This window comes from Notolepis coatsorum, assembly GCF_963971535.1.
Source record: "Notolepis coatsorum genome assembly, chromosome: 17".
Classification (NCBI taxonomy): domain Eukaryota; kingdom Metazoa; phylum Chordata; class Actinopteri; order Aulopiformes; family Paralepididae; genus Notolepis; species Notolepis coatsorum.
This window is the reverse complement of record NC_140181.1, coordinates 54670864-54740989: the sequence shown is the minus strand read 5'-3', so window position 1 is coordinate 54740989 and position 70126 is coordinate 54670864. Positions and strand designations below refer to the sequence as shown.

Below are 70126 nucleotides of genomic sequence, written 5' to 3'. Positions count from 1 at the left end.
TTAGTAATTAGGAATAATGATAGTGTATGCCATTTGACTCACTGCCAGTACTACTTGTCACTGCCCACTAAGTAACACTAAACGAACTAAGACGGGAATTGTTGTGTGTGCGTGTCCGTTATTGAGTCTAACCCTTTTTGATGCGGGTAATGTTATTATTATTTGACCCTTTCTCCTCCCAGTCATTAAGGTCTCTAGTGGTCGTCGAGGGAGGGTACTGCTTGCGGGGGGAACGAATCTATTTATGCATATCAGTCACTAGGTGTGGGAGGGTTAACGGAGCTATTCAGGGAAGTGAGAGCGAGTGGGGGAGTACTGCTGACCGCCCCGGAGAGGCGAGGAAGACCAGGGCCCTCATTCATCAACGTGTCTTACGCACAGATATGTGCTTAACCTGTGCGTACGACCATTTCTACTTCTATTTGAACTTGACTTCGTGCTTATGTGTACGCACAGCTCGGAGCACACTTAGCTGACGCCCAGTGGTAGAATATATTATTACAACAAGGAAATTAGCTTCTGTGCATTAGTTTCAACACTGGCATGTTCTGTATGAACCGTAATTCATTATAGTTCATTGTAAAATAGCAACAGTAGTGTAATTATGGTCAAAACCCTATAAATAGCATTTGGAATAATAGATCTTTCTCTCAGAATGAATGCAGCATGGTTTATATAGCGTTATCGGAATATACGGGGTGTACTGACTGACTGCGCTCCGCGTAGCTCAACTCGTTATTATTTTTCGCACAGACCGCAGAAACACGGGAACGTTTTGATTATATTTAAAAGGCTTTACGTTAAACGAAACAAGTGGAATTTCGAAGCTGTAAGCAGAATACAAGTCATATGAACACCCACGATATAGTGTTCTTCCCCCTTTTTACTGTATAAGAAAGAATTAAAAACGCATTGCAATGACACCAGGGTGTATGTGTATTACAAAACCCTTGCAATAATGTGTCTTAAATGAATGAAAAGCATACATGCTCTGGACACAGAGCATATCGTGTGGGTGATATGACTTGTATTATGCTTACAGAATTCCACGTATTTAGTTTTACAATGTCAAAGCCTTTTAATGTAAATCAAAACGTTCCCGTATTTCTGCAATCTATGTGCAAAATAATAACGAGTTGAGTTCTAACAAAGAACATATTACATGCTGGTATGCTGATAGAGTAAACTATTATATGAATATGATATGATATAAGGTATACACTGGTCCGTCGCATACACTGGTATGCGCAAGTTACTGTTGCATAATGTAGGCTATGGCTGCTATTATATGTAATTCATATAGGCTACCTAATAGTATATGATTTTTAGAGGCATCTATTTTGTTGTCGGTAATACCGACAACAAAATAGATGCCTCTAAAAATCATATAGCCAATCGAACACAACTAATAAAGGCATTCATATTACAGCACGGTTATAATGACACACAACCAACGCCAAACAGTGGTCAACGAACGGTCTTTATTAGTATTTTGAGCTGTCCAGGCAGAATTGCAGCAATGGTCTTAGGGAGCCGTTGATATCTGACATCACCGTTTACAAGTCCGCCTTTTATTTATCCCATAACACGCGTTGTGTCTTCTTGGTTCGACAGCTGTGAGGTTTTGTCCGCTGCTCACCAACTTTCTCTGTCTTCTTTAAGCCTACTGTTAGGAATTCCCTACTCACTCTCTCTAGCCCCCACCCTCTCGTTCTTTACTCTCGTTTACTCTCAGTGGCCACACCTGGACTATTATCAATTACCTCTCGCACCTGTGGTGGCAGGCTAATTAGTTCCCCTGTGGGCTTTAAATACCAGGGCTCTTCCCCTCGTTTCGGCGTGGGGTCGTGTTGTAAACATGCCGTATCATATTCTCAAACATCTAGACTCTTTCGGGAGGTCCTCTGTTCTGCCTATGCTGTATTGATTCTCCGGCGTAGAGATGTATGCTCCAGCCTTCGCCTGCTGTCGCCGTTGCCTGAGAGTGGGACTGGTCTGCGCTCCCTAGACTTCCACGGGAGGCATCCCAGTCATCCACTTCAGACCCCCCGCGCAGCTGTCGTCCTGACGCACATCCAGACCAGCGCCCGGCGTGAGACGAGGTGCAAGCTTTGGCCACCCGTCGCCGTTTGCCTGGAGGGAGACATTGTACTGCGCTCTCTAATCCTCTACGGGAGGTATTCCAGTGTTCCACTCCAGACCAGCGCGCCAGATGCGCTCAAGCCTTCGCCACCTGTCGCCGTTTGCCTGGAGGGAGACACTGTACTGCGCTCTCTAATCCTCTACGGGAGGTATTCCAGTGTTCCACTTCAGACCTTCGAGCTTGGCACGCTCCCCCGACCAGCGCGCAGACGCGCATCTCCTAGACCTTCGGGCTTGGCACGCTCTCCAGTCACCAGCGCGGTACGCGCATCTGCAAGGGCTTGGCACGCTCTCCAGTCACCAGCGCGCAATGCGCATCTTCAAGGGCTTGGCACGCTCTCCAGTCTCCAACGCGCATTTTCCAAAGATCCTCGTGCTTGGCACACTCCTCCTCGCAGACGCACCCCGATGCGTCTCTCGGTTCCGACGCGCACACCAAGGTGTGGCGCGCCACTCTGTTCCTCGGCTCCGACAGCGGCTACCCGGTGGACGACACCCTCGCCACCGCCGCTGTTCCAGCACTCTGTTCCTCGGCTCCGACAGCGGCTACCCGGTGGACGACACCCTCGCCACCGCCATTGTTCCAGCACTCTGTTCCTCGGCTCCGACAGCGGCTACCCGGTGGACGACACCCTCGCCACCGCCACTGTTCCAGCACTCTGTTCCTCGGCTCCGACAGTCGGCTACCCGGTGGACGACACCCTCGCCACCGCCACTGTTCCAGCACTCTGTTCCTCGGCTCGGACAGCCAGCCACCCGGTGGCGATGCCCTCGCCCCGCTGCTGTCCCTGTACCATTACGCATACGCCTGGGTGAGTTTTGATTGTGATGTCACTCACCCAGCGTAATGCCTCTTGCCCCCGTTCCCGCTGCTGTTTCCTGTACCATTACGCATACGCCTGGGTGAGTTTTGATTGTGATGTCACTCACCCAGCGTAATGCCTCTTGCCCCCGTTCCCGCTGCTGTTTCCTGTACCATTACGCATACGCCTGGGTGAGTTTTGATTGTGATGTCACTCACCCAGCGTAATGCCTCTTGCCCCCGTTCCCGCTGCTGTTCCTGTACCATTACGCATACGCCTGGGTGAGTTTTGATTGTGATGTCACTCACCCAGCGTATTGCCTCCGTTAGTTCTCACTTAGTTAGTAGTTTGGACATTTCATCTCCCACTCTGTTTTTGTTCTCACTTAGATAGTATTTTTGGACATTACATCTCCCCCTGTGTGTTTGTCACACGAAGATATTATTACTTTTTTATTCTTTGTTTATTTGGACTGTTCTGCATCTGCTCTGTTTGTTCCCTTTTGAATATTAACCCTCTCCTCTGTTCTGCAGAGCGGCCCAGATGTTTTCCCACCAGTCCCCAGTTCCTCCCTGTCCCCAGCCCGCCTCCGCGGGTCTCTGTCCCCAGTTCCTCCCTGTTCCCCAGCCCGCCTCCGCGGGCCTCAGTCCCCTCTGTCCCTAGTTCTCCCCTTCTAGTTCCACCTAGTTCCTTGTCCCTAGTTCTCCTAGTCCCCAGTTCTCCTGTTCCCTAGCTCTCCTTGTCCCGACTTCTCCTAGTCTCTAGTTCCTCTGTTCCTTTAACCTTCCCCTAGTGTTCCTTTAACCTTCCCCTAGCGTTCCTTTAATGTTTCCCCTAGCGTTCATTAACCTTCCCTTAGTGTTCCCTTTTCCTGCCCGCCTCTTAAAGTGTTATGGTTTGTAACCGACCCCAATCGCACAACACAAGACAGGTATGATGGTTTGCCAAGAAACAGATATTTATTGAGAAAAGGGAAAAAGGGCACTGTCCCTTTAAGGGAGAAAACACAAAACACTGGAATAAACAAGAGGGGAAGGTACAGTGCCTTTAAGAGGCGAGCTGGATAAGGGGAACACTAAGGGGAGGTAAAGGAACGCTAGGGGAAGGTTAAGGGAACGCCTAGGGACAGAGGAACTAGAGAGGGGAGAAACAGGGAACAGAGGAACTAGAGACTAGGAGAAGTCGGGACAAGGAGAGCTAGGGAACAGGAGAACTGGGGACTAGGAGAACTAGGGACAAGGAACTAGGTGGAACTAGAAGGGGAGAAACTAGGGAAACAGAGGGGACTGAGGCCCGCGGAGGCGGGCTGGGGAACAGGGAGGAACTGGGGACAGAGGACCGCGGAGGCGGGCTGGGGACAGGGAGGAAACTGGGGACTGGTGGGAAAACATCTGGGCCGCTCTGCAGAACAGAGGAGAGGGTTAATATTCAAAGGGAACAAACAGAGCAGATGCAGAACAGTCCAAATAACAAAGTAACAAAGTAAATACTATCTTCGTGTGAACAAACACACAGTGGGAGATGAAATGTCCAAAATAATATCCACGAGAGAACAAAACAGAGTGGGAGATGAAATGTCCAAACTAATAACTAAGTGAGAACTAAAGGAGGCAATACGCTGGGTGAGTGACATCACAATCAAAACTCACCCAGGCGTATGCGTAATGGTACAGGAACAGCAGCGGGACGAGGGCAAGGGGCATTACGCTGAGTGAGTGACATCACAATCAAAACTCACCCAGGCGTATGCGTAAAGGTACAGGGACAGCAGCGGGAACGGGGGCAAGAGGCATTACGCTGAGTGAGTGACATCACAATCAAAACTCACCCAGGCGTATGCGTAAAGGTACAGGGACAGCAGCGGGTACGGGGGCAAAAAGCATTACGCTGAGTGAGTGACATCACAATCAAAACTCACCCAGGCGTATGCGTAAAGGTACAGGGACAGCAGCGGGAACGGGGGCAAGGGCACTACGCTGGGTGAGTGACATCACAATCAAAACTCACCCAGGCGTATGCGTAATGGTACAGGGACAGCAGCGGGGCGAGGGCAACGCCACCGGGTGGCTGGCTGTCCGAGCCGAGGGACAGAGTGCTGGAACAGTGGCGGTGGCGAGGGTGTCGTCCACCGGGTAGCCGACTGTCGGAGCCGAGGAACAGAGTGCTGGAACAGTGGCGGTGGCGAGGGTGTCGTCCACCGGGTAGCCGCTGTCGGAGCCGAGGAACAGAGTGCGCGCCACACCTTGGTGTGCGCGTCGGAACAGTGGCGGTGGCGAGGGTGTCGTCCACCGGGTAGCCGCTGTCGGAGCCGAGGAACAGAGTGCGCGCCACACCTTGGTGTGCGCGTCGGAACAGTGGCGGTGGCGAGGGTGTCGTCCACCGGGTAGCCGCTGTCGGAGCCGAGGAACAGAGTGCGCGCCACACCTTGGTGTGCGCGTCGGAACAGTGGCGGTGGCGAGGGTGTCGTCCACCGGGTAGCCGCTGTCGGAGCCGAGGAACAGAGTGCGCGCCACACCTTGGTGTGCGCGTCGGAACCGAGAGACGCCTCGGGGTGCGTCTGCGAGGAGGAGTGTGCCAAGCACGAAGGTCTGGAAGATGCGCGTCTGTGCGCTGGTACGGAGGAGCGTGCCAAGCTCGAAGGTCTGGAAGATGCGCGTCAGTGCGCTGGTACGGAGGAGCGTGCCAAGCTCGAAGGTCTGGAAGATGCGCGTCTGTGCGCTGGTACGGAGGAGCGTGCCAAGCTCGAAGGTCTGAAGTGGAACACTGGAATACCTCCCGTAGAGGATTAGAGAGCGCAGTACAGTGTCTCCCTCCAGGCAAACGGCGGCAGGTGGCGAAGGCTTGAGCGCATCTGGCGCGCTGGTCTGGAGTGGAACACTGGAATACCTCCCGTAGAGAATTAGAGAGCGCAGTACAATGTCTCCCTCCAGGCAAACGGCGACAGGTGGCCAAAGCCCTTGAAGATGCGCGTTGCGCGCTGGTGACTGGAGAGCGTGCCAAGCCCTTGCAGATGCGCGTTGCGCGCTGGTGACTGGAGAGCGTGCCAAGCCCGAGGGTCCGGGAGATGCGCGTTGGTCTAGATGTGCGTCAGGACGAACAGCTGCGCTGGGGTCTGCAGTGGAGCGCTGGGGTGCCTCCCGTGGAAGTTACAGGGAGCGCAGAACAGTCTCCTCCACAGGCTACGGCGACAGCAGACGAAGGCTGGAGCAAAACATCTCAAGGCTGGAGAAATCCATATACAGCATTGGTAGACCAGAGGATCTCCCGAAAGAGTCTAGATGTTAGAGAATATGACTCAGCATGAATACAACACGACCCCACGCCAAAACGAGGGGAAGCGCCCTGGTATTTAAAGCCCACTGGGGAACTAATTAGCCTGCCACCACAGGTGCGAGAGGTAATTGATAATAGTCCAGGTGTGGCCACTGAGAGTAAACGAGAGTAAAGAACGAGAGGGTGGGGGCTAGAGAGAGTGAGTGAGAAGGGAATTTCTAACAGTAGGCTTAAAGAAAACAGAGAAAGTTGGTGAGCAGCGGACAAAACCTCACATAAAGGCACCTAGTTTTTCCCCTCTTGTTATATTCCTGTATTTGTGTTCTCCCTTAAAGGGACAGTGCCCTTTTTCCCTGTCTCTCAATAAATATCTGTTTCTTGGCAAACCATCATACCTGTCTTGTGTTGTGCGATTGGGGTCGGTTACAAACCATAACAACAGCAGTGAACAATCTCCGTGAAGTTTCTCAGAGTTCCGCTCGGGTCCATTATTTCACATCCCATGGGGGGTGTTTCATCACTTTCATGACCATATATGGATAATCATGCACGAGCATTGACGGTAGAACAAAGTGGTATTTATCAACACGGAGGAGCATAGGACCTGTGTACGCACGGTTGATGAATCCCAATATTTCTGTGCGTGCACTGATTCTAAATTCTGTGCTTACGTGTGGAAATAGAACATATTCTACGCCACGTTGATGAATGAGGGCCCAGAGTACCAGACCAGGTTGGTAAATCCCGGGCCCCATTCACTCCCACTACCGGGCCCCAGTTTGACGCTCCAGGCCCAAAGACGAGGGTGCAGTCAGACGGAGCTCTACTGTGTCCAGCTACCTTGTGACTGCCAGCAACCGTTCCCACAAAGCAGGGATAATCCACCCTGCTACACACGTAACAACATATCTCTGGTGGAGCTTTTTCCCTGATGCACCGAGCGCCACTTCCGGTTTAGAGTGGATTGTAACTCGCCCGAAATCCACCAGGCGGCGGTATTGAGGCGTTGCAATATCAGACAGGGTCCAGCTGGCTCCCAGAGGCTTCCTGGATGAATTATGAATGTCAATAGCGAATAAAAGAAATAACGATTATAACAACGAGTTTACTTGTTGTTGGCACTCAACGCAAGTATACTCGTTATTGGCAATTAATGTGTTAACAGTGAGTTAGCATTGGGTTAACATTTAAAAACGTTATGAGTAAAACTTTATGTTGTGCTGTTCCTGACTGCCAAGCAGCAAATATGTCCTTTCATTAATTTCCTGATGATGTCGTGATCCGCCAGCAATGGGCCAAGTTTGTGAGCTATGGCGATCGTGACTTGTGGACACTATTAGAAGAGGACAAAACAATCACACTTATGGATGATAACGTGCGTTTTCACCAGACTACATTGGACTCAGCACTTCTGGTAAATCATAAAAATACTATAGTCAAACAGGCCGAATTCGGACTACCTGCTATAATCCGACTCCCCCTCGGAAAGGTATCCCCTGTTGCCCCCTCGCGTGAACGCTCATACACTCTATCAGCCTACCCAGCATGTAATACGTTCTTTGTTAGAACTCAACTCGTTATTATTGGCGCATACACTCTATCAGATTTCTGTCATAAAACGATAAAGCGGACAGAAATGCGGGAACACACGCGTGCTCTCGGAGCGATCTCTCCTCTCTCTCTCTCCCTCTATCTCTCTCCCTATCTCTATCTGTCTCTCCCTCTCTCTCTCTCTCCCTCTCTATCTCTCCCTCTCGCTCGCTTGTTTTCTCGCTCTCTCATATCAGCACTCGCGTCACGTCAACCTGTTGCAAAATATCATAGCGCAAGCTCCCACGCGTATTCCGATCTGTGCAATAATATTCACGGGTATATATTGTCATTTGAAACAAGTTACCAATGCATTGTCCCGTGGGATTATGCCCCCCCCCCCCCCCCCCCCCACGGCAAACGTAATTAGTCCTTCTATCTCTCTATCTCTCTCTCCCCCCAAAGTTATCTGCCAGTGCAGACTGTGGGTGACTGTCACTCAAAGTGTATTGCGAGTATGGGCGGAGCCCAGCTAAAAACAGCTTGGAATCTGGAAGTGCAGAAAATGCTGCTCTAGAGTACTTGATTAGAAATACAAAACAATTAATTTCTTTGAAAGAAAACGTACAGATGTGTTCCATAGACTCACAGGAATTGTGAAAAATTGCCCAAATAGTGAAAGAAATAGTAAGATAGTTCCCCTTTAAGTCAATAGGTCATTTCTAAGTTGTTAAAATTAAAACACATGACCTCAAGATTGATAATCAGATCATCACCCCCTCCATCTAAATGACCATCCCCCCGTTTTTCATTAATAATAATAAACTTTATTTGTATAGCACCTTTCATACAGAGACTGCAGCTCAAAGTGCTTCACAACTGAAAAAAGACATGCATAAAATGAGCACATAAAGTGCAGACATAAAATCACAGTTTTGCCCCCTCCCCAACTATTGTAATGCACTTTGAGATACTGTATGAACAGCGTTTCTTAAATTAAATGTATTATTATTATTATTTGTATGTTGGGACACCTGACCGTGACAATTTGAAAGTAATTATATTCTCTTTTTCCAGGACCACATAACAATGCAGAGAGGGCGTTCACTTCCACCACTAGTGACTTGCACATCCTGTTGCAGAAGCTATCGCTGCCCGTTTTGTAGGCCTTCCCATTTCAATATAGTAATTATCGAACATTACATAAGGTTCAGTAAAAAAAAATATTTACCATGGTACTGTCACTTTTGTACTAAATAATACCATGGTATAATTTAATTTAAACCGATGGTAATATCATGGTAGTTACCAAAAGATTATGTAAACACATGATACTTTTCTCTCTCTCTCTCTCTCTCTCTCTCTCTCTCTCTCTCTCTCTCTCTCTCTCTCTCTCTCTCTCTCTCTCTCTCTCTCTCTCTCTCTGGGGCATACAGTATGTAGAGTATCTGTATGCTCATCATTTTCAGTCCAATAACTACAGATTATGTGTTGTCATTAAACAGGTCATATGACCGGTGGTCGGGTCACAGTGCGCCATCCTATTGCAACGACACATTTGTTATTTCTCGGAAATCACACAGAAAAGAAAATGTAATACTGAAAATCTCTCTTTATTGAAAATATACAGTGTTGTGTTTAAAATGCATGGCACTTTAATGTCTCTATTATTTACCAAGGGATTAAGAAATTGGCAGGTCAGTGTAACGTTAGCCTTATATTTCACTGGGGGGTGAAAACCTGGGAGCAACATCCGGGAGGTCGCTTGAGAATAGAATAGACACAACAATGAAGGGTGGCTTGAAGGTTGAGGATGGGTGTGTGCCGGTTTGATATACAGTAGTTCTATGGTGTGTGCGGACATACATCCAACCGAGGTAGGGGGCTAGGGTGAAGGGGGTGATTTTCTGTGTGTTCTTTTTGAGGGAATGACGTCAGGTGGCGTTCTTTGCTATGAGGAGGTGTGACGATGCTGCAGATGAAGCGTCCAGGCATCACAGGGAATCCTTTATTCAACGCCCTTCATGAACTCCAAGAACTCTGTAGGGAGAGAATGGAGGGAGTCAGCCATTAGGGTACTGAATGTTTCCCCTCTGCATGGAAACTGGCTTTAGGCTACACAATCATGTGTGTGTGGTGTCATAGCTGTTGCAGGAGTCAGCCGTTGCAAAGAAGTATCATGGTATTTCCCAAAGAAGTGTTATGGTATTTCCATAATGTTTTTGGTCACTATGATGATGGTAATGACCAAAATATGATGTAAATACCATGATATTACCACCATGAAATTACTATCATACTAACATGATAATTCTTCGTAAGGGAGAAGAACCACATAACTCAGTTTGAAGTTTGCAGAGGAACAATATTTTCTAACTTTATTATCTAAAGATTGAGTATTGTTGTCATTCATAGTTAACTCATAGTAATTCATAGCTGCAGTAGGCAACTTCGGAGAAATGAGCAAGAGTGAGTTTACATGCCTAGCAGAAACAGAAAAAATTAAGAAAACCCGGGAAAACCACTCAAAAACATCTCATTGGTTATTGATGCAGGGAGCTGTTGTTTTTGGCCAATCAGATGGCCAAGTGGTATTCCCACCACATTCCTTGTCAAAAAGTATGCACAATGTGCAAAACTAGAGGCTGGGAAATATTTGTTATCATTTTGGGGGAAGAATTCAGGTTAAAGCTACTGCTTCCTCTGGAAGTCTATGGAAAACCTTTGTTGCATGTGATGCATAGGCTTGAAAAGTGATGCAGAGCTCTATTTCTGAGGGGCAGGTAAACTCACGCTTGCTAATTTCTCTGAAGTTGTTGCCTACTGCAGCTTTAAAGACAGCAGCAGAGTACTTTCTTTCTTTCACCTAGTAGTGATTTGGATTGACCCATGTCCCAAAGCTTGAACTTCATCAACATAAGTAATGTGGTTTGCTCAAGATATTTGACTACTGTAGTGCTGTGTTATGCTTATTGGCCCGTATTTGTGAACCATATCACGTTAGGTGTACTGATTCCTGTAGGCTAAACGAAAAACCCTGGCTATAGACCAGGCTATAGATTAGTATAGTCAGTATGTGTTGTATCTTATATGCACACAGTTCTGTCTGCTCAAAGGTAGAATCTGTAATGCTGTCAAACAGCAACTTATAGGCTTCAATACTAAGATGAAATTACCTACCTGGGTTCCATCCTAGAGGCTAATCTTTCCTGTGACAAAATGGCATCCAATGTAATAAAAAAAGTCAACCAACGAACTCGATTCTTGTACCGGATCTCCTCTCTGGTAAACAAGAATACCCTGAAGACTCTGGCAGGAGCACTCATTCAAGGGTACTACGACTATGCTTGCACCTCATGGTACCAAAGCACCTCAAAGGCACTAAAAACCAAATTACAAACATCTCAAAACAAACTAGTCAGACTACTGCTTGACCTGACTCCTAGAACCCACCTCACCCCTGCACACTTTGCCAACCTAGGATGGCTTAGAGTAGACGACAGAGTACAGCAACTTGTTCCTGTTTGCGGACGACTCAGCCCTGCTGGTCTCTGACAAGAACAAGTTACAGGTTGAAAAAACCCTCAGCTCGGAACTAGGCAGAATCTGCATATGGCTCGCTGATAACAAACTATCATTACACATGGGCAAAACAGAGTCCATTCTCTTCGGTTCAAATAACAAACTCAGCAAGACCGACGGCTTCTCAGTTACAGTGGGTGACAATATTGTCACAAGGAAAGATGAAATTACCTACCTGGGTTCCATCCTAGAGGCTAATCTCTCCTGTGACAAAATGGCATCCAATGTAATAAAAAAAGTCAACCAACGAACTCGATTCTTGTACCGGATCTCCTCTCTGGTAAACAAGAATACACTGAAGACTCTGGCAGGAGCACTCATTCAGGGGTACTACGACTATGCTTGCACCTCATGGTACCAAAGCACCTCAAAGGCGCTAAAAACAAAATTACAAACATCTCAAAACAAACTGGTCAGACTACTGCTTGACCTTACTCCTAGAACCCACCTCACCCCTGCCCACTTTGACAACCTAGGATGGCTTAGAGTAGACGACAGAGTACAGCAACTTGCAATGGGCCTGGTCTACAAGATACACTACACGACCAAGGTACCCATGTACATGTCAAAATACTTCCCAAAGGTCAGTGAATACCACGATCACAACACCAGAGGGAGCTCCACAAATCATGTTAAACCCAGATTCGGCTCAAATAAGGGACTAAACACGTTTCGCAATTATGCCACATCAATGTGGAACGCCCTACCCAAAGCTGTAAAGGAATGTGGATCACTACCCACTTTCAAAACCTCTCTCAAGGGACACCTACGGGAGACTGCAATTCAACACTGGCCCCTGTAAATATCCTAACCCAACCCCCTCCAATGTACAGTCATTTACCTAGTATGGTTTTGTCAATAGTCCAATGTACAATTTTGTTTGTTTGTACAGTGTCTCCCCCCCCCCCCCCTCAATGTACAGTTTTGCTTGTTTATACAGTGTGCCCCCCCCCCCCCAACCACCTCCAATGTAGATTACCCAGTATGGTTGTCAATATCCCAGTGTACCCAACCCCCCCCACCCAACCTCCTCCAATGTACAGTTTCTACGTCAAATGTATATACTCCCTTTTCCTGACTCCTTCTGTATCACAAACAGTACTTTATTTGCAAATCTGGTATGTCATAAATGTATAGATGTAGCAGTACTGACTATCTGTATGTCATGTATGTCATATATGTCCTGATGAATTGAAAATGGGGGACCCTGATGTAAACAATACGAAAGTCTTTCTCTGGTCTGCATCCCCTTAACAATTGTGTGTATTGAGCTGTACTGTATTGTACCCATTCTGCAATCTGTTAATAAAGTTTTCAATCAATCAATCAAACAGCAACTTGCAATGGGCCTGGTCTACAAGATACACTACACGACCAAGGTACCCATGTAAATGTCAAAATACTTCCCAAAGGTCAGTGAATACCACGATCACAACACCAGAGGGAGCTCCACAAATCATGTAAAACCCAGATTCGGCTCAAACAAGGGACTAAACACGTTTCGCAATTATGCCACATCAATGTGGAACGCCCTACCTAAAGCTGTAAAGGAATGTGAATCACTACCCACCTTCAAAAACACTCTCAAAGAACACCTACGGGAGACTGCAATTCGAAACTGGCCCCTACAAATGTCCTAACCCAGTTGTACAATAAAGACCAAGCATGGCTTTGTCAGTATTCCAATGTACAGTGCCCCCCCCCTACCCAACCCCCCCCCCCCCACCTCCAATGTACAGCCCCACCCAACCCCACCCCACCTACCCAACCTCCTCCAATGTACAGTTTCTATGTCAAATGTATGTCAGTATTCCAAGGTACAGTGTCCCCCCCCCCCTACCCAACCCCCCCCTCCACCTCTAATGTACAGCCCCACCCCACCTACCCAACCTCCTCCAATGCACAGTTTCTATGGCAAATACACTCTTTTTCTGGATTTCTTTAGTATCACAAACAGTACTGTATTTGAAAATCTGGTATGTCATAAATGTATAAATGTAGCAGTATTGTCTTATCTGTATGTCGTGTGTGTCATATGATGAATTGAAAATGGGGGACCCTGATGGAAACAAGACGAAAGTCTTTCTCAGGTCTGACTCTGGAGAAGATGATTTCCCTTAACTCATTCAACGCCAGCCACGAGAAAAGTCGGGTTAACTCGCCAACCGTTCAGCGCCAATCATGAGAAAACTCGGGTTTTAATCGTTATTTCTTTTATTAGCTATATCCATTAATTTCCATCCATCCAGCCTGATGTTATCATTGCAAATGCGGGTCTGAGCTCGCAAAAGGGCAAATACCGCCGCCTACGCCTTCCAGCAGGTATTGCACTCTATTAGAAATGGTGTCGTTTCTTTTCAGGGCTGATCTGAGCCATGCGGGCGGGGTTTAAATACTCAGACGAGGCAGGCCTTTACAACGATGACATGGTACACTAACCCCACCCGCCCGGTTATGTGTAACGCTCGGTAATGTGGGATGGACCTCCACGAGCAGTATTTGGAATGGCGATCAGATAATCGGATTATTTCTTTTGCATTACATCAGAGACAAGGTAAGAACACTATATATAAAATATTGCGTTGATCTGATATTTCTTTCTACCGCGATCGACGCTGTGTGTGGCTGTGTGCCGTTGGGTGCAGGAGGGGACTGGGGGAGCCCCGCACTACGAGGGCCATTTAATTCTTGCATGAGGAAGGATAATAATGATAATCTAGCGTTGATTTCAGGAAGATTAGATAATCAGGCGAAAAATGACAACGTGTTTAGTGTATTCCACTAAAGGGCTATTATCGCGTCTTTTCCTGGGATTACTAAGGCCCCGTTTAGACGGAAACGCTAGCAGGTGAATCCGCAAAAATATTTTTTCGGATGTGCCTTTCGTTTATACGGAAACTGCGTTTTTACGGGGTGAAACCGTAAAAAAGTGAGACCACCTTCCAGGGTGGAATTCCTAGAAACAATAAACCTTTGCGCTCTCATCTAAACTGTCAAACTGCATAAAACGATGACGAAAGGGTTGTCAAGGCTCTCGTCGCGTGTACTGCTTACATCACAGGCATGCGCCAGTAGCCTAGAAGCGTAAATAAAGCATGTCTGATTCTATCCATGGCGATCACCTGAAGGCTACATTGGCAGTACTTTTAAATACACAAAAATCTGTCCCGTGGCGTGACTGGACCCACTGTCTGTGAGTGACTCTGCTTTGGTCCAATCACATTCCCCACCCACAGTCTGCGAATCAGAGGCAGAGTAGGGCGGGTCTTCACAGCACGTCATGTGACATATGCGCCAATCGTGTGACAGCGGGGCTCCGTTGTCTCGAGTTGTTACAGCCTCGTCTGCATGGAGAATTCCATCCCAAAACGCTCGTCTAGACGCAAAATTAAAAGTGAAACCGTAAGACGACTTTTGCGGTTTCTGTTCAGACTCTCTCCGTCTAAACGTAGCCTAAGAATCGCCAAAACTATATTCATATTCAAGACGGTATAAAACGGAAATGTACGGATGAAAAAACAATCCGTTTCATACATGTTGACTGGAAGCAACTCACTGACAATCGACGTGTGTGTTAGACCCATAGCTATAATATAAGATATATTTTAAGCACTCGCAAATCTCACAGTCCCCCCATTGATTAAAGCGATGGCGTACTAGCGCCCTCTGGCGCATTAAGCGATGGCGCAGAATGAGTTAATATTGGTGTGTTCCTTTAAAGTGATGCTGATTCCTGGGGTGTCTCTCGCACCGTCGTAGTCGATTTTTCCATCCATGTTTTTGTCTCCATCCTTCATCAGCTCCTCGATGTCATCCTCAGTGATGGCCTCTCCGGTGGATTCCAGCATGGCCTTCATCTCATCCAAGTCGATATAGCCGTCGCCATTCCTTTAGCACAACATTAAGGAGTCAGTAGAGGCGGGAATCACCAGAGGTCCCACCATACCATATTATCACAATGCTAGAGTCACCATATTGTAATATCGCGAAATCGCGATATATTGCAATATTGCGATATATTGCGATTTATTACCTTTTTTCTGCAAATTATGTCCCCAATGGAAAACTGTCAACATCTGCAATAAAAATATATATACAACATCTGTTTTATCTAATAAGATAAAGTTTCACCTCTGTTCACCTCACTCCAATAATTTTGTTTGCAGCAATGGGATTGTCAATCAAAATAATGAATAAATAAAAAGTGACAGTGTATCGATCTATGTTTTTTTACCCAAACCCTGGGAGTTTTTAAAGCTTCAAATCTGTTTATGAAACTTTTGAATCCCTTGTCGAATCTTTTGTAGGTTATTATTTGGGGTAAAAAGACAATTTCTTAAGTAAAGAATGTGGATTGCTTTTATTGCACTCAGTTCCATGACAAAATATTATTTCAGCAATGTTGTAAATAACAGCTGTAGAAGAGGGGGATACAAATATTTTATTTTTATATTTTAAAACTTAAAATAGGACAAAAACACAAATGCAAAATAATTTGGGCATACCTAGGATTATTTTTTAGATTTGGCCTAGTGTAGGGGTCAGCAACCTTTACTATCAAAAGAGCCACTTTTCCCCCCTCCCACAAAATAAAATGCTCAGGGAGCCGCACAACCTATTTACCCTTAAAATGAAGATAACACAGTGTATAACGTTTTATATATCCCCAAGCATACCCCACATTTAGCATAAAACGCCTGACAATTGCATACCCAAAGTAATTTGCGATTTATTATACTTTATACTTATAGCACACAGTTTGTTGCATTAATGGAATTATAAAGCAACAAAAAGATTTTTTTTTACTTTTTATTGCTGTTTTTACCTGTTATAACAAAGGAAAACTTCAAACTCTTATGAAGAGGAGAAAAAATACTGGCTGTGTAGACCTATTTTTAAATAAAACACAGAAGAGGAGACAAAACACTGGTGTCTGTAGACCGGCTTTGAAATAAAACCCTTAACTATTCAGGTATATTTGAGTCCTTCCCTTATTTGTGGAACATTTATAAAATAAAAATTAGTCCACTTTGAAAAAAGACTACCATGTGTAGACCTATACTTTGAAATAAAACACAGAAAAAGAGAAGAAACACTGGCATCTGTAGACCTACTTTGAAATAAAACCCTGAACTATGCAGCTCTATGTGAGTCCTTCCCTTATTTGTGGAAAATCTATAAAATAAAAAGTAAATTTTTCGTTGTTCGCAAATTTCGCACCACATATCAGGCATACAGGTAAGCCTGCATCGTTAGTCGTGATAGCAAATTAATCTGTCCACGCTGAATTAAACCCTCTATTTTCCTCAGACTTTCCTTTTTTTGGATTTATCCATGGTTAGCTTACTGGGGGGTCGGAAACTCAAGATTAGCCACTTGCAGACGGCAGGGAGAGGCGCGGGGTGTGACGTACTGTATATTTTAGTTGATGAAATATTTTTGTTGACGATATTTTTTCATTTCAGTGTCACAGTGTGACATCGATCTCCAAAATAAAACATTTAAAAAAAAATTAAAAAAAAAGAAAGTTAAACAAAAACTATTTTGGCCAGGGAGCCGCAGCTGATTGGCTAAAGAGCTGCATGCGGCTCCGGAGCCGCAGGTTGCCGACCCCTGGCCTAGTGGGTTCAGTAATCAGCTGAAGAGTTACATTTAGGTTACCACTTCATTGAGGTAACTAGAAGTGTTACTTAACCAATGAGTCACTCGTCATTTCAACATCAGAATACTGACCAAAATCTATAAATAAATCTGCTGTCTTGTCAATGGAGCTATCTATAGACCCCAATTACATTGAGTGAACTATTAAGCCCCAAATCAACCTTCAACACATTTTGGGACAATGATAGCATTCATGACAGTCACAGAAAAACACGATTTCACATAAATAGCCACCCCACCTCTCCTTCCAATTATATCTAATACACTTTATACTGGTTCAAAGCTATAGAAGAGTCACTATCAGACTTATTCAGCCAATACTCAGTTAACGCTAAGATATCTAATAATACGATGTATATTTTGGAGAAAAAATAACTCCTTTAATGTATATGCAACCATGATGACACTTTTCATAGATTTGTTATTGAGTTTGTCCTAACCTTCTGTATAGCATGGTATGGCAACGTCAATGTGTCAAAACAAAAATAGACATAACAGCATTGTCAGCGTGGCAAGTAAAATTATTGGAGTAAGTCAGGCTCAGTTTACTGACATCTACCATCAACAGGTTCTCAAGCCAATGACATTTTGGATTGTTCTGATCACTCCCTGCAGAGGGTGTTTGAATTATTGCCTGCGGGAAGAACTAAGGGACTTAAAGGAACATGCCAACTTTTTGGGAAATTACTGTAGCTTCTTTTTCAAAAAGCAACAGGGCTTTTGAGGTGATGAAATCACTGCGCCCAGGCAGCAGTGGTTCGGCAAAAAAGAGTTCAGAGTATATATCATGCTTAGAAAACGAAAATGTCAAATCTTTATTTTTGTTTCTCCACATGGTAAATACACAGGTCACAACATGTTTACAGGAAAGTTTTGGAGTATTTGGAGTGTATTTCATGACTGTTGGGAACTAGGCTACACTGGCACACCTACTTCCAGTGAATGACGCTAAGCTAGGCTAATGGTGCGGCTGTTCCCTAAGCCTAATGCATGCACACAGAAGAAAAGGGTATGTATGTGCTTTTCTACCTAGTAGAAATGGTATCTACTGGTATCTACTCCAGGGTAGATGGCAAATAAGCAAATTTCCCCAAAAGTTGGCGTGTTCCTTTACAAGGGCACCGAAACAGTGCTGATTTATTTTGCACATCATCTCACACACATCAGAGTTCCAATGTCCCAGATGACATATCACTGGTGGCCATATTCAAACTAATTTACTTTCAATAACTGTCAAACTAAATGAATGTGTGTAAAGCTGTTTAGAGTTTTTGGATGTGTGTGAGATTATGTGCAAAATAAATCAGCAATGAAGTGCCCCTTTAAGGCATCCTTTGTTCCAGTAGCCATTGATCTGTTGTTTCTGCAATTTACTTAGCCATTATCTATTGTTCCTACACTTTACTCAGCCATTATCTATTGTTCCTACACTTTACTCAGCCATTATCTATTGTTTCTGTACTTTGTTTAGCCATTATCTATTGTTTCTACACTTTACTCAGACATTATCTATTGTTCCTACACTTTACTCAGCCATTATCTATTGTTTCTGCACTTTGTTTAGCCATTATCTATTGTTTCTACACTTTACTCAGACATGATCTATTGTTTCTACACTTTACTCAGCCATTATCTATTGCTTCTGCACTTTGTTTAGCCATTATCTATTGTTTCTACACTTTACTCAGACATGATCTATTGTTTCTACACTTTACTCAGCCATTATCTATTGCTTCTGCACTTTGTTTAGCCATTATCTATTGTTTTTACACTTTACTCAGACATAATCTATTGTTTCTGCACTTTGTTTAGCCATTATCTATTGTTTCTACACTTTACGCAGGCATTATATATTGTTTCTATGCTTTACTCATCTATTGTTTCTACACTTTACTCAGACATTATCTATTGTTTCTATACTTTACTCAGACATTATCTATTGTTTCTGCACTTTGTTTAGCCATTATCTATTGTTGCTATACTCAGCCATCTATTGTTCACTTTGTTTAGCCATTATCTATTGTTCCTACACTTTACTCAGCCATTATCTATTGTTTACACTTTATTCAGCTTCTGCACTTTACTTAGCCATTATTGTTTCTACACTTTACTCAGCCATTATCTATTGTTTCTATACTTTGTTTAACCATTATCTATTGTTTCTACACTTTACTCAGACATTATCTATTGTTTCTACACTTTACTCAGACATTATCTATTGTTTATACACTTTACTCAAACATTATCTATTGTTTCTACACTTTACTCAGCTATTATCTATTGCTGCTGCACTTTGTTTAGCCACTATCTATTGTTTCTACACTTTGTTTAGCCAGTATCTATTGTTTATACACTTTACTCAGACATTATCTATTGTTTCTACACTTTACTCAGCCATTATCTATTGTTTTTTGCACTTTGTTTAGCCATTATTGTTTCTACACTTTACTCAGACATTATCTATTGTTACTGCACTTTGCTTAGCCATTATCTATTGTTTCTACACTTTACTTAGCTATTAACTGTTGTTTCAGCAGAAGGCTGTAGGGGGTTGAGATTAGGTTTGAGGCAATAACAGTACGGTCTGAGTAGTGACTAGGCACTAGGGTATCTAACGGTGATTCAGGTAGGAATGATCAGAGGGATAGTGTATTGTGGGGTATTCAGCCCAAGCCTGGACTGGAGTGTGAGAGTATGATTGCGTATCAACATCTGAGTAACTAAGAGGCTTGGACTTGGACTTGGATAAGATATGATATGATATGATATGATATGATATGATATGATATGATATGATATGATATGATATTGTGAATCTTACTTGTCAAACATGCGGAACAGTTCAGCCAGCTCCTCCTCTGGTTTTCCCTTGCTCTCCTCCTTCATGCAGCGCACCATCATCACTAGGAACTCATCAAAGTCTACTGTCCCGCTGCCTGTAAACACAAACACACACAAGCTCTTATGTTCATGCAGCAGCCCAGCCAGCAGCTTCTGCGACATGAAATCATATAGGAACCTTGACAAAATCCAGTTTCCTCACTTTTCCGGCAAGCCATCCGAAGAGATCGAAGCAGTGGAGGCTGCTGACCAAATTTTTAGGTGAAGCACAAATTATTATATTATATTATAATATATTAAATAATATTTTTAAAACATCCCCCACTGTGTCTCAGTGGTCAGTGGACACAGATGAAAACATATTAACATTAGGTGACAGCGGACCTGACCAGATGAAAACATATTAGGTGACAGCGCACCTGACCAGATGAAATCATATTAGGTGACAGCGCACCTGACCAGATGAAATCATATTAGGTGACAGCGCACCTGACCAGATCAAAACATATTAGGTGACAGCGCACCTGATCAGATCAAAACATTTTAGGTGACAGCGCACCTGACCAGATCAAAACATATTAGGTGAAGGTGACAAGGAAGCCACAGACTCATACCCCCCCGACACTCAACTAACCGCCTCGGACAGTCCTTCATACCAGTGGCCATCAGGCTCCACAACAGTGGGCAGCGACTGCTGCCAGACATCGACCTAGAACTAATAGGAACCCAAGTAGGACAATAACACTACCTTATGCATACTGCACCTTATGTGGATACTGTGATACTGTGAATAATGAATAATGTATATTTCAGTTAGTTAGATAGTAAATTATATTGACCTATTTGTTTACACTGCTTGTGTTGTTTTCACTACCTGTACCCCCCCCCCCTTCCCCCATGCTGCTATGATGCCTGAATTTCCCCAAGGGGATCAATAAAGGAATATCTTATCTTATCTTAAAAGGAAAGATGAAATTACCTACCTGGGTTCCATCCTATAGAGGCAAATCTTTCCTGTGACAAAATGGGATCCAATGTAATAAAACTAAGTCAACCAACGAACTAGATTCCTGTACCGGATCTCCTCTCTGGTAAACAAGAATACCTTGAAGACTCTAACAGGAGCACTCATTCAAGGGTACTACGACTATGCTTGCACCTCATGGTACCAAAGCACCTCAAAGGCACTAAAAACAAGATTACAAACATCACAAAACAAACTGGTCAGACTACTGCTTGACCTTACTCCTAAAACCCACCTCACCCCTGTCCACTTTGACAACCTAGGATGGCTTAGAGTAGACGACAGAGTACAGCAACTTGCAATGGGCCTGGTCTACAAGATACACTACACCACTAAGATACCCATGTGCATGTCGAAATACTTCCCAAAGGTCAGTGAATACCACGACCACAACACCAGAGGGAGTTCCACAAATTATGTTCAACCCAGATAAAATAATTGAAAAAGTAAAAAAAATTAATAAAAGAAAATAGTCATAACTTAGAAATGAGATTGCATGGGTCTATGAATCGATATCGCGATTCTGTTTCGATTAATTGCCCAGCCCTACAGTGTGTACAGTAAGTTAGCTTGGTGATTATCATTGTGATGTAGGCTAAGCTGGCTAGCTACTGTTAGCATACAAGCACTGTAGCCTACTTACTTTTTCAGCCACAACGTTTTTTCTGATCCAGATGCATAAGTACACTTCTTCATGTTGCTCAGTTGCTGGTTTATACTTCGGTCCTAATGTTGGCGCAAAGTTTAATTTAGCCTGACTTGACTTGTTATAGCTGTACAGCTTACTAACTACTAAACAACAACTTTCTCATAGTCTCAACTTTCACATAGTCAAAACGGGTCCAGCTGCATGTCCGGAGGATAGGTTTAGCTCGGGCCAATCTCAAGTTTCTCAAGTTTCTTTATTAGTTGTCATACAGAAGTACAGAATACTTTTATACAAAATGCTTCTTTATGTTACATTTTGTATAAAAGTATTCTGTACTTCTGTATGACAACTAATAAAGAAACTTGAGAAACTTGAGATTGGCCCGAGCTAAACCTATCCTCCGGACATGCAGCTGGACCCGTTTTGACTTTGCAATGCAGCAATCTCTGATTGGATTTGCAAGGCTGCCAATCATATTCAACCTCCGTGTATTGGATGTCAAGGGCTGTCAATCAATCAATCCTCCATTCAATGGCAAGAGTTTAACTGCACAGACCGTGCTTAGATGAAGTTAATAGCCTATTTTGATTCGCTGTTATTTATTATTTATTTAACAATGGGTCACACCTGTGAAGTTTTCTTCACGAATAATTACTGCAGGCAATACTGCAGTGCAGGCCTGCTCAGAGCTGTCAATTTTGGCAATTTTTGAAAAAAAAAATTCACTGGAATTTTTTTTTACAGAGGAAAACATTTATAATAAAAAAATAATAATAATAATAATTAAAAAAAATAAATATATATATATATATATATATATATATTTTTTATATATATATATAGGTATATGTAAATTAATAATAATTATGAATTATGAGTGAATTTGTGTTTCACGTGTTGTCATAGAGAAACCTCCACTGGATCGAAGTGATTGCAGAGCCGGAAAACAGCGTGGAATACATATTTACAGTACCCAGCGCTGAATCAATAAACACGATCGATATTTGGAATGGCAATCAGGAATTGGAATAATCTTTTTGGAGAACATCTGATCTGAGGTAAGGAATCTATTTGACCAGTCTTAGGATAATCGGATCTGTTTTCACAGAGATATCAGCGTTTGCCCTATGTGTGTGTGTGTGTGTGCGCGCTGATCAGGAAATGAGAGAATAGATTTTTCAGCTCGCTTCTCTAGCGTGCACAAGTACACATATACTATCGATAATCTAGCGTTTATTTGAAAACAATTGATAAATAGGCCGAAAAATTACAAGGTTTTTTGTGTATTCCAGAATATTCCAGTAAATGCCGTTTATCACGGAATCTTAATATTTTCCTGAAACTTTCAAGAAAACGAGGGCTTTTCAAAATGCTATAAAACGGAAAATGAACCGATTAACCCATTAGAACCCACACCCATTTCTCCTTCAAGGAAAATTATGAGGGGCATAAGACTGACTAAATAGACTACAAAGAACACATTTCTGAATTTATTTTCAAAATAGCGCCCCCTAATGGCAAAGATCTGAAATGTTACATATATGTCACATTGGGCGTTAATCATTAAACGTATTCCTAATTCCTATGTAGTGCACTACATGGCACTACATGGTACTACAGGATACTACATGGCACTACATGGTACTACATGGTACTACAGGGTACTACATGGCACTACATGGCACTACATGATACTACAGGGTACTACAGGATACTACATGGTACTACATGGTACTACATGGTACTACAGGATACTACATGGTACTACATGGCACTGCATGGTACTACATGGTACTACAGGGTACTACATGGTACTACATGGCACTACAGGGTACTACATGGCACTACATGGCACTACAGGGTACTACATCTACATGGCACTACAGGGTACTACATGGTACTATAGGGTACTACATGGCACTACAGGGTACTACATGGTACTACAGGGTACTACATGGTACTACATGGCACTACAGGGTACTACATGGTACTACATGGCACTACAGGGTACTACATGGCACTACAGGGTACTACATGGTACTACATGGCACTACAGGGTACTACAGGGTACTACATGGTACTACATGGCACTACAGGGTACTACATGGCACTACAGGGTACTACAGGGTACTACATGGCACTACAGGATACTACTACATGGCACTACAGGGTACTACATTGAAATATGACTGATATTTGTTTTAATATGCTTTGAACAATTGAACAATATAAAATATATTAACTAAATATCATTGAATCAGACAAATTAACTGAGCAGATCATAATAATTGTTCGTATTGTGACATATATGATGTGATATGCCCGGTGTGACGTATGTGTCACAGCGATTTTTATCAATTGTTTTCTTTATAATTTTATTCAAGAAATGTGTTCACAACAGGTTATATATAATAAAGAACATGTTATGTAAGCATTATAATTCTTAAATGGGCAAATCTTACCTTTTAGCAACAAGAATCTAGGTTTTGAATGCTAGCTACTTCTGTCATTTAGTCACCACCATCAGTCAGCTTTGTGGAAAGGTGGTTTATGGGAGCACAACATCACATGATCTGTCACATGACCCCACCAGGATGTTCCACCGGTGTCCCTTTGGGACTTCATGAGGTCAAATCAAGGATAAAGCTTTATATGGACAATCAAATTGCAATGCAAAAATGTAATCTCAACATATCAATCTGTCTGGGGTTGCATTTAGTTCGGACACACATAAAAATTATTTGTGCAAAGTTTGGGAAAGATTCGTTGAGATTTAGAGGTAGCACACAGCATGTGAAAAATATGAAAATGGGCCTTTTTGGGCGTTTTACTAGATAACATGACAAGGCAATTTAAAAAACGACAAGAAATAGTTTTTGAGAACAACATTTATTAACCCTAACATTTAAGAACAAAATGTTTGATAACAACATTGAAATAGTCTTTCAAACATGTCTCAAGCATCCTAGAGTCCTAGACCTGGTCCAGCTTGCGCTTGCAGCAGCGAAGATTTGGCCGTGTTGAGCGGTCATGCTCAACTGCCTGTAGCACATTCTGCAGGTGCTCCTCGCTCCTGGCTGCTGCCACAAAGTCTGACGTCAGTTTGACGCCACACTCGGCACAGTCATTCACAACATTGATGGCACGTACATTCACTGCACCCATCTGAAATGCTGTACTGGTAGCCCAATCCTCTACATCCAGTGAAAGAAACGCGGGATTGATGTGCAGCAGGTGCATGCCAAATCAGCAGTCTGGGTTGGCGAGGTCAGCAGAGCTGGTGGTCGGCGAGAGGGTTGGAAACGTTGGCTTGCCGAAGCCAGTGCCAAAGCGGAGCTGTGGGGCTTGCATGGATATATCAGCCGGCGCGTGCTCCAATATAGCATCAGCAAGTGCGCGCCGCTCGTCAACTGGCAGCTTGGTGCTGAAGAGTGCCAGGGGCAGCATCTCGCCTGACGGGTACCATAGGTGCCGCTCCAGCGCCTTATTTGCTGATGCTGCGATGCCCTCGTCAACAGACTTGTATGTGTACAGGTGGTGGTAGAGTGGAAGGTCATTCCATGCCGCATCTACGGCCGTGTCGCAGGTCAACCACCACGTTGCGTAGATGTGCGTGATGAAGTTGGCAAACGCCCGAATCTTCAGCACCTCGCTGCTGCGTAGTGATGGTCCCCTGAGGAAGCAAGGCAATGTGCTGCTCCATCAAGGCCAGCTTGAGAGTGTAGAGCAGCTTGGCCATCCACCGCGCCTTGTGCAGTGCTCCCGGTTGTTGGAAGTTAACTGGAGTGTGCTCTGCACTGTCTGCACTCAGATACACAAGACATAGCTGCACGAACTCGCGATAGTTGTCTCGCTTGTAGTCGAGAACTCCTGCAGCGCACACAATTAGTTCATCACGCAACTTGCCCAGGAACGGTGGTTCGGCATCGCCAGGAATGTAGCGGGACAATGGGCCGCTGTCCTTGTGTGGCAACAGGTTCCAGTTGTCCCGCAGACGTGTAAACAATGTAACCTCTGGCGAGCGTGATGTCTCCACCTTGAGGTCAGTGAAGATGTGGCTGAGGAGCACCTCGCTGATGTGGTGCCGGCACCCGGACCAGAGCAGTGGTCGACCCAGTGAGAGCTGGATTGCAATGCAGGCTGCCGTGAGATGGCCAGTGTTTGACGCGGTGGTGTCAAATGCCATGTTGACAACCTGATCGGTGCAGCACCAGTCCTGCAGCTTGCATGTCAGCCGGGCAATGATCGTTCCGCATGCCTCGTCAGTCCCCTTCATATATGCTGGCACACCGAGCAGTTTGAGCCGCTTCGCGTCTCCGACGACCACTGTCAGACGCTCCTCCAACTGGCGCACATTGTTGAGCATTGCCGTCAACTTGCTGTCCCAGTGCAAGGTGCACATGGGAGGTGGTGTCCACTGTTCATGCTGGTCCTCACTGATGGCCTGCAGCACGTGGCGGCGCACTCGGTCTGCTGTTGCATAGGATGTGGAGACCTTTGCAGAATTGCCACCGGATTCCTCGATCAGGCCACGCATGAAGGCAGCCTGCTGCATTGGTGTGATCTTCAACCGTGTAGCCAGTGACACAAGACTCTGCCGGCTGAGGATGTTTGATGGAATGAAGGCTGTGGTGCCAGTCTTCTTACGCTCACGTGTGGGTGTGTTCTCAGTCGGTGGAGCAGCTGTTTCATCTGCATTGCTGTCTTCATCACTTTCGCTTTCCAACACCGCCATGCTGGACATCGCAGTCATCTCCTGCTGCTCCTTGGTAAGGCATGCCTGCTGCGCTGCTTCACCCTCCTGTCGCCACTTCAGCTTGGATTGCAGCTTGGCATCGAATGCTCCAAATGTGGCCACTCTGTCGCCCTTCATGCTGGCCAGGAAAGCAATGCCCTCTGGATCACAGATCAGCTCTTCTGCATTTGGAGACCACAGCGGGAATGTGGCATCCAGCTTGTGCTCCATTGCGTCCACCAGTCGAGCTGTAGCCTCACTGGAGCGCCTGGCCATCGGAATGTGCCGCAGCTTGTTGCTAGCATCGACAAGCGCTACCATCTTGTCGCATGCTCGACGATCACCCACCATTGGGATATTGGTCTTTCCATAAAATGGCCGCACCTGCTCCAAAACGTCCTTAGCCGCATGGAACCGTGACAAGGCTCCGGTCAAACCTGGCCGCTTGGCATGCAGTTGCGTGTCACAGTTGTACATCATGCACCGCAAGATCTGGTGACCACTTGGCTCAAAAAGGCAGGTGCTCATGCACCTCTTGGACTCTATGTGTGCACGTGCTTGCTCACCAGTCTTAAAATAACAAAAACAGTCAAGTGAACCGAACGTTTCCACAGCCCATGTGAAGCAGACATGACCCCTGCGGTTGTACAAAAATAATATATATAGAACATAGAAGTGCTCCACATAAATACACCATAAGACATAATCAAACCAATAGTTTTAGTCTTAGTCATGTGTCAAATGCTTTTTTTTCTTTCCCTCATATTTTGTCACCTTCATGTATTTCCTATTTGTTAAATATCTGTTTTATTGATTAAATATACATTTGAAAGAATGCAGGTTATAGCCAACATGCAATATATCCCATTGATTGGTACAATGGGACAGACATTTGTTTTATATAGCGATAACCTGCATTCCTTCAAATATATCATTAATCAATAAAACATATATTGGAATATACTAGCCTACGTGTCTAATGAATGAACAGTAGGCTTATATTCTAATTACTTGTTTAATTAGGATTTAGTAGATACTATATATATGCTCTGCCCTATACGTACAAGTACAGTACACATATTAAGGCTGCCAGAGTCGGGCAGCGGACTGGTGGACTGTACTACTATAGGCAGTGCAGTATCTGTTATTTCCTAATAAAACAAGTCATTAGAATAATATAAGCCTACTGCGTTCATTCACTACGCACGTAGACTATACAGTACTGTGAGCGAGCGTGTGTGTGTGTGTGTGCGTGCGCGCTGCGGCAGGTGGCCACGAGCTGTAGTAGCCATGTATGATGACAATACATTAATCTAATCTCATTTTGATCGGTCGCAAAGCGCTTCCGCCACCATTTTTACACGGCTGCATCGCATAAATTGCATTTAATGAGCTGGACAGGTGTGTCTAAACTCTCGACTTTTTGCGATTTCATTTGCACACGGCACAGAGCCTGGCTTATAAGGAGCTCTCGGAGGCGTGTCTTGTATGCAAATTACCTAGATGGGAACGCGTGTTCCTCATCGCCAGCATTCCAGCTGGGATTGTTTGGGCCACTTAAGACAGCTTCCCCACGCATTGGGGAATCTGGCTGTACTTGTCGTTGATTCTGTCTCAGTCGGTTCCAAGATGGTTGCCCTAAGAGAAGTCTTTGGGAAATGTTGGAGAATGAGACCCATTGGACATCATTCACCAACAGTGTCTTAAATTTTCTCTTACGACAACTTCATTGGAAGGTCGTAAGAGAAAGCCGACGACAATTACCCCCGGATACACCAAAGCGTGGAGAGGTTGTCTTAACTTGACAAATGATCACAGCTGCGAACCCCCGGGAGTGCGTTCTCGCAGACCCGATTTGCATACAGACACGCCCCTCCAGCTCATTATAATGCGAGGGCCATGTGCAAAACAAGGGTCAGCATTGCAGTGCTGATCCCTGTATTCAACAGGTAGCACGGAAGCACTTTGCTACGGATCAAAATGAGATTCAATTAAAATTGAGATTAGACTGTATTTATATTCCATATTTATACCGCCTTGTTGCGCGCTCCTGGCCACCTGCCGCAGCTTGCGCACACACACACACACACACACACACACACACACACACACACACACACACAAACACACGCGCATAATGAATGAACAGTATGGCTTATATTATTAGAATTACTTGTTTTATTAGGAGATAGCAGATACTGTATGCGCTGTATATGTGTGTGTGCGCTGAACAGGTGGCCAGGAGCACACAACAAAATGGTATAAATATGGAATATTAATACAGTATATTCCACTATATAGCTATATATCCACGCGGTTAGGTTTAATTCATATTTATTTATCACTGTCCTTTGCAGTGTTGGTGGAGTGCTTTTATTTATTTTTGGACTGATGCCTCAGTCTTGAGGCATGACGGAAAATGTAAAACGTAATTTTCTATTATACAAATATTGTCGTATTTATTATTATTATGATTATTTAATTCCAAGGATGTCTGTAGAGTCGACATGAACGTGATCACCATGATCCCTCCCAAAAATGGCCTTAAGAATCCTGCTCTTACTGTACAGGAGAAGGGACCGTTTGTGAATCCCAAAATCGGCCCGAAAATGTCTTAAGTGGAGCTACGACAAAATTAGTTCTGATCTTTTGTCTTAAGTCTGTTGGTGAATGAGACCCATTGGTGAATAAGGTCCATTTTCGGTCTATGGGGTGCTTCACATCTAAAAATAAATACATTTGATGAGCTGCCCAATTTCCTTAAAATAAATAAATAAATAACCCTGAAATTACACAGAGCAAATTGCGGGTGTGTTTGATTTAGTGGCCAGGGTAGGCCAATCATCACTTGGGCATGCCTGTGGGTGTAGCTGTTGAAGCTGGATCAGCAAAAAAAATTATCTACAAAGAAATTTTGTTTTTGCTGCATTAGTTAAATTACAAAAAGAGCCAACAACAACTTCCATGAAGTATGAATGAATTCCACAAGTATGTTGATAAGCTCTCACTCTGTCCCTCGACTGAATACTCTGGATGGGCGGTTGAACAGATACAGTTATTCTCCTAAAACAGGGTGAGGATAATGATTGGCTTCCGCTCTAAACTGGAAACCCCTGGTTGTTTGTTTAACACACACTCAGGACCCATTCCCCCCACAGGCTTCCCACACGCAAATACTAATTGTGTTTGTAGGAATTGAACCCAGGTCCCTGTGGTGGTAAGCAAGTGCTTAGACCTCTACAAAGGCATGTTGTTGTGGCAGGTTTAGAGATGATGTCTCTGCTGTCGTACCATCCTCATCCACCTCGTCAATCATCTCCTGCAGCTCTTCAGGGGTGGGGTTCTGCCCCAACATCCTCATCACCTTCCCCAACTCCTTGGTGCTGATGGCTGCGTCCTCCGCATCCTGGATGAAGATGTCGAATGCAGCCTTGAACTCTGAAGAGGAGAACAAAACCATAAACAAAGTCATGAGATGTTTAATACACCTTCCACACAGCTGCAACCATACTGTATTACCACTGCTAATTAGGGTTTCTGATGGTGCCAGAACTGATACTTTAAAACGATGGCGGTTTCTAGCTCTGCAAAAGAGCTCTGCTATAGTAAAAAGAGCTCTGCTAAAAATAGCTATGCTAGTAAAAAGATCTATACTCGAAAAAAGAGCTTAGTAAAAATATGTATACTAGTAAATAAGAGCTATGCTATAAAAAAAAAAAGGCTATGATAGTAAAAAGAGCTATGCTAGTAAAAAGAGCTATTCTAGTAAAGAAAAGAGCTCTATAGTAAAAAGAGCTCTACTGGCTAAAATAGCTCTGCCATTTGATTTGGATGATGTAGGTTATATCTAGTTTACTCAACTAATTGGAGAGAGTGAATATTATCAAGTTGACACCACTCATATTTAGGTGGCGTCACCCATTTAGTTGGCATCAATCATATTTAGTTGATTCAACCAGAAAAAGCCAATGAAAAACCTTTTTGTTGTTAAATCAAATACATGATAGATTATACTTATTGGATCCACAAGAGTCTCAGATTTCCAGTCATACCCAATGTATGCCATTCCAAGACTGTTTAGGGACACCAGTATGCAGAAGTAGTCAAATACAAAATCTTTAGAATATACATATTTGTACTGCATGCAAAAGAAGTGCATGGTTCTTGCCCAAAACTGAATGGGATTAGTATAAAATGGGCATGCCTATGAAGGGGAGACTTGTGGCTATCCATATAACCCATTTTCATTAGGATATCTAGAGGTAAGAGACCCCTTTGAAAACTTTGGAGCATTATTCCCCTTCCTGACAAGCTAGCATGACAAGCTAGCTGTCCGGCGCTACCGCAGGTCTCAGAGGGTTAATATTCACTCTCTCCTGTTTAGTTGATTCAACTCCTATTTAGACAATAGAACTCAGAAAAGCCAATACAAAAAGGTTAATTGAAAATAAAAGTTGAGACAACTTCTGATTTAAGTTGAAATAAACTCAAGCTCATCTTTAGAACGTAAAAATATGTAAGCCTGTTCGATTGCACCATTTCAACAACTTTGGGGGAAGAATTTTACAAATAAGTGGCCCGTATTTTAGGTTAAGGTAAATACATGAAGCTCATTTCAGTTCATGGCACAAAGCATAGCGGTACATTACAGCCGGGAACCAGCAATGTCTTTGCCCTAAGATCCTTACCATTTTTCTGCTCCTCTGTCAAGTTCTCAACCTGAAGGGAAGGAATAGAAAATCTGATTATATTATGAATAATATTTTTATCAATTCAAATTAGGGATGTCCGATATTATCGGCCTACCGATATTATCGGCCGATATTGGCATAAAAATGTGATATCGGAAAATATCGGTATCGTTATTTAACCTTTATTTACCCAGGCAAGCAAGTAAGAACAAATTATTATTTTATTTATTGTCAAAGTATGCATAATGTTGTGTTAATTACACGACAAGAGATATGTAATGTTAATTACCTGAAATTATTCAGTTTTTTGGGGGGGGGAAACCCTGCATATATCGGTATCGGTTGATATCGGTTGATATCGGTATCGGAAATTAAGAGTTGGACAATATCGGTATATCGGTATCGGTAAAAAAGCCAATATCGAACATCCCTAATTCAAATGATTTTTTTCTTCCACCAGTAACATAATTTCATACTGCAGTGAGCCTACAGCAGGTTTAATTTGTAAGTAAGTAGTTACCATTTTATAATTCAACTAAAATGTTGTGGATGGGCCAATTCCAGTCTCTTGGCAATTCAAATCTGATACATCACACAGAAGAACTGCTGTGTTTAACTAAGAGCATGAACAACACTGCAATTTATGGATTCATCTGATCACAAGGCAGCTGGATTAACCATATCTGAACCAGCTATTTTGGACAAATGTATAATTACTTAATTACTCAGATATTCAAACACAATTATGCAATTATTGTGAAATTATTGAAAATAATAATTATTTAATGCCTTCTGTGGAATTTGTATTCCTTAATTAGTTAAATATCTGTTTTATTGATTAATTATACATTTGAAATAATGCAGGTTATAGCCAACATGCAATATATCCCATTATATAGCTATAACCTGCATTCTTTCAAATATATCATTAATCAATACAACAGATATTGGAATACACTATGTAGCCTATACGTGTCTAATGAATGATTTTTTTTTTTTTTTTTATTATTGCAAAACAAAAATGATTAAAAGTCAGTACTCAACACATAATGCATAATGAAACTAACAGTCAAGGTGGTTAAAATTACATGCAAGTACAGAAACAAGACAAAAAAAAAACGTCTATAATAACATTTTAACCGTATACGGTGTATATCCAGCGAAATTAACAATTATATAAATGTTTATATAGGACATACCCCTAATACCTATTTTCTAAAACCCTACACACATATGCTCCAGCTCGAACCCCCCCCTCCCGGACCCCTCCTTGGATAGTACCTCCATTATCCCTCACTCCTAACCAGACACTACCATTATAAGCTAGCTTTTATTCTCTCCACCACTTCTACCCACATTGACATTTTGGATTCGTTGAGACCCAGAATTCTTGCTGTAGATATTTCTTGATATATCACATCGAGATATGTAAGAGACCAAACTTTCCGGCACATTTTTTCCGGTTGAAACCAGCGTGATGCGATCAGTTTTTTAGAAAAGCAATACAGAGAGGTGTACTGGTATATTCCAAGATACGAGTTTTGATAATTGATGGGTCACGTCTTTCCAGAATGCCTTAACTGGTGGGCAGTCCCAATACATGTGCATAAATGTCCCTTCGTCTCCATTTGTACATTGGGAGCATTTTGAGTCCTGTTTCAGGCCCATTCTGTTCAGTCTTATAGGAGTCAAGTATGTCCTGTGAATATAGTTAAGATTGATTTGTTGATGGTCCGGGTTCCTTGATGTAAGACGGACATTTGCCCATGCTTCTTGCCAATCAAAGTCACTTTCCAGGTCTGGAATATCCCTCCTCCAGACAGTGTCTAGTTGAAGGGTTTCATACGAGGACATTAGTAATTGATAATAAAAACCTGATACAAAACCTCCCAATGTTTCTCTTTCATAGAAAAATGTGTGGTATCTGTGGTGTTCAACTGGTATGTGTAATGGAACACCGTGAGACTTCAAACATAGGCGTAACTGTATGTAAAAAAGCCATGTGGACTCGGTGAGGTTAAACTTTGTGCATATTTCTCCATAACTACAGAAGCCCTGGTTATTAAAAATATCCCCTAATGAGTGTATGCCTTGCTCTTCCCATATAGGGAATCTTATAGGACGTTTTCCCATTAAGAGTGCATTGTTATTGAATATGGGAGTGTGATTATGCCATTTTTGAGGGTTAGGATATTTTTTTTGTGTTTCCCGCCATGTTCTGATTGCATGGGTAATTATGGGGCCAAATTTCCGCTCACAGTGCTTGATTGGAAGTTTAGTGTGTGCTATGTCCTTCAGTCTCTGTGGGGCTACTATGTTTTCTTCCAATTCTCTCCAAGATACCAAAGCCTGGGGATCAAACCATATTGTCAATGGTCTTAATGTGAAAGCCTTAAAATATTGTAAAAAATCTGGAACTGCCATGCCACAGTCTGCTTTATTTCTCTGTGCGGTGGATCTTTTTATGCGAGGTGGTTTGTTATTCCAAATAAATTTGTATGTGGAGGAGTGTAATCTTTTCCAGTAGCCCTCTGGAGGGGGTAACGGTAGCATTGAGCTGATGAAGTTGATTCTTGGTAATACATCCATCTTAACTATTGATACCCTTGCCTGTACTGAGTTTTTAAGTTTTGCCCACCTGTCCAGGTCGTCTTTGATTTTGTTCTGTATTTTTGTGTAATTGTGCTTCACCGTTTGTCTTATGGTGGGAAATATTTCCACACCCAAGCATCTAAAATGTTTTACCATGGGTATCGCACCTGGGAGGGTTGTGTCTTTTTTTGCATGGATGTTAAGTGGAAGGAAAGCCGACTTCGGTCAATTTATTTTAAATCCCGATAAATCACCAAAGTTCTCTATCAACTTGAGTAGATGCGGCAATGTGGTGTTGGGGTTTTGCATGAACAATATTACGTCGTCCGCATATAAACTAATTTTATGTTGTGTGCCCTTGATTACGATTGGTTCTATGTATTGGGATTGTCATATATTGTGCTAAAGGCTCTAATGATAGATCGAATAGTCCGGGACTAAGAGGGCAACCCTGTCTGGCTGAGCGTGATACCGGAAAGATTTCGGAGATGAATGTGCCTGTTGTAATCATGGCCGATGGGTCCTTGTATAATACTTTAATCATATCAATGAATCCTTTTCCTAACCCCATCCTTTCTAATACTGCCCATAGAAACGACCATTCCAGCCTGTCAAATGCTTTCATAGCATCCAGGGATAGCATCGCCTTAGGTGTGGTGTCCTCTTTTTCTGCATCTAGTACGTGCAGTATTCGTCTTATGTTATCATTGATCAGGCGACCTCTTATGAAGCCAGTTTGGTCCGGATGAACTAAAGACGTCATATGCTTTTGCAATCTGATGGCTAATACCTTAGAGTACAGTTTGACATCGGTTCCGAGGAGGCTTAAAGGTCTGTAACTACCGCACTCGGTGGGGTCTTTGTCTTTTTTGAGAAGGACTGAAATGAGTGCGATATTGTGGTGTTTATGGAAGCTCCCCTCCTTGACTGAGTATAAGATCATATTTAGTAATAAGGGTCCAAATATGTCCCAACAAGAAAGGTACATTTCTGATGGGATACCGTCTCTTCCCGGAGCCTTACCATTTTTCATTCCGGATATGGCCTTCTTGAGTTCTTCTAATGTGATCGGTGCTTCTAACTGTTTAGCGTCGTCCTCCGAAAGTTTAGGGAGAATAATTTGATTAAGATATGTGTCCAATTTGTTTTGATCAAAGGTCGTTTCTGAATTATACAAGTCGGAGTAGAATTCTTTGAATGTATCGTTTATTATTTTGGGGTCTGTTACAAGTACTTGTTGTTTTCTAATGGCAGTTATATCTGCAAATTTTGCATTAATTCTTAATCGCATGGCTAATAGGTGACTAGGTTTAGAACCTTGGAAATACTGCTGTTGTCTTGTGCTGCGTATTTGCATTTCCGATTTTTGTCTGTATATTGCATTGATCTCTGTTTTTAGAACGTTAACTTGATTTTCTAGTCTAGTTGAGTTGTTGTATTTTAAAGAATTAAATAACGTTGAGTAAAGCGTTTCCATTTCAGACAGTTTTGTGCATTGATTTTTGCGCAATATGGAGGAAAATCTATCCGTGAAATCCTTGATCATACCCTTTACCGACATCCATATTATTCTGGGGTCTTGCACCGCGTTTGCATTCTCCCGTAGGAATACTGTGAGAGCTTCTTTGAGTTGTGTAATGAATTCCTTGTTGTTAAGCAGCATAGTATTAAAACGCCATCTTGGGGCCCGGGAAGATAGTATACCAAATGTTGCTTTTAGGATTAAATAACAGTGATCTGAAAGCGCATTGGGTATCATTTCCACTTCATATTTATCAAATAGTCTCGGGGATGCAAAGACGTAATCAATTCTGGATAATGTGTTGTGTCTCGCCGATCGACAGGAGTACTTTCGGGTCGTGGGATTAAGTGAACGCCATAAATCAATTACCCCTGTAGTCTTTGACCAATCTTTTAATGCTTTAGATGAATTTTTTTGTTCGCTGGAAAAGGCAAGATAAGATTTGTCCATCCTTGGATTCCAAATGGCATTAAAATCTGCACCTATTATAAATGAGTACTCGGGATGGTTTAACATTTCATCGGTTAGTGAAGTGAAGAAACCCACTTCGTACAAATTTGGGGCATATACCGCTGCCAACGCTATTTTCCTGTTATTATGTACAATCCTAGCTATAGTTATACGCCCCTCAGCATCCGACCATACCCCTTTTAATTCGATATTTAATTTACGTCTTACGACTATGGCTACACCTCGAGTTCTCGTACCAAAAGAAGAGTGACTAATATTATGGTATATGTTATCCGCTAACGTATCTATGTCTTCCTCTAAAATGTGCGTTTCGCTTAGTAGAGCCACGTCCACATGTTCTTTTTTCATCAGTGTGAGCACGCTTTTGCGCTTGTGTTGTTTGTTTATCCCACCGGTGTTCCATATCATTATATTCAAACTAGCCATAATCTATGCATGTTTTTGTGTAGTTTTTGGTAATGCTTCTGGAGTGCGAAGCTACAATAGATGTACATCCAATTAATGAGGTCCCGTTGAGAGCCGAGCTTAAAAACATATATATATACAAATAAAAATCCCCTATTTTCCCCTCACCCAGAGAGTCGTACAGGCCTGTGTTCCAAAAACACATCCTCCGCGTATGACTTTCTCCCTTAGTCCACCGGATTGCCCAAACTGAGCATTGTAATCCTAATCTTCCTATGCTAATTGCCATAGGATCTAACATTTTCATTCTAATACAATAGAATGTCGCTTTTGGTCTTGCACCTTCCCTTACTGTAATGAAATATTGTGAAAAATGAAAAAAAAAAAGAATAAACTTTCATCGACATATTCATTTGAACCCTCTACTAACATGTAGGAAAGTCAGGAAAAAGGAAAAGATTGTAGAGAAATATTGACACCTTAATGTGAAGAACAATGGAAAAGAACAATGTAAGTTAAAAGAAAGAGAGAAAAAATAGAATAATAAAAAAAAAGATAAAGATAAGGAGTGAGAGATAGAATAATACTCAACGTGGAGAAGCCACTAGAACCGAATTAAGTGATTAGATAAAATAGAAAAACAGAGCCTTTTAGAGCTTCAATGTGCCAGTCTCTTCATCAGTGGAGTGATTACTTAAATTGTTAGAATAACCTTGTTGTGTTCATACGTTTAGGTGTGGTTGAATTTTAAAGTATTATTAAGGACTGATTGAACTTCAGTCAATTGATTATATGCTATGTTTATACACACCGGATGTTTAATGTTAGAGTTGCAGGCCTTCGTTGTCATGGTGCATTATATTCTAGAAGGTTGTAGAATACACTAGTACTAATAGACTGTTGTTGTGTTCCAGAATGATCTAAGAGACCCAGGGCAGTCGAGCGATAAACCCAGAATATTCCAGATTGATCTTATTGCCAATGATATGTTCTTGTCTCCCCGGAGACCAGAGGTCTGAAATTATAATGTATTACGAATCGTATTATACACAATACGCATTGGTATAGACGGCCTGCATATCATCTGCTACTTTGATGAACACAATAAAAGTCATTCTAATACTGATATACACAGAGAAAGATACGCATTGGTATAGACGGCCTGCATATCATCTGCTACTTTGATGAACACAATAAAAGTCATTCTAATACTGATATACACAGAGAAAGAGGGAGAATGAATGACTTGTTAAATTAGGATTTAGTAGATACTATATGCTCTGCCCTAAGTACAGTACACATATTAAGGCCGCCGGAGTCAGGCAGCGGACTGGTGGACTGTATAGGCAGTGCAGTATCTGTGATTTCCTAATAAAACAAGTCATTAGAATAATATAAGCCTACTGCGTTCATTCATTACGCACATAGACTATACAGTACTGCAAGCGTGTGTGTGTGTGTGTGCGCGAGCACGCTGCGGCAGGTGGCCACGAGCTGTAGTAGCCTGTATATATGATGACATAGCCCCGTTCGTGACTGATGCACGCTAACAAGGTTTGGCCGAGTGAATCCACAGTCCCTTGCTCCCCAATAGGAAACCACCCTGTTTTAACTCTGAAGAACTGGCCCGACGCCAAAACGTTCGTTATACAAGTATCGCAGAGAAATTTCAAAGGTACTCACAGTTGCACGAGGGTCTTGGACAGAGAATCGCAATGGTTTGAAAACTTGGCGTTGCTTATAAACATTTAAAAAAAAATATATAAGCGTGTAAACATCACGAGACGGCAGTGCGGCTCTGCAGATATACCCTACTCCTCATTGCGGCGTTCTGGGGAGAGCCGCCATACGTTCCTCGCTGTTTACACGTTTATAATTTTTTTTTTAAATGTTTATTAGCAATGCAGAGTTAAAACAGGGTGGTTTCCTATTGGGGAGCAAGGGACTGTGGATTCACTCGGCCAAACCTTGTTGGCGTGCATCACAGTCACGAAAGGGGCTAATGATGACAATACATTAATCTAATCTCATTTTGATCGGTCACAAATCGCTTCCGCCACCATTTTTACACGGCTGCATCGCATCAGTTGCATTTAATGAGCTGGACAGGTGTGTAAACTCTCGACTTTTTGCGATTTCATTTGCACACGGCACAGAGCCTGGCTTATAAGGAGCTCTCGGAGGCTTGTCTTGTATGCAAATGACCTAGACGGGAACGCGCATTCATAGTGACATTCCTCATCGCCGGCATCCCAGCTGGGATTGTTTGGGCCACTTAAGACAGCTTCCCCACACGCTGGGGAATCAGGCTGTACTTGTCGTTGATTCTGTCTCAGTCGGTTCCAAGATGGTCTTTGGGAAATGTTGGATGGGTCTCATTCCCAAACTGATTTACGACCAAAAATGTCCTTTTCTGCCCATTTAAGACATATTAGGGCTGGTAGCGCGATTCCCCAAATGTTCCTGAGGAGCACACTTATGATTGATTGACTAATTGAAAATTGTATTAACTTGACAGACTGTGTTCTCATAGTGATTCCTTCATGTCAACGCTACAGGCCTCCTTGGAATTAATTACTTAATCATAATTAAAATAAATATGACGATATTTGTACGATAAGAAATTACGCATTTGATGTCGGAAACATTTATAATATGGATTCATGTGATCACAGGGCAGCTGGATTAACCATATCTGAACCAGCTATTTTGGACAAATGTATAATTACTTTAATTACTCAGATATTCAAACACAATTATGCAATTATTGTGAAATGATTGAAAATAATAATTATTTAATGCCTTCTGTGGAATTTGTATTTCTTATTTGTTACATATCTGTTTTAATGATTAATTATACATTTGAAAGAATGCAGGTCAACATGCAATATATCCCATTGATTGGTATACAATGGGACAGACCTTTGTTTGATATAGCTATAAACCTGCATTCCTTCGAATATATCATTAATCAATTAAACTTATATTGAAATACAGTTCCAGTGAAATACGGTTCCAAGATAAGTCTTCCAAGAGAACTCTTTGGAAAATATTGGGGAATGAGACCCATTGTTACTCAGCTGATAGAGTTGTGCCCTTCCTGATGACTTGTCGTACAGAACTTGTAAGTCACTTTGGATAAAAGCGTCAGCTAAATGACTAAATGTAAATGTCAATGTACATCCAATTTAAGGATTCATACCTGTTATTCATTAGCGGTAGGAATCACCAGAGACCCTGCGATACAATTATTATCACAATACTTAAAGGATAACTCCACTATTTTGGGAAATTAGCTTATTTAACATCTTCCCTGGAGTTAGACAAGAAGATGCATACCTTTTTTGTCTCTGTGCGTGCATTTTAGCTTTGGGAATAGATGCTCCGTTAGCATAGCTTAGCTTCATCACTGGAAGTGAGGCAGGACAGTAGCCTTACAGTGCCTTACAGTGTATTGCAAGGTCTGACATTGACCAAACTTGATATGCATGACCTTGGTGGGCTCTAGGTCAACTCCTGAAAAGGGGGTCAATGTCAGACCTTGCAATCAAAAGTTAGGGGCGCACTGAAATTATGGCAAGGGTTATTAGCCCCCTAACTTTTGATTGCAAAGTCTGACATTGACCCCCTTTTCAGGAGTTGACCTAGAGCCCACCAAGGTCATGCATATCACGTTTGGTCAATGTCAGACCTTGCAATACACTGTAAGGCACTGTAAGGCTACTGTCCTGCCTCACTTCCAGTGATGAAGCTAAGCTATGCTAACGGAGCATCTATTCCCAAAGCTAAAATGCACGCACAGAGACAAAAAAGGTATGCATCTTCTTGTCTAACTCCAGGGAAGATGTTAAATAAGCTAATTTCCCAAAATAGTGGAGTTATCCTTTAAGTCACAATACAATATTATCATGCTACTTATGTCACAATACGATATTATCACTGTACTTAAGTTACGACACAATATAATATAATAAAATAGAATAGAAATACTTTATTCATCCTGAGGGAAATTTGGCAAACCTTAATAGTAACCCAAAGGAAAACTTTGTCAATATCTGCAATAAAAATATATATACAACATCTGTTTTATCTAATAAGAAAATGTTTTCAGTCACATACCCCACCAGATTTCTGACATCTGGATTTTTCCACATTTATATTTTATTACTATTATTTTGAATAATATTTTTTTTTGAATTTTCAATTAATCTCTTATTGCAGAAAATTGCATAATTTCTTTCAGGGAATGACCCCCATGTCCCCTGCCGTAATTGTGCCCCCCCCCCAGAATTTTGGCTTGCATGTTATTTTGGAAGACTTATCTTGGAACCGACTGAGACAGAATCAATGACAAGTTCACTCTGAGTCCCGAACGTGCTGGTAATATGTCTTAAGTGGCTGAAACGGTCGCACCTTGTGACATGATCTGATATCTGCTTGGCAAATGTGATTCTGTCTTAAACTCAAAAGCGCGTTCCCGTACGCGCACACACACACACACACACACACACACACACACACACACACACACACACACACACACACACACACACACACACACACACACACACACACACACACACACGTGCGCAGTATACTGTAGCCTATGGCGTAATGAATGAACGCAGTATAGGCTTATTATAATGCCTACGGCGTAATGAATGAACGCAGTATAGGTTTATTATTCCATTAATGACTTGTTGCATTAGGAGCTAGGATACTATATGCTCTGCCCTACGTACAGTATAGGCACAGTCTGTACTTATACTGTACGTAGGGCAGAGGCAGAGCATAATAGTATCTACTAAATCCTAATGAAACAAGTAACTAGAATATATTAAGCCTATACTGTTCATTAGACACGTAGGCCATACTGGCGCACACAAGACTTGCTATTCCCATGCGATTAGCTTTAGTTCTTATTTATTTATTTATCCACTGTCATTTCAGTGTTGGTGTATATAGGCTATATAGTGTATTTCGATATACGTTTAATAGATTAATGATATAATCGAAGGAATGCAGGTTTATAGCTATATCAACCCCCTCCAATGTACAGTAAATGACCAAGTATGGTTTTGTCAATATTCCAATGTACAGTTTTGCTTGTACAGTGTCCCCCACCCACCCCTCCTACCCAACCTCCTCCAACAGTTTCTACGTCAAATGTATATACTCTCTTTTCTGGACTCTTTTTGTATCACAAACAGTACTGTATTTGCAAATCTGGTATGTCATAAATGTATAGATGTAGCAGTACTGTCTATCTGTATGTCGTGTGTGTCATATTATGTTATGATGAATTGAAAATGGGGGACCCTGATGTAAACAAGACGAAAGTCTTTCTCTGGTCTGCATCCCCTTAATAATTGTATGTAATTGAGCTGTACTGTACTGTACCCATTCTGCAATCTGTTAATAACGTTTTCAATCAATCAATCAATCAATCAATCAATCAATCAATCAATCAATCAATCAATCAAACAAAGGTCTGTCCCATTGTATACCAATCAATGGGATACATTGCATGTTGACCTGCATTCTTTCAAATGTATATAATTAATCATTAAAACAGATGTGTAACAAATAAGAAATACAAATTCCACAGAAGGCATTAAATAATTATTATTTTCAATCATTTCACAATAATTGCATAATTGTGTTTGAATATCTGAGTAATTAAAGTAATTATACATTTGTCCAAAATAGCTGGTTCAGATATGGTTAAGCAGCTGCCCTGTGATCAGATGAATCCATATAATTTATTTTTCCGACATCAAATGCGTAATTTCTTATCGTACAAATATTGTCATATTTATTTTAATTATGATTAAGTAATTAATTCCAAGGAGGCCTGTCGCGTTAACATGACGGAATCACTATGAGAACACAGTCTGTCAAGTTAGTAACATTTTCAATTAGTCAATCAATCATAAGAGTGCTCCTCAGCACTCTTAAATCTGCTCTCAGCCACGCTCAAATCTGATCTCAGGAACATTTGGGGACTCGCGCTACCAGCCCTAATATGTCTTAAATGGGCAGAAATCTGCCTAAGAGGACATTTTTGGTCGTAAATTCGTTCGGGAATGAGACCCATTGATCCTTTGTGTCTGTCCATCTACGCCTGTTTTTTATTCATTTTCATAATGAGACATATCCGTTTAGTTGGACAAACCTGATCACTTCCACCAGATTTGTGTCCATTTTGACAGACAGAAAGGTTCGGAGAGGATGAACTTTTGAAACTGTTTTGAAACACAGTTTGTTAGCAAAGCTGTTTCTGCAAATGTATAATTACATTACGTTCTAATAAAAACATTTTAAAAACCAATGACATTTACATTTACATTTACATTTAGTCATTTAGCTGACGCTTTTATCCAAAGCGACTTACAAGTTCTGTACGACAAGACAGCAAGAAGGGTACAACTCTATCAGCTGAGTAACAATGTTCATCAAGTGTTGCGTGTTACAGTGTAGGTTAGTTTATTAGGACAAGTGCATGACAGTAAGGTTAGTCAGGGTTAGATTTTTTTTTTTTTTTTTTTTTTTTTATCATTTCAGATAATGGTTGAACAATGAACAATAATACGTTCCGTAAAATTTCTATCCGTACAGTAGCTGGTGGACAAGCTGATTGAGCTAGGTCTGAGCTCCGCCCTGAGCGCCTGGGTACTGGACTTTCTGAGTGAAAGACCCCAGGCGGTCAGGGTGGGGGGTCAGACCTCCAACACCATCACCCTGAGCATCGGGTCCCCCTAGGGCTGTGTTCTAAGCCCCCTGCTGTACTCACTCTACACACATGATTGTGTGGCCAAGTTCAGCTCCAACTCCATAGTGAAGTTCGCAGACGACACGGTGGTGGTGGGGCTGATCTCGGACAACGACGAGAAGGCCTACCGGGAGGAGGTTGAGGTACTGGAACGTTGGTGCCAGGACAACAGCCTGCTGCTGAACATTGGTAAAACCAAGGAGCTGATCGTGGATTATAGGAGAGGACAGCAGGAGACACACACACCACTGATGATTAACGGGGCTACCGTGGACAGGGTGAGCAGCTTCAAGTACCTGGGGGTCCACATCTCAGAGGATCTGACATGGTCAACACACATAGACACAGTAGTAAAGAAAGCGAAGCAGCGCCTCTACCACCTGAGACAGTTAAGGAAGTTCAGAGTATCGGGGAAGATACTCCAGTCCTTCTACTCAGGAGCTGTAGAGAGCATCTTGACCGGAAACATCACTGCCTGGTATGGAAACAGCACGGCACAGGACAAGAAGGCCCTACAGAGAGTGGTGCGCTCAGCCGAGCGTACCACGGGTATTGCGCTACCTACCCTGCAGGTTCTATACAACAAGAGGTGCAAATCCAGAGCCTGCAGAATAATGAAAGACCCCCACCACCCCAATAACAGCCTGTTCCAGCTGCTGAGGTCAGGCAGACGCCTGCGAACCCCAGCTACTAGGACGGAGAGGCTTAGGCTCAGCTTCTTCCCCCAGGCCATCAGAGCCTTGAACAATGAACATTGAGAGCCACAGAAACTGAACTATCCACACACAAGCACACACAAGCACACACAAGCACACACACGACACGCACGCTGAGCACGCTCACACACTAGCAGCCACTTTAACACTCATGCCGCACACGCGCACACTTATGGCCAAGAGGAAAGGCCACTTTAAATTAGTATAACAACAGGAACAGTGTATTGCACTACTAAAGCTACCTAGCATGTCCTATATGCTCTGTAAATACTATGTACAGATACCGAGATGTCACACCATGTTACCTGTTATTGCACTGTTGTTTTTATTGGATTCTATTATATGTTGTACCACTGTATTTTTATTGGATTCTATTATATGTTGTACCACTGTATTGCACATCGTCGCGGGCAAGACCACCCGCATTTCATTGTATACCTGTATGCCGTGACAATTAAAACTCTTGACTTGACTTGACTAGCTGAGCCCTAAAGCTCATTTGGGTATAAAAACTCCACCAAACATTCTGTTGATCCACAAAACCAGGCTCCCATTCATTGTCAACGGAGGAGCTCCAGACGCTTAAATGGTAAATGGACTGCATTTATATAGCGATTTTATCCAAAATGCTTTACAATCTATGCCTCACATTCACCCATTCACTTGCACACCGACGGCCGAGGCAACTATGCAAAGTGCCAACCTGCTTATCAGGAGCAGTTAGAGGTTAAGTGTCTTTCTCAAGGACACTTTGACACGCTGCCCGGGAGGAACCAGATTTTAACTGGGAACCTTACGATTACTAGACAACCGCTCTACCTCCTGAGTCACCCCACTGTCACCATATAAATTTGAGTCTTACTTATCTGGTTTCAGGAGAGAGAATTTGGAGAGTAGCTCATGTTAACAAATATCGTTTGAACTTTCCTAGGCTATGAAAATAACATGTCAGGACTCGGTGTGGTGTCCCCCTTTAACCGTTACCAGTTTTCTGTAATCAGATTACTGCAGCTATAATCCATTACTCCTGACCCCTGCAGTGTCTGTCTGGCTGTCAGTCAGTCAGTAACCCGTCAGCTTTCAGCTCTTCTCCTTGAACTTCATCGCTCCCGAACCTGTTAAGTCCAACCCTCTCCACTAACCCCCACCCAGCCTTCTGCACAGTATGACTGAAATGTCATGCTGCTTTCTGCACCTACTATTCCTGTCGTGCGGCAGGGTAGGTTGGGCGGGGTGGGAGGGCGGGTGGGCTGTGTTTCTGGCACCAGCGCTCTGCCTGGGCGGCCATTTGTTTGAGCTGGGCAGCTGTCCCCTCTCCTCCTCCCTCCCCACTGGCCCTTTGTTCTATTGTTGTCGGACAGAGAAATACCAGAAATCTCGTGTCTGACTTCAGAGCCAATGTCACGTTGAGAAGCAAGGGAAGGTAGAGGTCTTGTCACTCATAGCTGTTCGGTAATATAGGCCCACTACGCCATGTGTTCAGAGAAACTCGTATCAATCGGTAGACAGAAGACAGAGAGGCCGACCCACTTGGTATTTAACCGCAGGGCTCTGTTTAGTTTCACATAATTCAAAGGTTATTGGCATTAGCTTGAAACCTTTCAACCTTTTGACTTTCGGGTCAACCACTATGTTGTGTTTGCATCAGTTACAAACATGAATCATGTCTTTACAAATACTTTGCCTGCCATGTTTTTTTCCCCGACCTATGCTTGAACCTCAGTTACAACAGCATGTAACTAACACCTTTGGATCAAAAGGTCTCCGGTCCAAAGTCAGTACAAGGTGGTGTTGAATGACACCGGATGTAAACTTATTTCCCCTGCGTATGACCATGTTTAGTTGGCTCTCTCCATGTGCACAACGTTCCCGCATTTATTTCGGACCAATCGCACCAAAGGTTTGCAAGCTGCAATGAGGAAACTACCCTGGGGGATTTAGGTGTAAAATCAAAACATTTGCAATGGATACTTTGTCCATTACTTCATTTCTTGAAGAACGTACAAAAACGTACAAAAACCCCTCTCCCTCACTTCTGCGAAAAGGATGAACAGTCCTCAACTCCACAACATCATCCATACACTTCCCCTTTGACTCAGAAACACTAAAGATTCCTTCTCTCGGGTCTTTGGTGAATTATGCTGACCTTCTCTCAGGTCTTTGGTGAATCATGCTGACCTTTTGTGAGTGTCCAGCAACTGTACGGCCTGTGCATTCGACGGGAGCTCCGGGATGGCCATTGTCTGACCAGTGTTAAAGTTAGCATATCTGTCATGAGGGTGGCTTGTTATTTTCACATGTTCTCCTCTTGGCCTCTTGAGTAGGAACACATGCAGACATCCACAACCCGTGCCAACAGCCCCGTGGGCCAACGCAGGAAAGGCCACCTGTGCCAATTCACACCGCGATGCTTGGCTCTATCCTTCTGCACCTCTTGTGCCAGCTTAGCCCACATAAACAGGCGGGCATGATTAGGGAGTAATGGATTACATATTGCAGTAAATGTGATTAGAAGAAATACAGCTACTGTCAAAGACACATGGATTTTTGAGGGGTGGAGACTGATTACTAGTTGGTTGGTTGACTGATTACATCATTTTGATTATGAGACCACAGACTTAACATAATGTTAGACATCAGAATTAATGTTTTGTCTACCAACATTTTCTATGCCCCCCCCCCCTAAGCAAAGTAATCCAAAAGTCAGTGAAAATTATATTATTTCTGAGTTGGTTTTAAAAGAAATTAAGTTTTTAAATAAAGTGTATTGCATGACTGATTACAATAAAAAGCAGGAAATCAGCTGATCACTAATGGATGACACGTTGAAAGTGTCACTTTGCAACCCAGTGAACAAGGTAATCTAGAAGTCATACATACAGTATGAAAGTTTCTTGCCAATCGCTGATCTATGGTTACAAGACAACAACAACAACAACAACAATAACATATCAAAGTGTTTTCTGACTCACCGCGGCTTTATACACATCATCCATGGCTCTGTCTCTGTTTCACGCACATACACACACACACACAGATGCTCCTGCTTATTGCCTCTGACACAGGACGAAGACTGTAGGCAATACCTGCCTCTCTCTTTATTGTTGGGGGGGGGGGGGGGGGGGGGGGAGACTGGACACAAGTGTGGCAACTCTCTAAAGGCAAAAACCCCTCCCCGGCCCGTGGCCGACTCCCTCGGCCATCATCCCACTGTTCTCCTCGTGAGGGAGAGAGGGAGAGAGAGACACTATAAATAGAGGAAGAACTGAGATGGACCAACAATAGGAGGGCATTGGCAGCAGCACCTAAATTGGTGATACTGTTTCTTTGCTCAGGGCGTCCAGCGTGAGCGCAGGGGGCAAAGAGCAGACTTTACACTTAACAGCAATATCTGTTTTCGCTCGTTTGGCTCTGAGAAGCAAGTTGATCCTCATGGGTAAAGACTCAGTTGTCTTTTTATTTTTTACTTTTTCATCGAAGAACTGAATAAATGGCCTAATTCAGAAAAAGCAGGCCTTTTCATCTTCAGGCCTTTAATCAGTTGTTTGTTATTGACAGTTGATACATTTTATTATCTAATTATTATGGATGTCAAGCTAAAGCAGAGATATTGTTGACCCCAGGGAGGGTCTCAGGTCTCAGTGGAGGGTATGGTGGTCCAAAGGGACACAGGTCTCAGTGGCAGGGTATGGTGGTCCAGAGAGACACAGGTCTCAGTGGAGGGTATGGTGGTCCAGAGGGACACAGGTCTCAGTGGCAGGGTATGGTGGTCCAGAGGGACACAGGTCTCAGTGGCAGGGTATGGTGGTCCAGAAGGACACAGGGCTCAGTGGCAGGGTATGGTGGTCCAGAAGGACACAGGTCTCAGTGGCAGGGTATGGTGGTCCAGAAGGACACAGGTCTCAGTGGCAGGGTATGGTGGTCCAGAGAGATACAGGTCTCAGTGGCAGGGTATGGCGTAGGGCTGTCAATGAATATTCTATATTCAAATTAATAATGTAATTGTTAAAAAAAACATTGTAAAAATGTATATTCGAATGGTGTTTTATAAAAAATTAAAACAGCCCCGGCGGTCTCCCTCGACTTCTCGCAGGTGTCTGAATGCGCTGCATGACGGACAGGAGAGACATGACAGCTATATCATGGGATATCACTGCCCTTTACGTGCACCTTACGTTCATACTAATAAAACGAATTGTCTATTGGCTCAGCAGCCTGGCATTCGTGTGACATCATGTCCGGAATCAACCAGGAAATAGCCAACGGCTAATAGTTGTTGTCGTCGTCGAAGATAATAATCACAAGATGCATTCAGTGCTGGGTCTAACTAAATGGATTTATGGAAAGTTCAAGACCGGACCGCAAAGCTTCTGGAAGGGTTAAAGAATGACACGCCACAGCGCTTCCAATTCGTACGGTGATGGTCTACCGGCAGCTTAACCAGTTAGCGTTAAGTTAGCTACGTTACATGTTACATGTATAATTTTGTGTGCTAAGTGCTAACGCTAGCTTTTTGAGAGTTATAGCGTCAATAATTGAAGTACCCTAACTTTTACGTTTTTTATGGCACTTTATTGTAAATCATCTCTCAGGGCAAAACAACATTGTTTAGTCACATTTCTAGGAATTGTGTGCCTTAATTTTATTTAAATTACTTTCATTAATTTGATCTTGCTCCTCTTGTGGACATATTGTGCAACAATAGATATTCGAATGGTTCGACTCTACTATGTGTTTTTTAGAAGGAAGATTGTCAATCTCATTTTTGGCCAATTTTGTAAGCCATAGAGATGGACATAGGTCTCAGTGGCAGGGTATGGCGGTCCAGAGGGACGCAGGCCTGAGTGGATAAGCTGGTCCAATGAATCCCTGTCCCTCTATGCTGTGTTTTGACTCCTCCAAATAGAACCATACAACTCCACTGGCATATCACAGGAATACCCGTCAGGTCACGCGTATCCATTTCATCATAAACACCTCAGCTCTATCTTTATATTATCTTATATGTCAATTTGACGGGCCGGCCATCAAAGAGAGATTGTAGTTCAGGTTGCTGGGATGTGTAGTTCTCTTATTTGGTACCTGTTGTTTTTCTCTCAGCCCATTTATACAGCGTCCACCGAGGTCAGGCCCACAACAGGGAGTTGTCTTTATGATAAGAGAGTATACAGATAAAGCTATTTTGAATGAGTTGTGTCCTTGACTGGAAATAGTAGCAACAACAGAGGGTGGGTGTGTGTGTGTGTGTGTGTGTGTGTGTGTGTGTGTGTGTGTGTGTGTGTGTGTGTGTGTGTGTGTGTGTGTGTGTGTGTGTGTGTGTGTGTGTGTGTGTGTGTGTGTGTGTGTGTGTGTGTGTGTGTGTGTGTGTGAGGGGGGGGTATGGTATGGTGATAAATCTTTCCTCTCAGGCCAACACCATGTTGAGGGACATACAGCACCTGCCATTGTCTATAGCAGCTGTGGTGCAAAGCCACAACTCAAAGGGCAGACCTCTGATTTTGGACTAAGCTAATATGGACAGACAATGAAGAAGGTGCCAATCTATTGTCTAAAGTGACAGCAAACTGCGCCTCAACACTTGACTTCCAAGCCTCTCTCACGTTAGCTATCAAAGAACCAGGGGATAAACTGGACTCAAGCAGCAGAGAGAGACAGCGGTGGTGTAGTCTAGAAAGCACTGGTTCTCAAAGGGAGGGGGTCCTTGAAGGGGTTCCAGGGGTCCCCAGAGAAATGAGGAACAGCTTAAAGGACCGTACCAGTTTTAAACAACACATTAACACATACAAGTCACCACATCTGACTAAACTACCACGCTAACATCTGGGGTGCATTTATTTTCCCGAAAAGTTGCTCTATTGTGCTTGAATACGGTGTCTAAAGAAGAGTTATTCAATATTCAGATACCATCTAATACACAATGGGGAAACTTTTTCAGAAAACAGCTGAGACATAAGATAGTAGCATAGTATTTTAGTTAAATGTGGTGACTTTCTTCAGATCTTTAGACTATGAGAGTTTTTGATTATCACACATTGTTTACTTTTCCATGGTTCCAATAAGCCCAATCAATATCAACAAATCATCCGTGAAATCATGCGTCATCCATACATCCAACAACAAAATATCCTTATCAATGTGGCCAATAGTGAACAAGAAAGGCTCAGTAATCATGTGAAAACCTGGCCTTACATTTACGTCTGACTGCCAGAGGTCAGCTGAGGTCAGCCCCCTTGTGTAATCTGCTGCTACTGCCCAGAGGACACTCACAGGGACGAAGCAAGACATTTTGGGCCCTGTGCACATGCTGTGTCTCCAGGCCCCCTCTCCCCTCCCCTCCCTATCTACAACTCATATACACTAGAGGTGTAACAAGATGAGTAACAATGTTCATCAAACAGTGGTGAAACTTGAGTGCTGCAGTGTTGAGTGCATAGTAGTAGAGACATAATTAGACATCATTAGTATAGTAGGAGTGCATGATAGTAGAAGACAGTTTATTGTAGTGTTTTTTCCTTGACCTGGCATACCGTACAGCAAGGGGAACGGCTCCCTCCTTACCTCCGGTCAATGGTCTCTGAATACACACCCTCAAGACCCCTACACTCTGCATCTTCTGGCTGCCTCAGACCCACTACTATCAAAGCGAAGCAGGCTATTCTCCGTCCTCGCTCAACAATGGTGGAATGAACTTCTCGACATAGTCAGGACAGCTTCCGCTGTCTACTAAAAACACACCTCTTCAAACTATATCTAAAAAAAAAAAAAAAAAAAAAAAGGCTTACTGTCTTTACTATTATGTACCTTACTATTCTACTATACCTATATACTACTACCTATCATGCTAATTATGTCTATTGATTGATTGAAAACTTTATTAACAGATTGCAGAATGGGTACAATACAGTACGGCTCAATACACACAATTGTTAAGGGGATGCAGACCAGAGAAAGTCTTTCGTCTTGTTTACATCAGGGTCCCCCATTTTCAATTCATAAGGACATTAATGATATACGCAACATACAGATATATATCATGACATTTCTGACATACATGACATACAGGTATACAATACTGTTACATTTGTGACATACAAGATATGCAAATATACAGTACTCTATACTACTATGCACTCAGAGGTCGACACTGTTTGATGAACAATACCACTTACCCTTACAGTAGCTGCCAGAGTTGCCAGAGCTGCTAGAGTTGTACTACCTGTGGTAGATAAAAAAAAACATTTCTCTTTAATCTCTCTCACCCATCTTTCCATCACCCCTCCTCCCATTCTTCCCCCTCTCTCTCTTTTATCTCTCCTTCCTATCTACCCCCAGTCCTTCACCTCCCCAGATGTTCATTCCATTGACCCCCACCCTCTCCCGTTTGTATGAAGATGTTCCTCATTCAGTGGGGGTTCTCTCATTCCTACTGTAGCTAGTCACCTCGTTGAGAGTCATCCAGCCAACTCTGACTATTTTTGTATTAATACTTTGACTGAGTTAATAAACTGTATTGACCAGGTCTCTTACCACGGTACCACATACACCTCCTGCCAACTTGTTGTACACCAGTTGTAAGTCACTTTGGATAAAAGCATCAACTAAATGACTAAATGTAAATGTTAATTACCACATGTTAAAAAAACTGCCCTATTGGTATGTTTAAGGTCATAAGTGGACAATTTTGCTTACGCCTCAATAACCCGCACAGTTTCTCTATTTTATTTTGTTTACTTTTAAAACAAACCTTTTAGTCCAGACCCTCTGAGGGTCCTCCCCCTGGATTGTCAGTTACACCCCCCCCCCCCCCCCCCCCCATACACACACACACACACACACACGTATATACACACACACCTCTACATCCCTGGCTATTCACATTCACAACAGTTGTCCAATGAATAGACCCTGGATGTCCATTCAAACCATCACCATTATCGGCTGTCACACATACTCCAATGTGAAGCAACTTTGCCCACCGTCTCCTACTTGCTTCCTTTAGAAAACAGCTGCTGCATATGTATCACCATAACAATCTGCAATATCAGTCACCTAAGTGACTCAGTACAAGTGGGATAATATCAGGGGAAGTATTCTTTTTTTGCTTCACGATGGGACCACGATGGGACCACACCGGGACCACTGACAGGGTCTCGAGGACAGGAAGGTTGTGGGAGTGGTTTTAATATTGACTCTTTCGGAGCGGTTTATGTTCAGGGGGGGCGGCGCCTTCTTAAAAACAACCTCACAAACAGGATGCGGGCGCCACAATGGCATAGAGTGGGACGATGTTGTATATTTGTGTGACAAATGAATTGTGCAACTAGTATGTGGAACATGCCTCAAGCTGATCTTTCTGAGGAGCTGTCGGATGCTGTGAACTGGTTCCACTTTCAGAATCACGTTTGGTATTTGGAACTATATTTCTCCTGAAGAGCAATTCAACAAAAAGTCCACTGATGAATGACTTCTCCTTTTTATTATGTTCTTTACAAGTGCAGAGATAACATGGTAAATGGACTGCATTTCTACAGCGCTTTCATCCAAATCACTTTACAACTCATGCCTCACATTCAGCCATTCATTCACACACCGACAGTGGAGGCAACCATGCAAGGTGCCAACCTGCTCATCTGGAGTAGTTAGGGGTTGAGTGTTATACTCATGGACACTTTGACGCACTGCCAGGAGGAGCTGGAATTGAACCGGGAACTTTCTGATTACCAGACGACGGCTCTACCTCCTGAGCCACTGTCACCTCTACTTAAAAAACGTGAAACGTGTTTCATTTTCAGGTTCATCAGGTTCATCCGATTCATCAGGTTCATCAGGTTCATCAGATTCATCAGGTTCATCAGGTTCATCAGATTCATCAGATTCATCAGGTTCATCAGATTCATCAGGTTCATCGGGTTCATCAGGTTTGCTCTCTCTGTATAGAGACACAAAGAGAGATGACAAAACATATGCAGGGTATCTCAGCCACAGACTCATACCCCCCGACACTCAACTAACCGCCTCGGACAGTCCTTCATACCAGCGGCCATCAGGCTCCACAACAGTGGGCAGCGACTAGCGGCCTCCAGGCTCCACAGCAGGGGGCAGCGACTGCTGCCAGACATTGACCTAGGACTAATAGGAACCCAAGGAGGACAATAACACTACCTTAGGCATACTGTACCTTATGTGGATACTGTGATACTGTGAATAATGTATATTTCAGTGGATACTGTGATACTGTGAATAATGTATATTTCAGTAGATAGTAAATTATAACACTGCCTTATGCATACTGCACCTTATGTGACACTGTGAATACTGTGAATATATTTTTCAGTTAGTTAGATAGTAAATTATATTGACCTATTTGTTTACACTGCTTGTGTTGTTTTTACTACCTGTACCCCCCCCCCTTCCCCCATGCTGCTATGATGCCTGAATTTCACCAAGGGGATCAATAAAGGAATATCTTATCTTATCTTACATGTATCTTATCAACAATAATAATAATAATAATAATAATAATAATAATAATAATAATAATAATAATAATAATAATAATAATAATAATAATAATAATAATAATAATAATAATAATAATAATAATAATAATAATAATTATAATAAATAATAATAATAATAATAATAATAATAATAATAATAATAATAATGCAGGAACTCTTTAGAGGTCTTTATTCGGCATGCAACAAACTGGGACATGCAATGGGAGTGGCACACACACACTGGAATACACACACACACACACACATGCATTGTATTTTTTTCTCAGTCGCCGATGCGATTGAGCTCTGCGCTTAACGGTCCCGTCGTCCTGTCCCCCCAAGGGCAGCCAGGAGCAGACAGGGCGTCGGCGAGGTACGGTGTCCGGGGCTAATCCAAGTGCTCCTGCCCGTCTTCGTCAAGGACGCGACAGCGTCAGCAATCTGTTGTGTGCATGTTTTTCCATTGGGTTTATCTTATCGGGGGGAAACCCTTGCGAGCACGGGGAGAACATGCAAACTCCACACAGAAAGGCCTGGGAGATCCCCCACCTGGGTACCTGGCAACGAGGAAACCTGGTCCCCAAGCGGGAATCGAACCCTGGACCTTCTTGCTGTGAGGTGACAGTGTTAACCACTACACCACCGTGGCCCAAGGGATCATCTGTAATGTGATTACGGTGCTTCTTATAGTAATTGTAATGGGGGGGGGGGGGTTGATGTAATCCTATTACATGTAATCTGTTACTTCCCCATCTCGATACAACAAGGGTGTCTCAGTCCAATGTATGTGTCCACACGGGAGAGGTAGTGTAGCTCCATCCATGACAACGGTGTGCTGGGTGTGGGTGGGGTCGGCGTGGGGGTGGTAGTATGCGGTCAAGCAGGGTCTCCAGAATGCCTCAAGAATTTCCCAGGATCATGGTCGCTGGTGTGTGTCCCACCCCCCAAGCCCAACCCCACCCCAATGCCCTCAAACTCGGGACACAAAGCAGCCTTTCATTCAAGCAGAGCTTCAAGAGGAGAGCGCGCCCTCCTTGCCATATTTTTCTGTCCTCCTCTTGTACAGCTACTGTACAGTCAGCCGTGGTGGACAAAGCACTTCCTCTACATGAGGAGTATCAGTAACTAACCACATATCAGTGTCTTTATTAATTTCAGAAGGTTTTATTGTGAATATGAAGAAACACAAACAAATAGATTTCTGTCTACTACAAGCTAAACGTGTGATTGCTTTAAAATGGAAGGAGGTTCAGAGACCTGACGCAGGTCATTGGATCAAAGAGATGTCTAACTTTTAGAAAAACTAGAACTAGAAAAACTGACATAGTAAAGGGTAAGGAGAAATATTTTTATAGTATGTGGACACCATTCATTCGACTATTGTGTAGCAGGACCAAATAATTTATTTGATTTCTTATTGTTTATTTATATATATATATATTATCTTTTTGGGGGGGTGTATATGTATTTCGTTTTATATTTAGATGTCTATTTTCCTTATTTTAATATTATTTTATGAATGTATATATGTTTTGTTTAAAAAGAAAATATTAGTGAAAAAAATTAAGTTAAACGTAGAATATGAAATGCCGTCAAACAGCGACCTCTTGGTAAAGTGGTATTGCAATTCTTTTAGTTTTGGTCTGATGTGTGGGTTGGATTTGAGTGGGGATATGGGATGGGTTGCTATTGCTGATGCTGACCATACCTCAGGCTCTGCCAAGAGAGGTCTGGAGAAACTCATTTGACCAAAAACAAAAGACGTAAACAAAGTGCAAAACCAATGGGTGCTCTTTTGCCTAGAGGTGGCTGTGTGATGGCGTCACAGATTGTAGCTTTAAAGCCCGGGTTGGTCTGATTACTTCCTCTTAAATTTAAACTGCAGGGTTCACATAAAATAACTGTAGAGTTAAAAAAGTAGCATGTTCCCTTTTGAAATGTAGTGGAGTAAACGGAAGTAACTTAGTTACTTCTCACCCCCTAGGCCTAGGGTTAGGGTCCACTGTTGCTCGGCACACAACCAAAAAGGTCTACTTCGGGCCTTCGGAGGGGAGAGGAGGAAGGAAGGTGGCTTGACGTCACCGTAATTATTTGACCTCCTGGATAAGCATTTTAGGACAGAACCGAACCTCCTTTGCGGGGCATGTTTGTGACCTGTGACCTGGTGACCGGAGTAGTGTAGAGTGTGTGAGTAGAGTGAATGAGTAGAGTGAGTGAGTAGGGCTGGAAAGGAGAGGTAGGTGGTTTTTACTCTGAGATGCATGAATGAGGGTCTTTGTCCCCCCCCCCCCCTTCCATCTCCCAGCTCCCCCTCCTTCCTCTCTCAACCCCCCCCCCCTCCTCCTCCTGCTCTCTCCCTCTCTCTCACCTTTAGTGTTTTTTTTTGGTGAGTGGCGTCTTGAGGGTATAAGAGGGCCCTTCACTGAACCCAGATTCCTCACACTTCAGTCTCTTCTTCACCTTAGCTGGGAGTTAAAAGGGAGTGTTTCTCAGCAGCAGCAGCATGGGTAGACTCTGGCTCCCGTGGTTCTTGTGTTTGTACGCGGTGGCGGTCTCCCTTGCCGAGCGGAGAGCTGGCAATAGGAGAGAGAAGTCGGCGGGCTCCCGGTTGAGGTTCGCTGCAGATGCACCTGAACATGATGCTGTCCTCCTCCCTGGTAAGTTTAAATATATATATATATTTTTGTATTATTACTCAGAGTTGGGAAATGGACCATATACAAATTCTCTTCAAAATATGTTTTCTATTATGGATATAAACACATTTTTTGTTCTGGGCTGACCTAACATCCTTAGTGATGTGGCTTCTTAATCTTCAGAATAAAATGGTGGTTTCCTTTGTGTCAGTGGTGAAGGAGGTGATTTCCACCCTACATTGTAAAACGCTTTGAGTTTCTAGAAATCATTCATTCATTCAGTTGAAGGGTTTAATTCCCAAAAAATTTGGGCAGGGGCATGCAGGGGGCGGGGGGGTTGAATGGTTTCGTTTGTGTTGTGTTGTGTTTGGGTGAAACAGATTTTTGGCAAACTGTTTAGGTGGAAAATGAGAAAGTTAACTGGCTTGGGGGAAGATGTGAGGGGGAAGGGGGGCTGGGCTTCATAGATCCTTGCATTCTCAATGAGGGCAAAGGTGTAGGGATGCTGCTAAGCCATTTTCAGTAATTCATTGAACATTTCAGGTGGAAAAACCATATGAAACTAATCGTTTTTCAATATATATCACCTTTAAAGTGTTGAAAACACTTAAAAACATGTGCGGAGGGGCAGGGGCGTAGCTGGGGGGGGGGGGGGGTAGCTTAGGATGACATCACTCAGGTGTATTATTGATGCTCTCATTGATACTATGTTTGTTTCTGAAGTGTGTGTGTGTGTGTGTATGTGTGTGTGTGTGTGTGTGTGAGATATATAGAGAGAGAGGGGGGGCTTTGGTAGACTATTGCATTGGTCCATTCATTGAAGATGAACGCAATGCGACATTCTTTACTAGGCTCACCCACCAACAGTGCAGGTGCTGAACTGCTGATCCGAATGTATAGGTAAAAACCATATTATGCGTTTTCATCAATAAAAAAATGGCCAACAAAAAATTCCGCTCACGCGCTTACGCGCGCTCGCATTCACTGGGGGCCTACAAATACATTCTTTCATGGGGCCCAGAATCTGGAGCTACACCCCTGCGGAGGGGATCAGCCTCTCTCTCTCCCTTATTCTCCTTTGCAACTTTGCATGCATTCACATAAAAAACGATATCCACAATGCAAATTACTTTAGAGAACATAGATAATAAAGCCACAGTTGAAAGGAACCTGCCAACAACAGTAGTACTAGTAACCTATTCTCCAAACTGCTCAGCCTCACCACCACTAGCCTAAGTACATAACTGTTGTATGTAGGGACAGGGTCTCATACTACTTTGCTAATTGCTTCAGCAACACAGTAACAGGACCATACCAGGGTAATTCTTACTTCTCACCATTACCAGAGATTGTCCCAGTATTTTAACACATTTTGTGTGCATAGGTGTACATGTTTTGGTAGATCTCAGCCTACCTTTCACACTGGCATTGATGTTGAAAACGGTTGAAAATATGCTCCATGAAACTTGAAAGTCATCGAGCATATTTTACTCTTGTGAAAATCAAATAATTTATTTTTGCTAATGTTACTGTATGACTCTACTTACTACAAGATATAACGATAGCAACCGGGAGTTAATAACAAGAGCACCCAACTGAATGCGGAAGTTTGACCTGCAGGTTTGTAGCGCTGTGTTAGCTAAAGTCGAACAACTCAGTGGTTTTCACAAGGCTGAGTTACCTATGCCTAGCAACCTTCAAACAACTTTCAAGTCTCATGGAGTATTGTACACCCCATTTCAACATCAATGGCAGTGTGAATCAGTGGAGGTTTCTCTATGACAACACGTGAAACACAAATTCACTCATAATTCATAATTATTATTAATTTACATATATATATGTAAATATATATATTTTGTAAATATATATATTTTTTTATTATTATTATTATTATTTTTTTTATTAGAAATGTTTTCCTCTGTAAAAAAAATGGCAGTGAATAAATTCTTTTCTTCAAAAATGGCTAAAATTGACAGCTCTGAGCAGGCCTGCACTGCAGTAATGACTGCAGTATATTCGTGTAGATGGCTGCACAGGTTGACCCAGGATTAAATAAATAATAAATAATAGTCAATCAAAATAGGCTATTAACGTCATCTAAGCACGGTCTGTGCAGTTAAACTCTTGCCATTGAATGGGGGATTGAATGATTGACAGCCCTTGACATCCAATACACGGAGGTTGAATATGATTGGCAGTCTTGAAAATCCAATCAGAGGTTGCTGCATTGCACAGTCAAAAAGGGGTCCAGCTGCAGGTCCGTAGGTTAGGTTTAGTTGGGGCCAATCTCAAGTTTCTCAAGTTTCTTTATTAGTTGTCATACAGAAGTACAGAATACTTTTATACAAAATGTAACAGAAAGAAGCATTTTGTATAAAAGTATTCTGTACTTCTGTATGACAACTAATAAAGAAACTTGAGAAACTTGAGATTGGCCCGAGCTAAGCCTAACCTATGGACCTGCAGCTGGACTGGTTTCACTGTGTGAAAGAGCAAGCTAGTAGTTTAGTAAGCTGTACAGCTATAACAACACAGTAGGCTAAATTAAACTTTGCGCCAACATTAGGACCGAAGTATAAACCAGCAACTGAGCAACATGAAGAAGTGGACTTATGCATCTGGATCAGAAAAAAAGTTGTGGATGAAAAAGTAAGTAGGCTACAGTGTTTGTAAAAGCTTGTATGCTAACAGTAGCTAGCCAGCTTAGCCTACATCACAATGATAATCACCAAGCTAACTTACTGTACACACTGTAGGGCTGGGCAATTAATCGAAACAGAATCGCAATATCGATTCATAGACCTATGCAATCTCATTTCTAAGTTATGACGATTTTTCTTTTATTAAAAAAAGTTATAATTTTTTTTTTTTTTTACTTTTTAAATTCTTTTATCTGGGTTGAACATGATTTGTGGAACTCCCTCTGGTGTTGTGGTCGTGGTATTCACTAACATTTGGGAAGTATTTCGACATGCACATGGGTATCTTAGTGGTGTAGTGTATCTTGTAGACCAGGCCCATTGCAAGTTGCTGTACTCTGTCGTCTACTCTAAGCCATCCTAGGTTGTCAAAGTGGGCAGGGGTGAGGTGGGTTTTAGGAGTAAGGTCAAGCAGTAGTCTGACCAGTTTGTTTTGTGATGTTTGTAATCTTGTTTTTAGTGCCTTTGAGGTGCTTTGGTACCATATTGAAATTCTTTTATTGGGAAAAACCACTTGAGATACAGTATCTCGTTTTCGAGAGGGTCCCACATTTTGTGCAATGTAACACATAACACACAACAACAACAAAAATTTAATAAATACAGGACATACAAAAACACAACAGAACAAGTACACATTGTAAGAGGATATGTCTCATTATAAGAGGATAAGAGGATATGTCTCAATCTCCATCATAAGAGGCCCACTCCACGGCAGTCACATGACGCTGCCACCGCAGGGCAAACAAATATGCTTACCCTGCGATGACACCGCCAGGCAGCCGCCGCGAGAAAGGCCCAACAAAACATTCAAAGGGTGAGTAGAATACAGGATGTAATAGAAATTGAGCTCCAGGACTGGCAGGAGAAGAGGAGAAATCAACCTGCCCAACAAGCGCCCCAAATCAACCAATCGCCCCCCCCTGCCTAAAAATAGGAGTAGAGCCAACTAGCTAACCCGTAACACCCGCATAAAGGACGGCTGTGCCCCACGTCCCCTCACCAGCGCAGGAGCCCCACCAAGGAAGCATGTACACTTGACAATAAAATTAGAACAAAGAGCATTTTTAAAGAGGTAAAATGAAGATATGGACCGAATGGTCACCGGAAGATTGTTCCAGTCCGAAGGGGCTTTGAACATGAAAGATTTCTTGGCCATTGCTTTTGAAAATGGAGAAACTGTGAAAAAATACTGTACAGAGTGTCTTAGACGATAAGTGCAAGAGAAAGGGACCATCAACTGTTTCAGGTAAGCAGGATAGTCAGAATGGATACATTTGAAAATCAATTGCAGCCAATGTCTCTGTCTTCTTAAAGTAGGAGAAGGCCAGTCTAAGGTTTGATACATAGTACAATGGTGGGTTGTGAACGGACAGTCAAGAACAAATCTGCATAGTCTATTGTAAGCCACATTTAGAGGTGATAAATGGGTTTTGGAAGCAGCTTGATAGACAACATCCGCATAGTCCATTAATGGCAAAATAAGTTGTTGTGCAAGTCTCTTTCTAACAGTGAAGCAAAAACAATGTCTAGCTCTATAAAGGGCTCCAATGCTGCGATTCATTTTAATAACAGTAGAGGTAATATGGAAATTGAATGAGAGTTCGGGGGTCAAGCCATACTCCCAAATACTTGATGCGTTCAGCTTTATGCAGAGGTGTATTATCGGCACATAAGATAACACATGCCTTAGATTCGGTTGCCTTCAGTCTTTTCCGAGTACCAAAAATCATAAAGTGCGATTTGGTTTTGTTTAGTATTAGTTTATTTTCAGCAAGCCATTTCTGTAGTGTCTTAAAGTCATATTGTAAGGCTGATTGAATCTGTGCTACATTATTTTTGGATGTATACAACACTGTATCATCTGCATAAAGATGAACGCTGCAATCAGAACAGACAGAAGGTATATTATTTATAAATATTGAAAAAAGAAGTGGACCAAGGGTTGAACCTTGCGGCACACCACGTTCTTGGACCATTGTATCCGATTTGAACCCTTGGATGACAACACATTGTTTTCTATTATGAAGGTATGTATTGAACCAGAGTAATGCATTGCGTGATAGGCCAACAGAGTGAAGTTTATCTAGAAGTAGGTGGTGGTCAACTAAGTCGAAGGCTTTGCTCAGATCGCTAAAAATTGCACCAGTTAATTTACCATCGTTAGTTGCAGAAAAGATGTCGTTTGTAAGCTTTAATAGAGCTGTTGATGTTGAGAATTTTGACCTAAAACCAGATTGATGAGGTGATAAAATATTGTACTTGTCAAGAAATTTAGAGAGCTGATTATATATCAATTTCTCAAACACTTTGGCAATAGAACAAATAATTGCGATTGGTCTATAATTATTCATTTCAAGTGCATCTCCAAATATTGTACTTGTCAAGAAATTTAGAGAGCTGATTATATATCAATTTCTCAAACACTTTGGCAATAGAACAAATAATTGCGATTGGTCTATAATTATTCATTTCAAGTGCATCTCCACCTTTATGCAACGGGGTAATACGAGAGCACTTCCATATGTCAGGCATTTCGAATGTGGACAGTGACATATTAAACAGATCACACCATGAGGTGCAAGCATAGTCGTAGTACCCTTGAATGAGAGCTCCTGTTAGAGTCTTCAAGGTATTCTTGTTTACCAGAGAGGAGATCCGGTACAGGAATCTAGTTCGTTGGTTGACTTAGTTTTATTACATTGGATCCCATTTTGTCACAGGAAAGATTTGCCTCTATAGGATGGAACCCAGGTAGGTAATTTCATCTTTCCTTTTAAGATAAGATATTCCTTTATTGATCCCCTTGGGGAAATTCAGGCATCATAGCAGCATGGGGGAAGGGGGGGGGGGGTACAGTAGTGAAAACAACACAAGCAGTGTAAACAAATAGGTCAATATAATTTACTATCTAACTAACTGAAAAATATATTCACAGTATATATTCAGATATAAAGTCGTCAGTAGCTAGACATTTTTCCAGGTGTAAACATACCGTTAGCGATCTCAGATACATGGGACTTGAGTTAGTCCACAGGCCCGCGAGAGGGGGAGACAGACACAAGTTACTATTGCAACGGGAATGTTATTATATTCACCTGTTTAATTGCATAGAACCTAGAGGAATGAATGAAGAGAACGTGTTAACCTGTTTCCTTTAAGTACCTTTTACCTATAAGATTATGGTTTAATCCATGTGGTTGTTTCACGCATGAGGTATGTTTATCGTATGATGCTCAATAGAAAAATGTATGTAAATAAGTAAAGGGCCTCAATTAGCCCTACAAACTACGGGCATGTTACATATCAAGTTTTTGGTAATGTAATGTATTTTTGCTTTTGCTTTTGTTTTTTATATATGTTGTATATTTGTATAATTTGTATTTACTAACAGACTCTATTTTGATAGGTCTTTCCTTTGGTCATTGAGGACCAATAGACTCAGGCACACCTGCGCCGTGATGCCATTTCCTGCCAAGTCATTAACCACCTGTGTTGTGAAGGGCCAGATTAAACCGAATATATATATTTATTTATATATATATATTTAATTGTATTTGTATATTCTCTAATATTCCCTGATATCCCTTGTATATTCCTTGTACAATATGCATTGAATATCCATTCTAGCCTACTGCACATCCCATAATAGTCTCCATTCTACTATTGGTCGAGACCTTGGTGCCAGGCTGCCATACCCCTCAGACCCAGTTCAAACGTACCGCTCAACATGTACGAACAAGTCCTAGTTCCGCGTAGGAATTTGGCTACCGCACCACTAATGGGACTATTTGTTCATAGTGCGTATATATACTGCGCTACTAAAGTAGGACTTTCTTTTCAGTCCAGTTTCTTACCCTCCAATAGAGTCACAGACGTAAAGCCTCCCCGCGATGCCACGTGTGGGAGTAAGGCCAAGTTCGGCCTACCATCGGTATTGAGACATCGTGTATATTAATATTTGAATAGTCATATTTGGCACTATATCGTCGAGTTGGACGTAGTCTATTAAGCTAATAATAGTCTGTTAATATATAGTGCTTCGTGCGGTGAGAATACTACCGTAGTCAGTACCCCATCGTTTCGGGCAGAGAACTGGCTGCTTACCCAGGGTGGTTGACCCTATGTGAAGCTGCACCCGAGGAGCCCCAGAGCCGACGAGCGAGTGGACCTGTATACCGGATTATTCTACCGACGACAGCCCGCCTTCCCAGGCACGGATTATGCTTTGGATACTTTGATTATTCTATGGATAAAGACCCCCGACACTACCGTGTGTTGGAACCCCCCCCCCCTGGAGAGGACGCAAGGTGAGGAGACGCTCTGCAAGACGAGGTCTCTCCACATCTCTCCCCCGTGGACCGGAGAGAGCCGGCCCACAAAGAGTCCACCTGCTTTCATCTGTGGTCCAAGGATCGCCGGCGCATTGAACGGCACTACAGTGGGTTCACCTGGGATACCCTTGGCCGGACGAGGCAGCTGGATTCTACCCCCCCCCCCCCTCCTACTCCTGTCGGCTTACAAGCGACCGGATTAACCCCCTCTAGTGTATCCAGCCTATAATCATTAAAGTATCATTGCTGTTATTCCTTAACTATTCCAGGTCGTATATTTACCACCTGCGCCTTCAGAGATTGGACATTATCTATTGATATACCGACGAATACTCCTTGCCATAAAAGTGCATACTATTTCAATTCATAAATGTAATTAAGTGATTAAGTGTTTATTCTACACACCATCGCTGTGTAGGAAATAAAGACCTGTTTCTAATTCGTACATTTGTGTTGGATCCGTTTCATCTACGTGAGAGTGTTCATGATAATATATTTATGCCGTGTACTGGGTGGCCGAATATTAAGTACAAAGGTAGTGGTAGTAAGTATCATATCTAGTAATACAGTCAGGGAATTGTACCCCTCAGTTACAATTGGTCCTTCGAGCCGGATGGTAATTAGTGTAATATTAATATAGTGTTATTAATATTGAAATGGCCTATGATGAACACTCCACGAAACGATCCTCCTAACCAACGCCCGCAGCGCGAACGACGGCTCCCTCAGTACTTAGAGGCTTACGCTGTCAGTCAACAACCTAGTCTTCTACTAACAGTAAACGCGGTAAAACTAGAAAGTAAAAGTATGTCTAACCCCAACGCCCAGACTACCCCGACCATAGAGGCCCCTACGGGCTCTAATGTAACTGACCAAGTTCACGGTGGGGACCAGTGGGAACCAGACATGACTTCACACCCCGCCAGTACTGAAGAAGTAGTCCCCGATGAGTCCCGGGAGGAATACAATGCTACCGAGAGAGAACTCGGCACGGAAGAAGACGGGGAGAGCACCGTGGAGATAGAGCTCCAAGGCTCCGCAAGGAGTACCCCGAGGGAAGGCTCCCCTATACAACCGCCTTCTCCCAGCGAGGCAGAGAGGACCCTACAGCAGGCATTCCTCGTCAGCCTGAAAGCCTCTACTGAACGCGATAGACTCCAGGGTGAACGCGATCGATTGCAGATACAGCAACGGAGCGAAGAAGAGCACATACGCCTGGAAATAAGACGCATTCAGATGGAAGAGAATGTGGCCCGAGACCGAGCAGACAGCCAGCGAGCAGCTGCTGGTGCTCTACGGGACGCAGAGCGCGACAGACAGCAAGCGCAACTAATAGAACAGCTGATCAGACGGACAACACCCTCTCCCTCCGCCAGAGGCTCCAGGAACTCGTCTAGACACACCTCCAGGGCGGCATCCCCTAGCCGAGTAAACAACCCTGAACTTGACCAACAGACGAGGTCTATACCCCCCACAGACCACCTCCCCCCACCGGTCCAAGCGAGACCTAGCAACCGGGAAGGAGCAGCATATCCTGTGGAGAGGCTAAACCAGAGACTACAAGCACTGGATGACCTAACTGAAGACGAAGAGGAAGAGGAGGAGAACCGCGCCCGAAGACAGCACAGTACTCTACCGGACCAGGAGGTCCGGTACAGCCCAGGCTATACTCCCGCGGAGCTGCGCTACAGACCCCCGACTCTATACACGGGTGAGCACGACGCACGACCCGCACCGAGGAACAGCACCTGGACAAGCGGGCCATGGTACACTGCCGGTACCAGCCCATACCAAGGAGCGGGAGGAGACTCGCCTAGGAGGCCTCCCCCCCAACGCTCGCCGATGTATCCACAGTCAGCGTCATACATTGGCACGCCTATGGTACCCGACTTCACCCAAGAGAACCGGGCCCAGTATACAGAACTCCGCATGTGTCTGGAGACCATGTTGGTGGATGTATTGGATGAACGCCACAAATACGCCATCCTACTGCAGCACTTAAAGGTGCCCCGCGCACATAATATAGCGCTCGCCTACGCGACTTCCACCACCCCATACACAGCAGCGCTGGTAGCATTGGACCAGAGGTATGGGCGCATATGGGATTACGTGATCCAGGAGATCCGACACATCGACCGCTTACCCCCAGCAATAGACAATCGAGCACTGGACGACCTGTCCATCAGAGTGCAGTCCCTGGTAGGGATGTTGGGAGCGCAAAGAGAGAAGGGGAAGTATGAACTTTACGCCAACTCAAATGTGGAAAGGATCCTGGAGAAGCTGCCGCCCGCTCGTCAGGAGCGCTTTAGGCGACAGAGGGACCACAGAGACCCGAATGGCCCCGAACCGAACCTCCTCGATCTAGCAGACTTCCTGGCGAGAGAAGTCAGCAGCCTACGGCTAGATACATTCGGACGGAGCACCCCTGGCTCCAGAGAAGGAACCAGACGACTAAATGATGGAAGAAGATCGGTGACTGTGATGCACCAATCGGAGTCAGTACCGAGCAGCAGGAGCCACAGTACCCCCTCCAGAACGGAGAAGTGGAAGATAGTGTGCCCCTACTGTGAGAAAGAACACTGGCTAGCGCAATGTGACTCCTTCCCTAAGCTGAACGCGGAGGAAGCAGGTCAATGGATAAAGTCCAACAAGCGCTGTTTTCGCTGTGCGCGCTCACACATGGCAGCCGAATGCCGCTTAAAGAAAAGGTGCACCAAGTGCGATGGAGCCCATCTGGACATACTTCACGACAGTAACAGACGGCGCCCTTCACCTGCACCATCCAGCCGCAAAGCGAGCGTCATGTACATCGATCCCGCCAGCAGCAGTGGAGCCCGAGTACTCCTAAAAGTAGTGCGTGTGACACTAAGCTACCAGAATAAAGTCCTGGACACTTACGCCGTCCTCGATGACGGGTCAGAGAAGACCCTGCTGCTCGCCTCCGCTGCGGCCCAGCTAGGGCTGCGGGGAAGCGAAACCCAAATGACAATTCGGACAATAAGACGAGATTTGAAGACGATAAAGGGCGAGAATGTCTCATTCTCTATCGCAGCAAGCGGCCAGCCTGAGCGACGGTACCAGATTGCAGACGCTTTCACCAGCCAAGAAATAGGACTGTCGCGGTACACACACCCCGTCGCCAAGCTGATGGAGAAATATGCACATCTGCGCAAGTTACCGATCCCGCTCATAGACAATGCTATGCCGACCCTGTTGATAGGCTCCGACCATGCAGACCTCATTGTCCCGATAGACCGGGTTCATACCGGACCCCGAGGCTGTCCTGCAGCAGTCGAGACCCGTTTGGGATGGACTCTCCAAGGCCCGCTCGCCAAATCTCTCAACCGAAGTACAGCCAATAGATGTCTCCACTCCCGAGTCACAGAGGGAGAAACCGCACTCCTGCAACACGTAGAGCGGCTATGGAGCTTGGAACAAATGCCCTTTAAGAATGGAAAGAAAGACATTCGCTCTAAAGATGACATTTACGCCATTCACCTCCTCGAGACAGGGACCAAGAGAGTCCCGGTCAACGGCGTGTTGAGATACGCCACGCCACTCCTGCGGCGAGAAGGAATGCCTACTTTCCACGCCAAGACAGACGCCATAGAACGGTACCTGCTGAACACGGAGCGGCGCTTAGCCAAGAACCCCGCCCAAGAGAGTGTATACCGCGCTGAGATTGAGAAGCTCATCACAGCGGGACACGTCACAAAGATGGACATTAAAGAGGCTGACCAGACCACTGAATCGTGGTACGTGCCCCACCACAAGGTCCATCACAACGGTAAAGACCGCATAGTATTTAACTGCAGCTACCAGATCGGATCCCAAAATCTGAATAAAGAGTTACTGCCCGGTCCCACACTCGGCCCCTCCCTACTCGGCGTTCTACTCCGCTTCCGCCAGGAAAAGGTGGCCATCAGCGGGGACATTAAAGGAATGTTCCTGCAGGTGAGATTAGTAGAGGCGGACAAGCCCCTGTTACGGTTCCTATGGAGAGAGAAGCCAGGAGATGAGCACCCAGCCATCTACCAATGGGAAGTCCTCCCCTTCGGAACGACGTGCAGCCCCTGCTGTGCGACATTTGCACTACAGAAACATGTAGCAGAGGACCCAGCAGCGGACGAAGAGATCTACACAGCATTTGTCCTCGCCCGCTCGAGAATAGCCCCACTCAAGCAACAATCTATCCCACGTCTAGAGCTCTGCGCAGCCCTAGCCGGAGCGCACCTAGCCACGCTCATCCAACGTGAGCTCACCATACCGGTGTCTAGAACAATCCTGTGGTCAGATTCCACGACGGTACTCGCCTGGATCAAATCGGACTCATGCAAGTACAAAGTCTTCGTGGGAGTCAGAGTCACCGAGATTCAAGACTTAACCGAAGAGTTAACCGGAGAAACAGAGTGGCGCTACGTTGATACAAAACAGAACCCAGCTGACGTCATCACCCGGGGGATGCCCCTGGATGACCTCACCCGTCGCAATGTCTACAGTGACGGCCCCGCATTCCTAAGACTCCCGGAAGGACAGTGGCCCATGCCTATCCCGAGGGAAGCAAGTCCAGAGGAGGTGGAAATTAAGAAGTCTGTGTTCTGTGGATTGAGCACCGTAGCCTCCACCGACCCTAACATAAACGATTGCACGTCCATAGAGAGTGCACAACAAAGAACATTCCTGCGGTACCACCCGGAGTGCAAGTCCCCCGCTGATATGTCAGCAGCTAACTACGAGGAAGCAGAATTGCTTCTACTGCAGCGAGCCCAGAGAGACTCGTTCCCCGATGAATTGGCCTGTCTACAGGGAGGAAAGCCCGTCCCATCCGACAGCAGATTAATTCACCTGGCCCCCGAGAGCGACGCTCACACCCTCATCAGAGTGGGTGGTCGCCTACGCAGAGCCCCCAATCTACCGGATGACATTAAATACCCGATCGTATTGAACAGCCGACACAAGGTCACAGAGCTGATTATAAAGAAATACGATGAGGATGTACATCACGCAGGAGCAGAAAGAGTCTTCGCGGAAATCAGACGTCGTTACTGGATCCTACAAGGAAGAGAGGCGGTACGACGCTTCCAACGAACATGTCTAGACTGCCGCAAGTGGCGCGCGCAGCCCAGCATACCAAGGATGGCTGACCTTCCTCCATGTCGCCTCCGAATCGGTGACAAGCCATTCCACTCAACGGGTATGGACTGCTTTGGCCCGCTGCACATAAAGAAAGGAAGAGGAACCGAGAAGCGGTGGGGTATTGTATTCAAATGCATGACCACCAGAGCGATACACATCGAGCTTCTCCCGACCCTGAGCACAGACTCATTCCTTATGGCCTTCCGTAGATTCACATCACGGAAAGGAAGACCGTCTACCCTATTGTCCGATCATGGGACAAACTTCAAAGGCGGCGAAAGAGAGCTGAGAGAGAGCTTCCAAGCTATGGGCCCAGAACTTAAGACCCACCTCGCTCCAGCACAGGTTGATTTCCAATTCAACCCCCCAAACGCACCCCACTTCGGTGGCACTTGGGAACGAGAAGTGCGCTCCATAAAGACAGCCCTGTACGCAGTACTTGGGGCCCAGACTGTGGCGGAAGAAGTCCTAATGACAGTCCTCACGGAGATTGAGGGAGTACTTAACTCGAAGCCCCTCGGATATGTCTCCAGTGATGTGGCGGATATCGACCCAGTTACCCCCAACACACTCCTGATGGGGCGGCTAGATCCTGCATTACCCCAGACAATGTACCGGCCTGAAGAAGCGAACGGCCGACGAATGTGGAGGTACAGCCAAGTATTAGCCGACAAGTTTTGGAACAGTTTCCTACTGCACTACCTACCGTCTCTACAGACCCGCCAGAAGTGGGTAAAGGAGAGAGACAATTTGACAGAAGGAACAGTCGTCATGATTATTGATCAATCACTGCCCAGAGCTATGTGGCCGGCCGGCCGCGTAAGCAAAGTGATCACCGGTGCCGACGGCAAGGTCCGAGCAGCTGAAGTGCTCGTCCAGGGTCGCACTTACACCCGTCCCGTGGCAAGGCTCATAGAACTGCCTCGACTCCCAGACACAATCGATGATGACCATGACCCTACAACCCTATGACTTTGTGAAGTTGACTGACCCCTACAGCAAACCCTTATGTGTAAATAGACAACGCGATTAATCTGTCTCCGTTTAACTGATTAGGTCTGGGACCTATTCAGGGGGTGGCTGTTGTGAAGGGCCAGATTAAACCGAATATATATATTTATTTATATATATATATTTAATTGTATTTGTATATTCTCTAATATTCCCTGATATCCCTTGTATATTCCTTGTACAATATGCATTGAATATCCATTCTAGCCTACTGAACATCCCATAATAGTCTCCATTCTACTATTGGTCGAGACCTTGGTGCCAGGCTGCCATACCCCTCAGACCCAGTTCAAACGTACCGCTCGACATGTACGAACAAGTCCTAGTTCCGCGTAGGAATTTGGCTACCGCACCACTAATGGGACTATTTGTTCATAGTGCGTATATATACTGCGCTACTAAAGTAGGACTTTCTTTTCAGTCCAGTTTCTTACCCTCCAATAGAGTCACAGACGTAAAGCCTCCCCGCGATGCCACGTGTGGGAGTAAGGCCAAGTTCGGCCTACCATCGGTATTGAGACATCGTGTATATTAATATTTGAATAGTCATATTTGGCACTATATCGTCGAGTTGGACGTAGTCTATTAAGCTAATAATAGTCTGTTAATATATAGTGCTTCGTGCGGTGAGAATACTACCGTAGTCAGTACCCTATCGTTTCGGGCAGAGAACTGGCTGCTTACCCAGGGTGGTTGACCCTATGTGAAGCTGCACCCGAGGAGCCCCAGAGCCGACGAGCGAGTGGACCTGTATACCGGATTATTCTACCGACGACAGCCCGCCTTCCCAGGCACGGATTATGCTTTGGATACTTTGATTATTCTATGGATAAAGACCCCCGACACTACCGTGTGTTGGAACCCCCCCCCTGGAGAGGACGCAAGGTGAGGAGACGCTCTGCAAGACGAGGTCTCTCCACATCTCTCCCCCGTGGACCGGAGAGAGCCGGCCCACAAAGAGTCCACCTGCTTTCATCTGTGGTCCAAGGATCGCCGGCGCATTGAACGGCACTACAGTGGGTTCACCTGGGATACCCTTGGCCGGACGAGGCAGCTGGATTCTACCCCCCCCCCCCCTCCTACTCCTGTCGGCTTACAAGCGACCGGATTAACCCCCTCTAGTGTATCCAGCCTATAATCATTAAAGTATCATTGCTGTTATTCCTTAACTATTCCAGGTCGTATATTTACCACCTGCGCCTTCAGAGATTGGACATTATCTATTGATATACCGACGAATACTCCTTGCCATAAAAGTGCATACTATTTCAATTCATAAATGTAATTAAGTGATTAAGTGTTTATTCTACACACCATCGCTGTGTAGGAAATAAAGACCTGTTTCTAATTCGTACATTTGTGTTGGATCCGTTTCATCTACGTGAGAGTGTTCATGAT

The 70126-nt window shown here is 43.7% G+C and overlaps 2 protein-coding genes across 2 annotated transcripts in view; one reads left to right on the top strand and one right to left on the bottom strand.

Annotated features, from left to right (window-relative positions):
- Positions 1 to 9414: 9414 nt before the first annotated feature.
- LOC311244241 (troponin C, slow skeletal and cardiac muscles) lies at positions 9415 to 46470 on the bottom strand. Its single transcript, XM_084333647.1, has 6 exons — positions 46382 to 46470; positions 30929 to 30959; positions 29532 to 29678; positions 19813 to 19927; positions 15082 to 15218; positions 9415 to 9788 (listed from the first exon to the last, which is right to left on the bottom strand). The coding sequence occupies exons 1-6, from the start codon at positions 46403 to 46405 to the stop codon at positions 9757 to 9759; spliced, it is 486 nt and encodes a 161-aa protein (XP_084189773.1). The 5' UTR covers positions 46406 to 46470; the 3' UTR covers positions 9415 to 9756.
- Positions 46471 to 55368: 8898 nt separating this feature from the next.
- LOC311244483 (extracellular matrix protein 2) overlaps positions 55369 to 70126 on the top strand; it is a 114295-nt gene continuing 99537 nt past the window's right edge. The window contains exon 1 of the mRNA XM_084334021.1: positions 55369 to 55566. Coding sequence (XP_084190147.1) covers positions 55413 to 55566 — 154 coding nt within the window. The 5' untranslated portion in view covers positions 55369 to 55412. The remainder of the gene's footprint in view (positions 55567 to 70126) is intronic.

What these genes read in the sequence shown, in the direction of transcription:
- LOC311244241 (XM_084333647.1), bottom strand. Translation starts at nt 46,405, where the DNA reads ATGGATGATGTGTATAAAGCCGCG. An exon ending in CTGTTCCGCATGTTTGACAA is followed by an intron (nt 15,219 to 19,812) that starts GTAAGATTCACA and finishes GTTGTGCTAAAG; the next exon opens with GAATGGCGACGGCTATATCG. An exon ending in TGGAAAAATCGACTACGACG is followed by an intron (nt 9,789 to 15,081) that starts GTGCGAGAGACA and finishes CTCTCCCTACAG; the next exon opens with AGTTCTTGGAGTTCATGAAG.